Source organism: Haliotis cracherodii, unplaced genomic scaffold, assembly GCF_022045235.1.
Source record: "Haliotis cracherodii isolate W230 unplaced genomic scaffold, xgHalCrac1.p SCAF_17, whole genome shotgun sequence".
In the NCBI taxonomy this organism is placed as follows: Eukaryota; Metazoa; Mollusca; class Gastropoda; order Lepetellida; family Haliotidae; genus Haliotis; species Haliotis cracherodii.
Genome location: NW_027266272.1, coordinates 7,672,467 through 7,733,414, shown reverse-complemented (window position 1 = coordinate 7,733,414; position 60,948 = coordinate 7,672,467). Strand labels below are relative to the sequence as shown.

General features: G+C 41.9%; 3 protein-coding genes and 1 pseudogene across 3 annotated transcripts; 1 reads left to right on the top strand and 3 right to left on the bottom strand.

The window, feature by feature from the left end:
* Window positions 1–1,120: 1,120 nt before the first annotated feature.
* Window positions 1,121–14,877, bottom strand: LOC139464301 (putative leucine-rich repeat-containing protein DDB_G0290503). The gene is made up of 3 exons (XM_071245822.1): window positions 14,606–14,877; window positions 4,417–4,459; window positions 1,121–3,778 (listed from the first exon to the last, which is right to left on the bottom strand). The coding sequence occupies exons 1-3, from the start codon at window positions 14,647–14,649 to the stop codon at window positions 2,192–2,194; spliced, it is 1,674 nt and encodes a 557-aa protein (XP_071101923.1). The 5' UTR covers window positions 14,650–14,877; the 3' UTR covers window positions 1,121–2,191.
* Window positions 14,878–24,154: 9,277 nt separating this feature from the next.
* LOC139464300 (uncharacterized) lies at window positions 24,155–42,440 on the bottom strand (annotated as a pseudogene).
* LOC139465071 (uncharacterized) lies at window positions 24,643–26,097 on the bottom strand. Its single transcript, XM_071246769.1, is given in 3 exon segments — window positions 24,643–25,457; window positions 25,460–25,682; window positions 25,759–26,097. Coding segments are annotated over 3 exon segments (1,377 nt in total).
* Window positions 42,441–47,454: 5,014 nt separating the features above from the next.
* LOC139464299 (thrombomodulin-like) lies at window positions 47,455–49,500 on the top strand. The gene is made up of 4 exons (XM_071245820.1): window positions 47,455–47,521; window positions 48,236–48,358; window positions 48,796–48,960; window positions 49,391–49,500. Exons 1-4 carry the CDS (start codon window positions 47,455–47,457, stop codon window positions 49,498–49,500), a joined length of 465 nt encoding a protein of 154 aa, XP_071101921.1.
* Window positions 49,501–60,948: the final 11,448 nt, after the last annotated feature.

The following is a 60,948-nucleotide window of genomic DNA, read 5'->3' as shown; positions in this document are numbered from 1 at the left end:
TATTAACGCCGCCCTGTGCAGTATTCCAGTTATATCATGGCGTGTCAGCTTTATCAGAGAGGAGAGCCCGAAGACGTTTACCACTTTGGTGAAACCCACGAGCTCGGATATCACGAGAACAAACTTAGAAACACAATCGCATTTAGCGTTAACAGCTAAATCGTTTTATTGTTGGCATCGCCATACCATGTGCGTTTGTTTTTTTAACACAACCTCGGCTCGTGCAGTTTTCCAGTTACGTCATCATATGACGTCATCAATTGGGGTTTACGTCGACCTACGTGTCATAACGGTGTTTTATTATCCAAAACCGGCTCGCACACGAGATATTGCTTGGATAAGTTCCAGCGATATCTACATTGTAGATATCGCTGCAATGAAATTACATCACAATGCTTTGCAGACCATTGTGACGTCACTGGTTACCATGACGTAACAATCAAATGACATCGCTAATGGCTCTGCTACACAAGCTGTTAGCAGTACTTTTTACACTGAAGACACTGCTAAATACTCTCTACAAATTGAAAAAGTTTGAAGAATGATGTTGGATGATAAATAAAATCTCATCCGCGTGTCTTTTGATATCAAATATATCAACACTCGTTGATAAAAGTGGCAAAAATCCTCGGCAGGCCTCGGATTTTTTCCACTTTTATCACTTCTTGTTGATATATTTAATATCAAAAGACACGAGGGTGAGATTCTCTATTTACCTCACCTCACGCATCACCGTCAGACTCGCTTGTGCATGACTGTTCTACCGCTCCCCCTCCCCCCTCCCCCCTCCCCCCTCCCCACGTGCTCTCTTGTTCGCGTTTACTCATTACTTGTACATTGCATGCTAGGATAACATGGGCACAGTGACTTGCCAACTGGCCAGTGCCACCAGTACCCCCACTGATTTGGGAATAAATTTTCGCAGTGTAATGTGATTTTCAGAGTATCATCCACTGATGTGTTTTAACAATGCCTCCTATCAACAATATAACTCACAGCGTGGAGTACTATATTCCAGTATCTTCACAACAAGCTTCCCTCCATGGACGGTCCCTCACGTCCTTCCATTGTGATCAGTATGATAATATAAAGTAATAAACGAATGATGTTAACAGGCAAGAACACTTTTTATTTACAGCTTTTTACAGATTAGCATCGATACCACTATAATGCATAGGTCGTTGTTATAGGAATGTAATGTGACACACGCTGTTGATGGATAGAATCCATGTGCAGGGCTCCATGTAACATGTTGTCAAGTCTGCAGTGATTTCTTTAGTGACCTGTGCAGCTAGAGCGAGCACGCCCCTGTCATGCTGGTCACGTGCACTGCTGAGAACGTCACGTGCACTGCTGACTGTATCCGAAAACGTCATTTCCTGCTTCCCCATATCCCTATCAATTACAGTGTAGTATATACCAAAAAGCTGTATATTCAAATGATTACAAATGGATGTTGTGTTTATCGTCATTTAATCGCTCTAACCATTGACCTCTAAAAAATGAAGATTTGCTCCGTTTGGAGGACGTCAACGAACAGTTAACTTTTGCTTTGTGGTGATAATTTCAAAAGCAACCATTTTTGTCAGGGTTAGCTTTATAACCACGACTTAGTATTTTTGCATTTTAATGTGATTTTGACCAAATGACAGTCATATTTTCTATTGGTATTGGTATACTGTTGGAATAATATTGGTATAGCGGTGCTAAAGGAAACTGTTGGTATGCCAACGGTTTAGGTCATTAGAAGATGGGTGAGGCCATCGATATATTCATGTTCAGCACTGTCATGATCAGTGGGTAACGTCTGAAATATGTTAAACTATTGTTCTCACACTTACGGATTGAAAAATATTTTGAATTCGTACAATAAGTTATGCTGTTGTTGACGCTTTCGTGTGTGGAGTAAAATGCTGATGGATTCTGGAACATTGTGGTGAAAACATCTCCTAAACTAAGAGTGTGGAACAAAATGATGTTCTCTAGTCGTGGTTGTCCCCAAAACAAATACAATATTACACAAGTCATGAGGTGACAAATATCGTTACATCTTTACAGACCCTTTGTCCTTAGGTAGCCGTTGTATGAGCAACACTTATTCAGTGTAGATGTATTATGACATCATCACTCACAATGGTGACGTCATTATAATCTGTCAACACGTCACAGGTCACAGGTTACAGGTCACAGGTCACCACTCCGGCGTGCTGGGTCTGTAGGTACGAACGTGTCTGGCCCCGGGTGGGAGTGGACGATGTGTTTTCACATAGAATGCCTGCCCATTGTGATATTTCCTCCTGGTGCCAATATAATCCGCCATTGTGAAGTCAGGTTGTGGCTCCGACAGTCGCTTCTGAAGCAACCGCTGAGATATAAACCTCTTGTCCTCGCCGATCGGGACCAGGGCAGTCTTTATCGTATGTTTCTCATTCTTCTCGTGGGCGAGGATCTGCTCCAGCCGCTCGCAGTGGTCCTGGAGACTATTGGTGTTGTGGATGATGCTCGGTTTAATGCTGAGTTCCACCCTCATATCCTGTTCTACAATGTCCCGGTGGTACCGGAGGGTCCCCAGCATCCGCTCAGTCATGTAGCGCTGAAGCTTGTTGGACTCGTAGCGTACCTTCAGTTCATCGTAATGCCGTTTGTTCCTGGTCTGAACGGTATCCATGACCCTCCCCGTCATCCGGTCTCTCTCCTTCCGCAGACCTTCCAGTTTGTTGTGGAGCTTCCCTATCCTATCGTCCAGGTCGAAGATTGTCAGACTCAAATCGTTGGACCTGTCTTCCCTCTTGAGAAGATTCTGTAGCTCCATCATCTCCTTCTCCAGTTCCGCCTCGTTCCTTAGAATGTCCTCGTCAAGAAAGGAAACTCGCTGATTCAGCTTCTTTTCCAATTCAAGAATCTTCTCCAGCTTTTTGTTCAAGTCTTTTGTTCTCACGCTATCCAACTGAAGCCACCGTCTGGCTAAACGGGCGGACTTCTGGAGCTTGGCCAGAATGTCCGGGACAAACCGAATCAAGGTCACGGTGGCGCTGTCCAAGGTCAAATGATACACACAGTTTTCACTTTCGTGGCTGTAAAGGTCAGAGTCCAAGGAATCCTCATTGTCTAGAAGAAACTCCATTTGCTCTTTCACTAAAGACAGACTCTTCGCCACCTTGTCGACTTCGGTTGTATCGTACAGAGTTTTGATGTCCGTGAATTCATTGCTCAGCATCATCAGTGCTGTTTTCTCCTGCGCCCTATTTCGAGCTGTGGCGACACTATCGTCCAGGTCGTCGTTGTTGTCGAAATTTTCCCCACTGTCACCACTGTCAGAGGAAAACTGACTAAACTTTGAAAATGACAACGTCGACGATGAGCCCCTTCTTTTGTCACCATCTTTATCGGAACCCTCATAGAAGTATTTGAACAATGGCTGGAATATCCTGTCTGTGAAATTTACTTTCAGGTCACGAAGGTAGTCCACATATTCGAAAAACCAAATGAAATATTTAACACAATTGTCATCAATATTTGGTTTGGTGTTTCGAATTCGAGCCTCGCGATTGCGGGCAACTGTGTTTCTATTGGCTTCCTGGATCATAGCATTGTGCAGCTTATCCAATGAACCGATGACACGTGGCGGATCAGTGCGGCCTCTGAGAGTACGTATCATATTTACCAGGGTGTCGATGTCAAAGTTTTTGAAACTCATATTCACTTTCTCCTCGAACGCGTCCACCTGGTGGGTCATCACTTGACCTCTGTATCTATCCTCAATCATCAGCAGACGCAGCTGAAACAGTCGAACGCGGTATATAACGAACCCTCTTGTAACGAATGCACAAAATAGATTTTACATCATGTCAACGATAACATACAAATGTCGGGAACTTAACTTCTGATACAAGTTATGTTAAACTGAAGATGATTTTTGTTTACATCTGCAGGATGCTTACAAACGCCTAACTTTCCACATCCCTTATTGTAACACTGTGAAAACATGGTATACTAAACCCGTGACAATCCGGGGTAGAACAGGTCTTCAGCAATCCATTCTTGCAAAACATGTGCGTTTTCGTGACAGTACCATGCTTGTTGTGTGTTTGTTGTTTTTTAACGCCGCACTAAATATAAGGAATATTCCAGCTGTATGACGGCGGTTTGTAAATCATCGAGTCAGGACCAGATAATCAAGTGATTGATATCATGAGCATCGATCTACGGAACTGGGATAGGATGACAGGCGTCAACCAAGTCAGCGGGACTGACCCTATCCGTTTACTCGCCTCTTACAAGCCTGTTGGTTGCTAGGGACAAGGTTGCTAAGGAAGTCATTCCCGATAACCCCAAGGATTTACCATGCTGTTTAAGACACACCAGCATAACGGTACATACTTCAAATTCAAACATAAGGACAATGTTAAAAGTTACCTGGAGTTTCTCTGCTTGCAGTGCACGACCCATCTTTATGGACCTGAAACAAATATGAAAGATTATTTGTATTTATTCGACGTAAACATCGGGTGCAATACGTAGCCATAAATAAAGGTTACATAAAACTCACACCTCCACATTTTACCGTGATATGGTTTCACTTTCGCTCTGTGGGGGTTGGTGGTAGGGGGAGGTGTTGACAGAGCGTCTGCCCGGACACCGGAAGGTCGGCGGCTCTATCCCAGCTAGCGTCATATCAAAAGACGTTAGAAGATGGTTCTTGTTTTCCTGCCTGGTGCTCGGCGTTGAGGGGATAAGAGAAGGACTGGTCGCTTCAGCATACTCTGAGTGGAGTTTTCTTGTCAAAATTGGGCATGGTATCTCAGTGGTCAAGCACATGCACACGTTCATGTACGTCGCTATCGAAGTGCAATAATCGTGACCGTAAAGCCCATTTCACCCTACCTTGGGTACAATGATTTGTTGTGGAACTGGGCTACAAAACAACATTTCACCCCCATGAACCAGAAGAGTGGATGTCCCTGTGAATGGAACAATCAACAATATCCTTTTCTATGGAAGGAATACAGGAGAAAGCTGTCAGTCTGATTTCCAGACGTATTGTTACTGTGAGAAAATCCCCCCATTGTCGGACGTTATTATATCCCTGTCGGGGATTTAGTCCTTGTCAGTGTCAGGCCCGTCCGGGACTGGCCGTTTTAATGCGCTGGTAGTGTGTCATACAAACACGTGATGAACGTTATTCCAGTCCTCAAGAAAGCAGGTTTTAAAAAGGGTGTGCATAAAACGGTTGAGACATTCAAACGTACCATGACAACGTCACTCCACCCTGACCTGTCACACCCCCACCCCCACAAGTAATCCACCACCACCCCCAAGCTACCACACCTAACGTGCATAACTACATCGGTGCAACACACAAGAACCTTGGTGTAGAGCAAACATACTGGGTTAGCATATGATTAAATGATCATGAAAAATACTGATCGAATCAAATACGAAAATACGAAACTGATGTGTTCAATTCGCAACCTTTTACTGAGTAGTTTTTGTGCCACCGGGAGGGGGGCGGGGACAGGATACGCTCGCCTGTTGTCGGACACATGGTGTCATCACTATTTCATGGTGACTCATGGACGCATGCTCATGATATGGTCGGAAAGGTACAATCGACTCTGCTTTTAGCAGTGATTTATGGGAATAAACAGGGTTTTGATATTTTTAATTTTTTTTTTAAATCTATAGTATCTCATGTGTATCGAAAATAGTCTCTTCATCAGTTTTCTTTACTTCATTACCATGCTAACTATAGTTGTTTTCATTTACAGAGCAACAAGTATTGAGACTGTCCAGGTAAATACGATGTTGGGGCGTCATAGGTTAGAGGGCGCTGGCTTGACTGGTAAGTTCGAACCCTGTCGAGGATTTAGTGAAACATTAGCGATTTGTGGATTTGTTCTTGTCTTTAATGTGTCTATTATCTGTCTGTGTACACAAAGGACGGATTAAGGACACTGACAGCTACCTTTGTTACATCAGATGGAAAATAGTCCGCAGACGCATTTAGCATGAAGGCAACTCTCCCAAACTATCGGACACCATTTTTGATGGTGGCTAAACATAAAACAAACAAGAAATGGTTATTCGACGGGGATGTATTTGATAAGGGTATCATAGTTGTGTTTTGGACCTTTATAGTTTTTTGTTGACTGTTTTCAGCCCAGTAACGTTTTGATAATATTTGTAATTTATTTAGAAAAATCCAATTTTATATTTTATATTTTCTTTTGCCCGGCTGTTCAGATCGCTTACAAGGAGATAGGTTCTTATATTTTTTTATTCAAACAAATAAAACACACTTCGTTTGTCTCCTTACTCGTCTTTATAGTTTATGTCAATACCAGAACGACCCGTGAAGATCCGGGGTAGAATAGGTCTTCAGCAATCCATGCTGACCATAAAAGGAGACTATGCTTGTCGTAAGAGGCGACTAACGGGATCGGGTGGTCAGGCTCGCTGACTCGGTTGATGCATGTCATCGTATCCTTATTGCGTGGATCCATGGTCATGATATCAATCACTGGATTGTCTGGTCCATACTCGATTATTTACAGACCCCCGTCATATAGCTGGAATATTGCTGAGGGCGGCGTTAAACAAGGAACATATATACAGACAGATACAATGTGTCAGTTGCCCACTATATGTCACTAATTGAAACGTTTTGGCCTTGGCTAGAACAGGACTCCTGACGGTAAAAGCATATAGTCCCTCTTTAAGAATCGACCCAACCCAATACCAATGCCTCGCCTGGTCGTTCCTTTAAATCAGAAGGACACAGCTTGGAGTGAATATTCACATTTTGGAGTCAGTATTCACAGCTTGTAGTCAGTATTCACAGTTTGGGGTCAGTATTCACAGCTTGGAGTCAGTATTCACAGTTTGGAGTCAGTATTCACAGTTTGGAGTCAGTAGTCACAGCTTGTAGTCAGTATTCACAGTTTGGAGTCAGTATTCACAGTTTGGAGTCAGTATTCATAGCTTAGAGTCCCTGTTTCCTTGTCTACAGCCCTGTGGGGCCCCATAAAACTCACTAACCTCCACCGTAAAAGAACATTGCACATTACATGATCACATGGTGTTTACATGACTCAGGCGTGTAATAGTAAACATGTTTTCACTGAAGTCGATGGATAACATTGACGGGTCTCCGACTGACTTCTATACCGTGACACTGCAACAAGCGGACTAGCCGGCTTTAATCGCTCTATTTTGATGTGTCCTCAAGATTTATTGCCTTTGAAATGTATAGCTGCACAGCATTCATTATGACGAAGCTAACTATAGATGATTCTTAAGTCGATCTTGATATTTGCAAGACGCACGTATTCTGTGACTACGAAAATATTTCCTTTTCTGGAGGTCGTCGTTAAAAAGACATTAGTCCATTAATTCGTTGTTCAAGACATGTGTCAATCCTGACGATTTCACTGTCAACCGTATCGTCCGCGTTAGGGAACGGCGTAGACAAACTCTTAGTCTATGAAAATATATAACTTTGTTAGAAACAAGCAACTACATTTAAATTGAAAAGGAGCCCCAGTGAGATGGGAACCTATCAAAAATCTAGACTTGCTTCATTTGTGAAATTAACATTTTAGTATGGGCTGGGAGGAAAGGAAAATATTATGGTTCAGGAACTGGGAGATAGACATACAGTTTGCACCTGTGAACTTTCTTGATATAAGTCTTTAAGAATAAATGTTTAGCAGAGAATCAGTTCGGTAGATCCTGTGATTAAGAAGGACACAATATGCTTTAGTAAAAAATCTTGTTGTAGTTAGTCTCTTTGACACGCTGGCAGGGCAGCACGATAGACAGACTGACAAAAGGCTTCATACAGCCAGCTGTCTTCTGGGTGTTACAGTCAAATATGTTATTCCATGTATAATACATGAAAGGTAGTATATTGCCGGCTGATAACACCATCATATCTATATGCTTCGTGTTGATTGTTTTCAGTCACCGTACGCATACGTTTATTAATACAAGTAAGTAAATCATATTGTGTCCACACCTGCCATGGTTCCTTTCATCTGGCCGTCTTTACAAACATGTGAAGCCACATAATGTTTCCCCGCAGCACTGTGCACACGTGAACTACCCTGAACAAACTGTTGGGCTAATCCTGTCATACTACCACGCGAACCGTGAACACTACACTATGGGTATGAAGCTCTGATTTGCTGTTGGTGTCGTTGACATGTACACATGCAAGGTGCTCTTGGTGCACCAGTATTAGCTCACAAACAACTCTCCCTGCACTGTTATCTACACAATGCCTCTCAGTGCACTGAAGTCACGCCAAGAGACGACAGTCCCAATAACTACCTTCGGTATTCTAACTTTGGCTACCCAGAACCATATGGTTGTCTTCCCTGGGGGTTCAGAGGTCCCCAGAACCCTTTGACTGTCTATCCTGGAGATTCCGAGATCCCGGAATAATATAATTTTCGCTCCTGGGGATTCAGAGTTCCCGAGAACCCTATGATTGTCTCCCTTGAGGCTCCGAGATCCCCAGAACCCTATGATTGTCTCCCTTGAGGCTCCGAGATCCCCTTGAACCCTATGATTGTTCCCCTTGAGTCTCCGAGATCCCCAGAAACCTATGATTGTCTCCCTTGAGGCTCCGATATCCCCTTGAATCCTATGATTGTGTCCCTTGAGGCTCCGAGATTACCAGAACCCTATGATTGTCTCCCTTGAGACTCCGAGATCCCCAGAACCCTATGATTGTCTCCCCTTGGGGTTCAAAGGTTCAGCGAAATACTGTCCTGTCAGGGACGGTGGGGTAGCCTCGTGGTTAATGTGTTCAATCGTCATGCCGAAGGCCCGTGTTCAATTCATGGGTATAATGTGTGTGGCTCATTTCGGGTGTCCCCCGCTGTGATGTTGCTGTACTGCACTCACTCACTCACTCACTCACTCACGCACTCACTCACTCACTCACTTACTCACTCACTCACTCACACACTCACTCACTCACTCACTCACTCACGCACGCACGCACTCACTCACTCACTCACTCACTCACTCAAAATAATTAACCTTCACTATGAATAGCTTAGGTCCATTTCGACAAATGTGATTTAATTGTGAGCTGTAAAGCTTAGAATGGCGCACTCGGCAACATATCTGTCAATACAGTGCTAAACCGAGGGGCTAAAGGAAGTACACCATGTTGATGTTTTATGTAATTAAAAATTGTTAAAATCGGTTATGTCTATTTACCCATCACTCATTCCTGCAACAGTTTGTTGAAAGTAATCTTATGTAATCCTATGTAAATAAGTAATTTTATGTTAAAATAAATTGGTTCAATGAAAACTAGTGTATGAAATGAATTTGCAACCACATGACCCTTTCCATGTTTGAAATGTTGATTTTGAAAGCTAACTTTTCTTAGATACCCATCAGCAGTTGTGCATTACGCGAAATTATTGTTTTTGATTTGAAAACGTTTTAAATCAAATAATATTTTAAAACATATAACCATGTAAACGTATTGTTTAAGTGCTGAGTAAGCGCCAGAAAAGTTTTTTTTAATATTTTCAATTGAAAATCAAACATATGAGACAATCAACTGAGAGGTATAGTTTGTTTTCCGACTCAGGTTATGTCAGAAGCTCTGAACTTATTTGCTGGATGCGGTAGCTTCCTAACGACACAATGGCCGCTGCATCCCGTCTCGTCGATCATGAACTCGTCACCGTCAAAGACTATAAGAAGATTAAAAACAGAAATGCCTTGTCGCTACTTAACTTCCCCAGTGTTGACAGCTGATCAATCAAACAGGTTGTAGATCAATAACTCTGGCCAATTATCGATTATGTCTCCCACGGGCGGTGCCTGCGTATTACCTTCCCCGCTAGGACATGTCACCCATAGTGATAGGGAAGGTCAACGCGTCAGGGAGGTGTGAAATGAGCGAGTGTGTGAGGGTGAAAGTCGGTGGTTGGTAAAGTGAGTGGATGGGTGAGTGAGTGGATGGATGAGTGAGTTGATGGGTGAGATTTGTTTGTTGTTTAACGCCGCACTCAGTAATATTCCAGCTATATGGCGGTGGTCTGTAAATATTCAAGTCTGGACCAGACAATCCAGTGATTGACATCATGAGCATCGATCCACCCAATTGGGATACGGTGACATGCATCAACTAAGTCAGCGAGCCTGACCACCCGATCCCGGCAAGCATAGTCTCCTTTTACGGCAAACATGGGTTGCTGAAGTGAGTGGGTGAGTGGATGTTGGAGTGAGTGGATGTGTTAGTGAATTGATGGATGAGTGAATGGATGGGTGGGTTATGGATTGGGTGAGTGAGTGAGGGGATGCGTGAGTGAGTTGATGGGTGAGTTAGAGTATGGATGAGTAAGTGGATTGTGGAGTCCGTGGATGGTGGAGTGAGTGGATGAGTGAGTGAGTGGATGGGTGGGTTATGGGTTGGGTGAGTGAGTGGATGCGTGAGTGAGTTGATGGGTGAGTTAGAGTATGGATGAGTGAGTGGATGGTGGAGTCCGTTGATGGTTGAGTGAGTGGATGAGTGAGTGAGTGAATGGTTGAGTGAGTTGGTGAGTTGATGGGCGATGCTTCCCCGTTAGCGTTTTGCTTTTCATGTGTATCGCAGTGCTAGCAGACCCGTCATGCCACAATTCTGTACTAATTTGCAGGGCAAAATACATTATACACTTTGATTTGACCAAAAACGAACAAACATTATCAAACACAATCGCCGAAACAATTCAAACTTAAGATCCCAAACACAACCATGACACTCGTATCAGACACATCACCATCCATTTCTTGACTGTTTCATTTTAAGCCACCATCAACATGAATAAACAATGAATATTCTTATCGGCTCAAGTGTATTTTTTTAAAGATTTGATTTCCTGTACAACTATATACCCCTGTAACCGCGAGATTCTTTACAGCCAAGAACTGATTCGTGGTTCGTGAAACCATTCAGGGATCAATCAAGGATGTGGTCTGACGATGGGAGTAGCATTACAATATATTCTCTTCCACGAGACTACCCAATTCAGTACAATGAGGCGAACTGTAATCATATTGTTTCCTCTAGGGATATATAATCACACTGCATACAGTCTCCAACAGCGAGCAGACTGCGTATCGTGCAGTGACTGACTGTTCAATGTACGGGGGCACGGGTGGCCCGGTCGTCTAAGGCGCCGCGATTCGCTGTGCAGAGTTGCGTCCCTTGGGCACGCCAGAAACCTATGATTGTGGGTTTCGAATCCCGGTTCGCCCCGATTATGTTTCTAGGTTTGTCAGCACCATACCCGTGCTCGTGGGTTTCATCGAAGTGGTAAACGTCTGAGACCCTCATCACTTCGGGCTTTCCTCCCACATTAAGCTGACACGCCGTGATATAACTGGAATATTGTTAAAAGCGGCGTTAAACCCAACTCACTCACTCACCCACTCCTGAGGCAAGGGAGTTAACAAACTCTAAAAATCCATATATTCCACTATAACAGGATCTTACCTCGCGAAGTGCATGTAGTCACGTGAGAACCTTGATTTAAAACAACAGATTCGGAACATATCTGTCGACCCCCAGTTGACGGTACATATCTATTGCAAATCCTTCAGCCGACCGAAATCTGCGCGCAGAGACCCAAACTGTTACGCGATTTGATTGGACTATGCATAGACTCGTTAATTCAGCCAAAATATAACTCCATAATTTAAGTGTAGTTCCGCAAGGGTGGAAACTGGACTTTTTCAGTCAGTTAACTCCCTTGCCTCGGAAAGATGACACCAGCAATGAGCTAACATGACATATAACATCATGTACCTGAAGATATATATGTTAAATGTGTCGTGCATGACCTGCCACATACACAAAAGTTGAAATACATCATATTGACATCTACACGATGGCTGAGCTAACAACACCTACTCCTTGTAAGGACACGACGTTCAGCTATTGAGATAAGAAGTTCAGTCACCTGGTGTTGGAATGGTGCTTTGTCATCGTATTATACAACGATGGCTGAGCGACTGGGAGTGGAATAATGATCAGTTCTGTCCACGAGTACGGCGGTGACTATCGTGTTGATAAGTGCTGCATGTAATGGATGTCATGTTGAATACCGCTGTTCTTGAGTATACGACTCAGCATTGTCGTTCTACGTAGAAACCGTAAAATCTATCCAGAATTGCTCAAGGAAATCGAAAATGGAACTCTATTAATGTTGAGTTGTCATTATACATTACTTTTATATTGATCAGGTCGTGAGATAAGTTTGGAGGGGTTTATTAGATTGCATAATGCACAGATTCCCTGCAGCGACTTTGCACTAAGTAAGGCAATTAAATGACTCTCAGCGAAATTGTGTGTTAAAGATGCATTTTCCATCTGGAGAGAAAGCCAATAATAACAGCTAAATCTGTAGTAATAGAAAACTATTAACCGATACTCACACATAAACCGTTGCCAATCAGGGTCTGAAATACGTCAGTGTCAGAAGAATGGGCCTGTGCCTTTGTCTGTTTTGATTGTGATGTCAGTTGTTAATATGCGAAATCTCATTGATATGAATGGTTGATATGTGAACTCACATGGGTATCAAAGATACGTGAAATCCCATGGATATAAATGGTTGATATGTGAAGGTATATTCGTATTAATGGTTGATATGTGAAATCCCGTGGATATAAATGGTTGAGATGTGAAGGTATTAATGGTTGAAATGTGAAATCCCATGGATATAAATGGTTGAGATGTGAAGGTATTAACGGTTGATATGTGAAATCCCATGGATATAAATGGTTGATATGTGAAGGTATTAATGGTTGATATGTGAAATCTCAGGGATTTAAGGTTGATATGGGAAGGTATTAATTGTTGATATGTGAAATCTCATGGATATATGGTTGATATCTGAAGGTATTTATGGTTGATATGTGAAATCCCATGGATATAAATGGTTGAGATGTGGAGGTATTAATTGTTGATATGTGAAATCTCAGGGATTTAAGGTTGATATGGGAAGGTATTAATTGTTGATATGTGTAATCCCATGGATATATGGTTTATATCTGAAGGTATTAATGGTTGATATGTGAAATCCCATGGGAATAAATGGTTGAGATGTGAATGTATGAATGGTTGATGTGTGAAATCCCATGGATATAAATGGTTGAGATGTGAAGGTATTAATTGTTGATATGTGAAATCTCATGGATATTTGGTTGATATCTGAAGGTATTAATGGTTTATATGTGAAATCCCATAGATATAAATAGTTGAGATGTGAACTCGCATTCATTAGTATTTGTGTTTCACAAATGAAATTATCTTAATTTACAAGTCTGATTCTTTGACTTAACATGCTTATCTCTGGCGGTGACTGGAATACCTTGGATATCAATGCATGAAACGACAACTGATGTTTGATAAGTAGACTATCAGAGATGAGTGAGTGAGTGAGTGAGTTAAGATTTAACGTCACACTATCAGAGATGAAGAATTACATTATGTACTAGTAGTATTTTTTAGATAAGAACAAATTCATCTTAGATAGCCACACTTGACAACTAGAAAGGGCAATTTAGATAGCTCTGTTTGGAAACAGCATGGCAAGTTAGATACCCATGTTTAAAAAGTAGAATTTCGCTGTGAGAGAAAAATAAATGACAGCTATTCCGACAAGAAGAATGGCAACATTGAGAGCCATGTTTGACAAGTAGGACAACATACATAGCCCTGTTTGACAAGTAGAATGACAAATTTAGATAACCATGTTTGCCAAGTGTAATGACAATTGAGATAGCCATGTTTGACACGTAGAAGGACAACCTAGATATCCCCGTTTGACAAGTAGGAGAATTTAGATAGCCATGTTTGACAAGTAGAATGACAATTCAGATAGCCCTGATTGACATGTAGGATGACAACTTAGATAGCCCTGTTTGACAAGTAGAATGACAATTTAGATAGCCCTGATTGACATGTAGGATGACAACTTAGATAGCCCTGTTTGACAAGTAGAATGACAACTTAGATAGCCATGTTTGACAAGTAGAATGACAATTTAGATAGCCCTCTTCGACATGTAGGATGGCAACTAAGATATCCGCGTTTGACAAGTAGAAGGAGAATTTAGAAAGCCATCGTTGACAAGCAGAAGGACAAGTTAGATAGCCCTGTTTGACAAGTAGAATGACAATTTAGATAGCCCTCTTCAACATGTAGGATGACAACTTAGATAGCCATGTTTGACAAGTAGAATGACAATTTTGATAGCCCTCTTCGACATGTAGGATGGCAACTAAGATATCCGCGTTTGACAAGTAGAAGGAGAATTTAGATAGCCATTTTTGACAAGCAGAATGACAAGTTAGATAGCCCTGTTTGACAAGTAGAATGACAATATAGATAGCCATCTTTGACATGTAGAATGACAATTTAGATAGCCCTGTTTGACAAGTAGAATGACAATGTAGATAGCCCTATTTGACAAGTGGGCGAGGACAGCCATCCTGCATAATTCATTTATATTACACAACTCACGTTGTTACACATGCACTTAGTGTCGAGGGAATCAGCGAGCTGACAGAGCTAAGTGTCACATCTTACCCTGCGCTGCTGGAGTTTGGAGTGGAGGTTCTGACGTCAGCCATGTCTGTGCGCCCGCGGTCAGCTGAACAACGCACCTGTCTTGCAGCCCATTACAAGTCTCCTCTAACGCCTGTCATGTCTCCAGCACCTTGCTGTTGTTTCAAACATCATTCTCGAAGTTTAAATACCTACAGCAACACACTTCGTCTGAAAAACTTCCGTACAATACATCTGAGTAGAAGAACCACTTTCGTCAAGTACTCAAATCAACACTGACTTTGGCGACCTATTGCCATCGATTCATCAGTTACTGACAGCCATTCACCTTGGAACAGTACGCCGTCTCTGAGTGGCTGTATTTCGTTGTTACCTCGTCTGAAGTCCAATCAATAGCGTCGGTCTATACTTGAAAGGAAGACGATGATCATGGGCTGTCGTCTTCGGTGCTTATCATTGTGGGTCTGTGTTTAGCCTTCCTTTCAGAGCTGACGGGTTAACTGACAAAGAAATATTCTAGCACGCCTTTTTATTGAGTATATTATTGTTGTTAGATAATAGAGATTTTGCGCATTTAATGGATCATAAGCTCTGAATGAAACCTTTTCATACGGACAGTTCAATGGCTGTGAATGACGTGATATGAAAAGTGTCGCATTGGTTCTCATATCCCTTTAGTTCGAAAAGTTGAATTTATTGCTGCGTATTGAAGGTTAATGTCCACCTTGGAGCCTGACTATGTAATGACGTATTTGTATCATAGCGTGAGATCTACAAGCACGCATATAAATATCGGTTAATGTTGTTGCACCTCGGCCCTCCGTGGTTGTTTTGGATACAAAATACATGGTTGTATACGCAGTGACCGTCACGTACGTCGAGAGTGGACGAAGTACATAGAGTGAGTGAGTGAGTTTGGTGTTACGCCAAATTTTCCATCAATAACACGGCGTGGGACACCGGGAGTGGGTTCACACATTGTACCAATGTAGGAATTGAACCCTGGTCTTCGGCGTGACTAGCGAACGCTTTAACCACGATGCTACCCTACCGCTACGCAGTACACAGAGAATATCTAGGTTAAATTGTAGTAAGTCCTTTTGAAATCAGTTTTAACTTGTAACGAAGTATGTATGTATTCTTAACATAAATATTCGGAGAAAATAATATCTTGTGTATTTAGGAGTATAAAACAATTTATGATATTAAATGTTCTTTATAACTAATACAGTGAAATTCCATTAACCCTGACAGCACATTTTTCAATGGAATCGTTACGATAAACACATGTCCGGATTAACATAACCAGATTAATGTATCATGGTGTGGGTAGTACCTACTCGGAGTGGGGGATATGTATGGGAGACGTACACGCCCACATACGTGGCTATAAGAGCAATAATTGCACCTCCCCAACTATATTGCATTATATATGTTCACAATAAAACATAAACATTGAAAAGCGTCAAGTTATTGCAAGGCAGAGGTTCGGTGACTTCATATACGGTACCATGTGTCAAATGTTGGTGGTCTGGAGCCTGTATATGGTCCTTACGTGGACTTGAAATGCATTGACTACTTGCCGGGCGGTTTCTCCAGCTTGCAATCGTCCAAGACCTTGGTGTCGCTGATTTCTTGTCAATCTTGGCATGTGGTAGCAATTCAATATCGAATGTATGTTATCCCCTCTGGATGGATTTGTATAGGGCAAGAAATGGGGGAACGCATGTGCATTTCAATTTGCACGGAACTCACGTGCATCGGGTTACCATGGCCATTGCTGTGATGCGTTTGGGCGATCGGTTTTATTGTCATCTGTTTTGATTTTTAATCATCAAATTTCATTTTTTCGGACAATGTAATTTTAAAATTTTAGAAACTTTGACAAAAAACTACCCAGATGAGTGAGTGAGTGAGTGAGGTTTTAAGCCGCTTTTAGCACTATTCCAGCAATATCACGGCGGGGGACACCAGAAATGGGCTTCACACATTGTACCCATGTCGGGAATCGAACCCGGGTCCTCGGCGTGACGAGCTAACGCTTTAACCATTAGGCTACCCGACCGCCCCACTACCCAGATGACAACTTTTCAAGCACTGTGCCTTGTGGTGACGTTTCTTTTGCGGTTCAGTATAGATTCAATCAGAGAGTGCGACCTTTGACGTAGAGTCGAGTTTGGTTGTTAGATAAGTAACATGCGTTCGTTACCGGATGGCGTGCATGGACTCCATTGAACGCGGCGGTGTACATACTTAACTGTAAAGACAAGATATTTTATGTTTGACAACTTCCTTATTCTATTTTGGTGCGACGTTGTAGATTCGGTATACTCTTGCTTGACAACGGTATTGGGATCTTTACCGAAATGTCGCATCATAATAAATAAAGAAGTTCTCATACATAAAATATCTTGTCTTTGCTAACTTCTACAAATGCTAATCAAACAATTTAATCAGGTTTAACTTGCAAAATTCCGATTGAGTCCATCACGAAAGTGTTCCAAATGTATTATTACAAGAGAGATTTGTTTTCAGGAAAATAGTTCCCGTAGGAGCTTAAGCCCACCACCCGAAACAAACATAGAGTTACTCAAGCTTCTAACAGAGTTACTTCCCTTTACTCGAGGCCATATATGGCCTCTGCTTTAACTAGCCCACATTCGTAACCAACTATACAGACATTACAGTATACGAGAGCGTTATGACCATGCCTGAGATGGCTTCTGTTGTCAGAGGCTAAAATAATCTCTACATTATTGTTCGTCTCGTGATCAATACGTGACGTCACACTGTGACAGTAAAATTGCTGTTCTTTTCAAAAAGATCAGTACGGGTCAATCAGAGCTCCGGTCGACATTTGTCAGTACGATTTTCACATAATATCAGTCAGTAGTTAACTTGGCCATAAAAGTAAAAAGAGGTTATAGTCTTACTCCAGATCGACTTTCTGATTATCATTCTTGCCGTAGCGTATACTTGTGCCCGTATTCTTCCGTTTGTGTAATTATGCCACTGTACAAAGGCAGCGATGACTCACGCTGACCACATAGACAGGGTCAATGAAGCGTGAAATTTGGTAACAATCCGTGACAAGACTCCCCAATACCGTCACAGATCGCGGAAAGTATAGGTGTGGTAGGGAGATCAATGAGGACATAGGCTGTGTGGCGGCCTTCGGTGAAATCTATTATAGGTACTGTACAGTATTCAGGTATTTCGGTCAGGCGAACAAACCTCTCAGCCATTAACACTTGACCCATGGACCCCCCTCGCTGGTCTGCAACTAACACTTGACCCATGGGACCCCCTAGAGGGTCACTGTCGGTAGGAATCTGGTTTAAGGGGTCAACGATTTGTATGGGCCAGCGAGACATTAAACGTTGTTCCTGAGAAATGGTTTGTTTAGGTTTGCATGGAAAAGTGGGTTTGTAGGTAGAATTTCGCCATATATTTAGGTATGTCCACAAAATGAGCAAAGCGTAATGGACCCGTGAGGATCCGGGGTAGGATAGGTCTTCAGCAACCCATGCTTGCCGTAAAAGGCGACTATGCTTGTCGTAAGAAGCGACTAACGGGATCGGGTGGTCAGGCTCGCTGACTTGGTTGATGCATGTCATCGATCCCAATTGCGTGGATTAATGCTCACTGGATGGTCTGGTCCAGACTCGATTATTTACAGACCGCCGTCATATAGCTGGAATATTGCTGAGTGCGGCGTTAAACAACAAACAAAAACTACATCGTCATGGACAAAGGCTCAAACATTTTTAGCAGGATAAGCAAAAAAAAGCAGAATTCTCAATTAATAACTACCAGACACATTTTGGATATATTAGTCATCATATTAGTCATCATATTAGTCACACATATTTTGTGATATGGATCTGGGATATGGGGAACCACTTTTTGTATCATCATTGCGAGTGTGCACACGAGATTATGTAAAATATTTCTAAGAATTATTTCTGGAAAGTGTGGCACAGTTTCCACGCAATATCACTGTACATACAATGCAAATCGATTAAGCTACCACAGCATAGTGAGTGAGTGAGTGAGTGAGTGAGTGAGTGAGTGAGTGAGTGAGTGAGTGAGTGAGTGAGTGAGTGAGTGAGTGAGTGAGTGAGTGAGTGAGTGAGTGAGTGAGTGAGTGAGTGAGTGAGTGAGTGAGTGAGTGAGTGAGTGAGTGAGTGAGTGAGTGAGTGAGTGAGTGAGTGAGTGAGTGAGTGAGTGAGTGAGTGAGTGAGTGAGTGAGTGAGTGAGTGAGTGAGTGAGTGAGTGAGTGAGTGAGTGAGTGAGTGAGTGAGTGAGTGAGTGAGTGAGTGAGTGAGTGAGTGAGTGAGTGAGTGAGTGAGTGAGTGAGTGAGTGAGTGAGTGAGTGAGTGAGTGAGTGAGTGAGTGAGTGAGTGAGTGAGTGAGTGAGTGAGTGAGTGAGTGAGTGAGTGAGTGAGTGAGTGAGTGAGTGAGTGAGTATGGTTTTACGACGCTTTTAGCAATATTCCAGCAATATCACGGCGGGGGACACCCGAAATGGGCTTCACACATTGTACACATGTCGGGAATCGAACCGGATCTTCGGTGTGACGAGCGAACGCTTTTACCACTAGGCTACCCGACCGCCCAACCACAGCATAGCTGTCCCTACCAAGCGCATAAAATGATTAAAACTCTTGATGATAATGGTAAAAATACTTGAGCGTCTTATTAAAAAAATGTTTCAATTTGATATGGTTTTGGCTGCGACTCATTTAAGTTTATCGTCAAACAGAGATTTTATGACTGCTTCTTTCCATTATACATCACTCCTCCACCATTCATCATAATGCAGATATTATTCTCAGTTTAAATATTTACTAAATGTAGACAATTTTTTAACCTCTGACCTTAACCCTTATCAAGGGAAAATAATAACCATGTTTCGGTGTAATAACTTCAGACTTGATATCGAATGTGGCCTTCAAACGACTCAATATGAGGTGAGGTGAAATTGGGTTTAACGTCGCGTCCAAGATTATTGCACTTATATAGCGACGTGCATGCACGTGTGTGTGTGTGTGTGGCTGCTTATACTAGTCCGGACTGATGCCGATTTATAGTGCTAGCCCACTGAGATACCATGCCGCAGTTGAACATGAATACTCCACTCAGACACAGTATACTGACTCCGAGCCGACCAGTCCTTGTTTTAGCCCCTTAATGCCGAGCGCCAGACAGGGTAACAACAAGTACCATCTTTTAACGTCTTTTGGTATGACGCGGCCGGGGATCGAACCCCAGACCTTCCGCTCTCCGGGCGGACGCTCTACCACAAGACCACGGAGGCGGCTGACTCCATTTGAAGAACGCCTCTGTTTCATTCTTCCCAACCAAGAAGGGAATACTTCAAAATCATCTCATCAATCCACCAACAACTGAACCCTTTGTAAGACTTATGTCAACCGACAATATCCATATTATAAAATGTTTAATTAACTTTCTTTGTCAAGTATTAAAGATTAGGAACAAAACATTTATCCCCGTAACAGAAAGTGAACTGTACTCCAGCCTTTTATAACATTTATTTTTTTCCTTCTTGTTTGTATTATGGGCCGAGAGCCTAAAGCTCAGAATATCTTTTTTCTGTCGATTTTTTTACAAGGATAAGACCCAGCCTGGTTCATCTCGTTTAACTGGTGTTGTATGACTGGAGAATTAAGAAGTACTTATTTAAGTCTAGATTTGCTGTTGGCAGAGAAAGAATCAGCGCAGTTTACGAATAATTCTCCAAACAAACAGCAATGAATACCATCGAGCGGACCCTCATGCTAAGGGACATAACTCTAAATTTCAATCCTCTGCTTCGGACGGTATGGTATAGACTATTGGTTAAACAGTATTACCTGGGTTCGATTCCCCTCATGATACAAGGCAGAGCCACATTTATTTCATTAGTTTCACCTAATGTTTTAGCAGGTACTGTGAAATAGGCGGTAAACTTGATGGGCTGACACAGTACGGTGCGGCACATTGTCTACGTCTGGCTTGTGTTCAGCAAGTGTTAAGATATTATATAGACTCTCTGGTATATAGGGGCACTGGTGACCCAGTCGTCTAGGATGCCGCGATTCGCTGTGCAGAGTTGCGTCCCTCTGGCACGCCAGAAACCTATGATTGTGGGTTCGAATCCCGGTTCGCCCCGATTATGTTTCTAGGTTTGTCAGCACCATACCCGTGCTCGTGGGTTTCACCGAAGTGGTAAACGTCTGAGACCTGCATCACTTCGGGCTTTCCTCCCACATTAAGCTGACCCGCCGTGATGTAACTGGAATACTGTTAAAAGCGGCGTTAAATCAAACTCACTCACTCTGGTATATATGCCGATTAACACTTACAAAACAAAATTGTAGATGTAAAAAAACCCGTTCAATCCCATGGTTTTACTTTTTTTCAGATATGTACTGTTACAAAGGTGAGCATCTGGACCATAATACCCTGTTGGCATCCACTTCCGGTTCAATTTGGCCCCACTGTGCAGAGTTGCGTCCCTTGGGCAGGCAAAAAAACGAGTCTCTCTTTATGGAACACATTTATTTTTATACAATGGAACCCATCTGCAGATTACTTTTTACAAACTGTTGGAGGAACGTGTGATGGTTAGATAGACATAATCAAATTAACAACAGTTCTTTCAAACATCCAATTACATAAAACAACTCGGTATACTTTCTTTAGCCCCTCAATTTATGTGTTTTTTGTCCAGTGAAGATCCGGGTTGAGGCTGGTCTTCAGCAACTCATGCTTGTCGTAGGATGCGAATAATGGAACGGGTGGTCAGACTCGCTGACTTGGTTGATATACATGTCATCGTATGCCAATTGCATGGATGGATGCTCATGATATCAATCAATGGCTTTGCTGGTCCAGACTCGATTATTTACAGACGCAGTCATATAGCTGGAACATTGCTGAGTCCGGCGTTAAACAACAAACAAACAATACCAGGTAATGTCTAGAACTACGACTACTGTAACCACCGCAACTGTAACACCAATACTACTACTGCATACAGAGAGAGTAAACTTGTCACGTCAGTACGGTGTTACGCAATACCATACACGACACGAAGTGGTGAAGGACAGTTAGACAAGAGTATTCGTATTATTCAGAAGGTTCCTAGTTCTATTTAAATATAACCGGTTCCCTGAAGGAAAACACCCGTCCCAAATAAAAAGAGTCAATATGTTACGTTGAGCAGCTCCATATAATTCAATGCTAATAGCATGCGGGAAGCGGGAAGTACTTCCCCATGCATGCTCTCCTTTGTCAACACAAACAATGCGGGTGTTCTCGCAAGGCGTTGGACACGAATTGACTGACAAACAAATAGAAGTCTGCTCGAAATACTTTCTGCACTTAAAGAAATACGACAGTGATGTCTAATACTCAATTACACTTGAAATGTACCCGTCTTATGTGAATAGCCCCTAAATCTTATTGCATGCACAAAACAATCTCCACAAGACTGTATGACAAGACGAAAACAACGCCACATATGTTTCTACTGTCAATCTTCCCTTTATATCGAGCAATATTCCAGCAGCGCCAGCCTTTGGTGTCTACATTTCACAAATGTCGAGGTAAAATGGATCATACTCTTTTTAAGAAGATTTCAAAGAGCGTCATACGTCTTTTGCACAAACGTTGTTAGATCAGGGTTACAACATTCAAAATATATACACCTTGCCAGTTTGGATATTGTAATGAAAATTAACCGTGCTGTACATCAATGTACACGCTCATGCTGGTTATGTCATACTATCTAACTGTGGGAACCCTGACTTATTTACTCTTTGCTTTGGAGACGACCCCCAATATAATCCGGAGTAAGCAAGATACCTGCAGGGGGATGGGGTCACTGTCGAACACGAGGATCCATGGCATCCCAGAGGTGTTCCATGGGGACATGTCTGGGTAGTGTGCACGCCACGGCAACAGGTTGGCGTTGTTGGCTGCACGAAAGCTGTACGATTCGGACTTTGGCTGTCTGGCGTTGCCATGCTGATAAAGGACACCACCTGGCAGCTCTGTAGAAATGGTAGGACAATCGGACGAAGAATGTCATCCATGTAACGCTGAATTGCCAAACTTGTGGCGTTATCTCCTGACCACAAACCCCTCCTCACACTATACCACCCTCTCCACCATACAGCACGACCCCCTGACCTCAACATGCCGTCGTCCATTCTTCCCTTCGGCAGCAAAAACGTTGTCTTCAACCAGTTCTGGGCAGATAGAACCGGCTTTCATCAGTGAAGCCGACCTTCTGTGTGTCACGGGCCCATCTCAATCTCTTCATTGGGCGTAGTTACCCTGGGTCTGCCTGTTCTTGGTCTGTCTGACTGGCCTGTCTGTAACGTTGCATCAGCAATGGGGGCATGGGTGGCTGCCATCTGTATCATTCCTAGGCCCCGTTCGCGTTGTTCGGGTGTCAGTCGTGGCAATTCTGTGGTGTCTGACATGCCGTCGGTATATTGATATACCCTTATTGCACGAGTAGCTTCGGCTGCCCGAGCATCCAAGAATTGGATGGGTGTTTTTAGTCCAAGGTTAGGAGCAAATAATACGAAAACTAGGCAGTTGTGCTCCCAGCATGGGAAAAATTATAAAATTGTATAAGTTTAATATTGTTGTTTAACGCCGCACTCAGCAATAATTACAGCTATATGACGGTTGTTTGAAATTAATGGAGTCTGGACCAGACAATCCAGTGATTGAAATCATGAGCATCGATCGACGTAATTGGGATACGATGGATACGTCTGAGGCTGTATACGGGCCTATTCCAAAGGATTTTGTATTTATCATTTTCCATGACGCCATCTACATATTCCGGGTCGTACCATGGATGGACCTCTGTGTCAAAACCACAAGCATGGTGAAGACGGTAATAAAATGATCGAGCTTAAGATACTGTGTTTGTGCCAAAGCTGGGCATCCACTAGACAGTCTCATTAAATTCATTATATAATCTAAATTTCATATTGACATTTTGAGAGAAACTGAGCCTGGGCCGTTGAAGTTTTTTTTTGCGACCATCGATTTCAATTTGAGAGAAAAAATCCGTAGCCATCTGATAAAATATGCCCCACATTTATGCACGGTTAGTAATCCCTCCTGTTGTGATGTAAACGAGTGAGTAAGGTTTTACGCCGCTTTTAGTAATATTCCAGCAATATCACGGCGGGGGGCACCAGAAATGAGCTTCACACATTGTGCCCATGTCGGGAATCGAACCCGGGTCTTCGGCGTGACGAGCGAACGCTTCAACCACTAGGCTACCCGACCTTCCCTGGTGTAAACGCGTCAGTCGGTACTGACCAGGTCCATAAATCGGAGTGGGTTAGGCTGGGATGTTGTTTTGCGATGTGTCACTGCCCAAGTCTCATTCAGGAAGAGACCGTTGCACAAACGATGTTACAATATCGAAAGGGCCACGTAAGGTTTGCCACATACTAGTATCACCGTTACAAGTATACATTCTTGTATGGATCAAATGCATGTTTCCTCAGGCCGTATTTTATTCATCAAACAAACATTTCAGTGATCAGTTTCAGCTGATTTTATTTCGAGTCTTAGAAATAGAAATGCAATTACTACGACAAGAATAAGAGTTTGGAGTTTTTAACCCGCTTCGAATAGTATTTCTGTTTTTGACGGTTTGGTTAAAACAGGGGTGATAATCGGAGGAAATCTGGGATTCGAACCCCACGATCATTGTACTGTGGAAAAGAGAAAGGGCCTCTCTTTCAAAATTGTTTGACGGTTTGTTGTTTAACGCCGCACTCTGCAATATTTCAGCTACCTGACGGCGGTCTGTAAATAATCGAGCCAGGACCAGATAATCCAGTGTTTCACACCATAAAGCATCGATCTAGGCAATTGGGACGACCTCTGCGGGCATAACACAGGTACTGCACTTATGACAACATGGCGTCATGTAGATATTTCTATATGTAGGTCAACACCGGGATGATCACAAGAAGCCACATGAGACTGGACATCCCAAAGCGTTCGGCTGAAAGTCAAATGTTTGAATTAAAGTTCTTTTGAGGTAAAGAGGCTGGAGGATGGTAGGTGGGAGGATGGTGGTTGGTAGGGTGGTAGGTGGGAGGATGGTAGGTAATAGGATGGTTGGTCAGAGGATGGTAGGTGGGAGGATGGTAGATGGGAGGATGGTAGATGGGAGGATGGTAGGTGGTAGGATGGTAGGTGGGAGGATGGTAGGTGGGAGGATGGTAGATGGGAGGATGGTTGGTGGGAGGATGGTAGGTGGGAGGATGGTAGATGGGAGGATGGTTGGTGGGAGGATGGTTGGTGGGAGGATGGTAGGTGGGAGGATGGTAGATGGGAGGATGGTAGATGGGAGGGTGGTAGGTGGGAGGATGGTTGGTGGGAGGATGGTAGGTGGGAGGATGGTAGATGGGAGGATGGTTGGTGGGAGGATGGTAGATGGGAGGATCGTAGATGGGAGGATCGTAGGTGGGAGGATGGTAGATGGGAGGATGGTAGATGGGAGGGATCGTAGATGGGAGGATCGTAGGTGGGAGGATGGTTGGTGGGAGGATGGTAGATGGGAGGGATCGTAGATGGGAGGATCGTAGGTGGGAGGATGGTAGATGGGAGGGTGGTAGATGGGAGGGATCGTAGATGGGAGGATCGTAGGTGGGAGGATGGTTGGTGGGAGGATGGTAGGTGGGAGGATGGTTGGCGGGAGGATGGTAGATGGGAGGGTGGTAGGTGGGAGGATGGTTGGTGGGAGGATGGTAGGTGGGAGGATGGTAGATGGGAGGATGGTTGGTGGGAGGATGGTAGGCGGGAGGATGGTAGGTGGTAGGATGGGAGATGGGATGATGGTTGGCGGGAAGATGGTAGATGGGAGGGTGGTAGATGGGAGGGTGGTAGATTGGAGGGATGGTAGATGGGAGGGTGGTAGATGGGAGGGATGGTAGATGGGAGGATGGTAGGTGGGAGGATGGTTGGCGGGAGGATGGTAGATGGGAGGGTGGTAGGTGGGAGGATGGTAGATGGGAGGGTGGTTGGCGGGAAGATGGTAGATGGGAGGCTGGTAGATAGGAGGATGGTAGGTGGGAGGATGGTAGGATGGTAGATGGGAGGATGGTTGGTGGGGGATTGTTTGCGGGAGGATGGTAGATGGGAGGATGGTAGTTTGGAGGATGGTAGATGGGAGGATGGTAGGTGGGAGGATGGTAGATGGGAGGATGGTAGGTGGGAGGATGGTAGATGGGAGGATGGTTGGCGGGAAGATGGTAGGTGGGAGGATGGTAGATGGGAGGATGGTAGATGGGAAGATGATAGGTGGGAGGCTGGTAGGAGGGAGGATGGTTGGCGTGAGGATGGTAGATGGGAGGATGGTAGATGGGAGGATGGTAGATGGGAGGATGGTTGGTGGAAGGATGGTAGGTGGGAGGATGGTTGGTGGGATGGTAGATGCCTCGGAAAAGCAAAAGATACACCATTAAGAAAAAAGACCTTTCAGCACTTGCGTGATGTGTATGCAAAGTTTGATGAAGGCATATTGAACGGTTAACGAGTGATGCTTTCGGAACGAACCCTACCCAAATTTGACCACAAGCAATGATTTGTTTGTTTTTTGTTTAACGTCGCACTCAGCAATATTCCAGCTATTCCGCGGTCTGTAAAAATGGAATCTGGACCAGACAATCCAGAGATTGACATCATGAGCATCGATCCACACAATTGGGATACGATGACATGCATCAACCAAGTCAGGGAGCCTTACCACCCGATCCCGTTAGTCGCCTCTTATGGCAAGCACAGGTTTCTAAAGACCAATTCACACTCCTTTGCGGAGTTTTATTGGTAAACAAACAAATAATCATCTTTCATTTATGAATTACCTGATCCAACGTCACCAGGAAGGGGAGGCGCCATTTTGTTTCCGGTTGCTACGAGGGCGCGAGCTGTCTTGGCAACTGACATGATCATGTCGTCCGTTATGCGACTCATGTTGTCACATTGTTGATGGTAGCACGTACTCATATACCCTCGGTAGTTCGCTGAAGGAATAGAGTATCATAAACTAATGCTGTTTACCATTGTCCTTTACATGTACATACCAATAGTCGTTACAACGCTTATGGGTATCTTAGATCCCCACTTACATCATGTCTAAGACATCTAATGTTATTCAATTATAAATTTGTGTTCCACCGTGTGTAAAATCTATTGTGTACGAAATGTTATTGCAGTGTATACTGGTGATACCAACCCATAGACATGTTATGGATCTGGTCGCCTTGAATAATGGAACAAATACTTGAATTTCCAAGGCAACTGATTGTGACTGGATGTCTGGTCATCACTTGATTTTCTGGTTCGTTCAGATGCCGCCGTCGCATGACAAGAGTAGAACTGTGTTTTGTCAGTCAATCAATCAATACTGAATTCGGTATGTGGGCCATGGGCCCATGTACAAATAACAATTTACAAGTATGGTAGTGGCAATATACATCATTTTAAACAGTGTTTAATAATACTTTCTTCTTTCATAGGCATGATAAATAAACAGGCATCGTGATTTTATTTTTTCTGTATCGTTTGTGGCAATGATAATTTTGACGTGTTTGTTGTCCGATTTGTAAGATGTTTTTACAAGCTAGTTGCACGCACACACACACACACACACACACACACACACACACACACACACACACACACACACCACGCACGCATACACCACGCACACACACACACAGAGCACACAGACCACTCGCACACACCAAACACACACACACACACACACCAGAAATCGGAAGGAAGCCTCAGGAAGCGCTTGTTAAATCTCCATCATCATCATCAACACACACACACACACAAAATAGCGGTGTAAATTATATGAATGGATCACTGAAAATCAGTGATGACACCAGATGTAAAGGGATTGCATGTCCCTCCCTATCAGTATTACCCGGGACAATTTGCACAAAAAATAAATTCGAAATATTCCAGAAATGGTGACAAGAATCATCGCACAAGGTTCATTTTTCACGAATGAAGTTTCTAACACATCCTAATGTTGTCCTACCTGTGTCCGTCAGGAATATTGCTGTTATTCCCTTTTTCCAGAACCGCGCATGGTCACTTCGGAGCAATACTGAGTAGGTGTGGGCATCATTAGCCGATAGCATCTTCTCCTGCAAGGATTTAATGACGAAAACCTCCAGCTCAAACTTCGCCTCTCCCGATTGCTTGAACGCCTCTTCAAATACTCGGACCAAAGGAGCATCGTAGCCACGTGAGATGCAAGCTAGAAAGTCCCCCTGGTGGTTATCAGAGGCGATACTCCGTGTGGTGTTAGGAAACAGCTGTAACAAAGGAATGCATTGTATGAGTGAGTGAGTGAGATTAATGCCGCTTTGAACAGTATTCCAGTTATATCATGGCGTGTCAGTTTATTCTGTGAGGAAAGCCTGGTGTGTTGCAGGTTTTACCACTTTGATGCACTACGAGGACGGTAATGGTGCTGACAAACATAAACAAACAATCAAACCGGGATTCGAATCAATGATCACTAGCTTCTGACATGCCAAAGGGGTGCAACTCTGCACCGCGGATTCAAACACGAGCAAGTACTTCTTGTAAAACTGATTTAGAGAAGTGAACAATACATATTTAGCTGCTTAGAGTGTTGCCCAACCAGAAAACTGAGCAGGCGTCTGGAACACTAGGCCTGAGTTATGTTCTCACCACGCTTAGACCGACTGGCAGAGCCTGAGTCTCCTGGATCTCGTTGAAGTTCATGATTGTGTCCATGACGATGAAGCCGGCAAATACTGGGGGTGTTGCCCAGTAGGTAGGGATCCAGGAGGTGATGAAGGCCTCACTTCCACACCCAGTTTCAGAACACGCTTTGTCCGCATCTGATGTTAACCACTTCAATGTTAATCACCCCCAAAATACCAGGAAAAGAAATAATATCGCCTTCTGCTGCTGATGGGCTGCTGAATCTTAGTATAACACGACTACAATGTTTCAGCTAGATGGTGTGGGTCCTCTGTATAACGCTACTACAATGTTTCAGCGAAAATTGTGGGTCCTCTGTTTAACGCTACTAAAATGTTTCAGCTAGACAGCGAGGGGCCTCTGTATAACGCTACTACAATGTTTCAGGTAGACAGTGTGGGTCCTCTATATAAAGCTACTACAATGTTTCAGCTAGAATTGTGGGTCCTCTGTTTAACGCTAATACAATGTTTCAGCTAGAATTGTGGGTCCTCTGTTTAACGCTACTACAATGTTTCAGGTAGACAGTGTGGGGCCTCTGTAAAACACTATTACAATGTTTCAGCTAGACAGTGTGGGGCCTCTATATTACACTACTACAATGTTTCAGCTAGACAGTGTGGGGCCTCTATATTACACTACTACAATGTTTCAGCTAGACAGTGTGGGGCCTCTGTATAACGCTACTACAATGTTTCAGGTAGACAGTGTGGGGCCTCTGTATAACACTACTACAATGTTTCAGCTAGACAGTGTGGGGTCTCTGTATAACACTACTACAATGTTTCAGCTAGACACTGTGGGTCCTCTGAATAACGCTACTACAATGTTTCAGGTAGACAGTGTTTGTCCTCAGTATAACACTACTACAATGTTTCAGCTAGATGGTGTGGGGCCTCTGTATAACACTACTACAATGTTTCATCTAGACAGTATGGGGTCTCTGTATAACACTACTACAATGTTTCATCTAGACAGTATGGGGTCTCTGTATAACACTACTACAATGTTTCAGCTAGACAGTGTGGGGCCTCTGTATAACACTACTACAATGTTTCAGGTAGACACTGTGAGGCCTCTGTATAACACTACTACAATGTTTCAGGTAGACAGTATGGGGTCTCTGTATAACACTACTACAATGTTTCAGCTAGACAGTATGGGGTCTCTGTATAACACTACTACAATGTTTCAGCTAGACAGTGTGGGGCCTCTGTATAACACTACTACAATGTTTCAGGTAGACACTGTGAGGCCTCTGTATTACACTACTACAATGTTTCAGGTAGACAGTATGGGGTCTCTGTATAACACTACTACAATGTTTCAGCTAGACAGTGTGGGGCCTCTGTATAACACTACTACAATGTTTCAGGTAGACAGTGTGAGGCCTCTGTATAACACTACTACAATGTTTCAGGTAGACAGTGTGAGGCCTCTGTATAACACTACTACAATGTTTCAGCTAGACAGTGTGGGGCCTATATATAACACTGGTACAACGTTTCAGCTAGACAGAGCAGGGCCTCTGGGTAACACTAAAATGTTTCAGGCAGCCAGACAGTGTGGGCCACATAATAACACCACTTCAATGTTTCAGCCAGACAGTGTGGGGCCTCTATATAACACTACCCCAATGTTTCATCTCGATAGTGTGGGGCCTCTATATAACACTACTACAATGTTTCAACTAGCGAGTGTAGGGCCTTTATAGAACACTACTACAATGTTTCAGCGAGACAGTGTAGGGCCTCTATATAACATTACTACAATGTTTCAACTAGATAGTGTCGGGCCTCTATATAACACCGCTAGAATCTTTCAGACAGCTAGACAGTGTGAGGCCTATGTATAACAATCGTTAAATCTTTCAGACAGCTAGACAGTGTGGGGCCTCTATATAACACCACTGGAATCTTTCAGACAGTTAGACAGTGTGGGGCCTCTATATAACACTACTAGAATCTTTCAGACAGCTAGACAGTGTGGGGCCTCTTTATAACACTACTAGAATCTTTCAGACAGCTAGACTGTGTGGGGCCTCTATATAACACCACTGGAATCTTTTAGACAGCTAGACAGTGTGGGGCCTCTATATAACACTACTAGAATCTTTCAGACAGCTAGACAGTGTGGGGCCTCTTTATAACACTACTAGAATATTTCAGACAGCTAGACAGTGTGGGGCCTCTTTATAACACTCTAAAATCTTTCAGACAGCTAGACAGTGTGGGGCCTCTTTATAACACTACTAGAATCTTTCAGACAGCTAGACAGTGCAGGGCCTCTATATAACACTACTAGAATCTTTCAGACAGCTAGACAGTGTGGGGCCTCTATATAACACTACTAGAATCTTTCAGACAGCTAGACAGTGTGGGGCCTCTATATAACACTACTAGAATCTTTCAGACAGCTAGACAGTGTGGGGCCTATGTATAACACTACTAGAATCTTTCAGACAGCTAGACAGTGTGGGGCCTCTATATAACACCACTGGAATCTTTTAGACAGCTAGACAGTGTGGGGCCTCTTTATAACACTCTAAAATCTTTCAGACAGCTAGACAGTGCAGGGCCTCTATATAACACTACTAGAATCTTTCAGACAGCTAGACAGTGTGGGGCCTCTATATAACACTACTAGAATCTTTCAGACAGCTAGACAGTGTGGGGCCTCTATATAACACTACTAGAATCTTTCAGACAGCTAGACAGTGTGGGGCCTATGTATAACACTACTAGAATCTTTCAGACAGCTAGACAGTGTGGGGCCTCTATATAACACTACTAGAATCTTTCAGACAGCTAGACAGTGTGGGGCCTCTATATAACACTACTAGAATCTTTCAGACAGCTAGACAGTGTGGGGCCTCTTTATAACACTCTAAAATCTTTCAGACAGCTAGACAGTGTGGGGCCTCTTTATAACACTACTAGAATCTTTCAGACAGCTAGACAGTGTGGGGCCTCTATATAACACTACTAGAATCTTTCAGACAGCTAGACAGTGTGGGGCCTCTATATAACACTACTAGAATCTTTCAGACAGCTAGACAGTGTGGGGCCTCTATATAACACTACTAGAATCTTTCAGACAGCTAGACAGTGTGGGGCCTATGTATAACACTACTAGAATCTTTCAGACAGCTAGACAGTGTGGGGCCTCTATATAACACCACTGGAATCTTTTAGACAGCTAGACAGTGTGGGGCCTCTATATAACACTACTAGAATCTTTCAGACAGCTAGACAGTGTGGGGCCTCTTTATAACACTCTAAAATCTTTCAGACAGCTAGACAGTGTGGGGCCGCTTTATAACACTACTAGAATCTTTCAGACAGCTAGACAGTGTGGGGCCTCTATATAACACCACTGGAATCTTTCAGACAGCTAGACAGTGTGGGGCCTCTATATAACACTACTAGAATCTTTCAGACAGCCAGACAGTGTGGGGCCTCTATATAACACTACTAGAATCTTTCAGACAGCTAGACAGTGTGGGGCCTCTATATAACACCACTGGAATCTTTCAGACAGCTAGACAGTGTGAGGCCTATGTATAACACTACTAGAATCTTTCAGACAGCTAGACAGTGTGGGGCCTCTATATAACACTACTAGAATCTTTCAGACAGCTAGACAGTGTGGGGCCTCTTTATAACACTCTAAAATCTTTCAGACAGCTAGACAGTGTGGGGCCTCTTTATAACACTACTAGAATCTTTCAGACAGCTAGACAGTGTGGGGCCTCTATATAACACTACTAGAATCTTTCAGACAGCTAGACAGTGTGGGGCCTCTATATAACACTACTAGAATCTTTCAGACAGCTAGACAGTGTGGGGCCTCTATATAACACTACTAGAATCTTTCAGACAGCTAGACAGTGTGGGGCCTCTATATAACACCACTGGAATCTTTTAGACAGCTAGACAGTGTGGGGCCTCTATATAACACTACTAGAATCTTTCAGACAGCTAGACAGTGTGGGGCCTCTTTATAACACTCTAAAATCTTTCAGACAGCTAGACAGTGTGGGGCCTCTTTATAACACTACTAGAATCTTTCAGACAGCTAGACAGTGTGGGGCCTCTATATAACACTACTAGAATCTTTCAGACAGCTAGACAGTGTGGGGCCTCTATATAACACTACTAGAATCTTTCAGACAGCTAGACAGTGTGGGGCCTCTATATAACACTACTAGAATCTTTCAGACAGCTAGACAGTGTGGGGCCTCTATATAACACCACTGGAATCTTTTAGACAGCTAGACAGTGTGGGGCCTCTATATAACACTACTAGAATCTTTCAGACAGCTAGACAGTGTGGGGCCTCTTTATAACACTCTAAAATCTTTCAGACAGCTAGACAGTGTGGGGCCTCTTTATAACACTACTAGAATCTTTTAGACAGCTAGACAGTGCAGGGTCTCTGTACAACACTACTAGAATCTTTCAGACAGCTAGACAGTGTGGGGCCTCTATATAACACTACTAGAATCTTTCAGACAGCTAGACAGTGTGGGGCCTATGTACAACACTCGTAAAATCTTTCAGACAGCTAGACAGTGTGGGGCCTCTTTATAACACTACTAGAATCTTTCAGACAGCTAGACAGTGTGGGGCCTCTATATAACACTACTAGAATCTTTCAGACAGCTAGACAGTGTGGGGCCTCTTTATAACACTACTAGAATCTTTCAGACAGCTAGACAGTGCAGGGTCTCTGTATAACACTCTAAAATATTTCAGACAGCTAGACAGTCTGAGGCCTCTGAAAACACTACTACAATGTTTCAGCTGGATAGTGTAGGACCTCTGGGTAACACTACTACAATGTTTCAGCCAGAGAAGATGTTGGGAGTCTATATAACACTAATACAATGTTTCAGTCAGACAGGGTGTATACCGAATACTGACCTTCCTCCCACTCCTCAAGGTCAAACGCCACGAACATGATAGTATAGTTCCTCTGACTTGTAGACAAAGCCTTTGCAGCAGTCAGCAGGGCAGCCATTGCACTTCCGTTGTCATCCACACCTTGTAAAGACAACAGAAACCAATGTAACAAACAGCATTTACTCTTCTGATATAAACAGATATGGCATTTCTGTAATATTGATTGATTGTTTTGTAACGCCGAACTCAGCAATATTCCAGCTATGTGACCTCGGTTTGTAAATAATCGAGTCTGGACCAGACAATCCTTTATCGATCCACGCAATTGGGATAAGTCAGCAAGCCGGACCGCCCGATCCCGTTATTCGCCTCTTACAGTGTATAACAATCATGGGCTGCTGAAGACCAGTGCCAACCGGATCTTCACTGGACAAAACACATACAAACTGAGAGGCAAAAGAAACTATACCGAGTTTTGTTTTATGTAACTGGAAATTTGAAAGAACTGTTAAATTTGATTATGTCCATTAAACCATCACACGTTCCTGCAACAGTTTGTAAAAAGTAATCGGTAAATGGGTATAAAATTGTTCCATAAAAAGAGACTCGGTTTCTTGCGTGCCCAAGGGACGCAACTCTGCACAGTGGGGCCAAATTGAACTGGAAGTGGATTGACTCAATGACACAATGAGCATTGATCAACACAACTGGGATACGATGACATGCATCCACTGTGTCAGCGAGCCTGACCACCCGATCCCGTTTGTCGTCTTTTACCTTGATCTTCACGAGTTCCTATAAGAAACCAATTTGGATGATTGACCACCTTTGGAAATAAAAATTATCATAGTCGGTTGTCTGACCGAGGTTGCTCTAGCTCTGTGCTGAGATGTACTGGTAAGTTCAGCTGCAACGAAAAGCTGCAGCAGACATCAAGATCTATGATATTCAAATCAAAGATCTAAGCCCCCTCTTGACAAGATTAGGAGTTGGGAATTTGATTCCATGAATGCGGTTATTGCATCATCAACATCGGCATGTTGCAGCCTAGTGATTAAAGCGTTCGCTCATCACGACGATGGCCAAGGTTCGATTCCTTACATGGTTACAATGAGGGAAGCCCACCTCTGGTGTTCCTGTCGTGATTTTGTTTTATAGTGCTAAATTGGCAATCTTTATTCACCTGTCGTGTTGCGCATGGTGTCGTAGTGAGCGCCGATACCGAAGACCTTGTCATCACTTGTGTTGAACGTCGCACCCCTATGGATACCGATAACATTGACAGCGGCAACCTGCATGAACACGGTAACGTTGGTATCAGATGAGTGAGTGAGTGAGTGAGTGAGTGGGTGATTGGTTTGGGTGATTGAGTGAGTGAGTGAGTGAGTGAGTGAGTGAGTGAGTGAGTGAGTGAGTGGGAACTAACGCCAGTTTCAGGGTATGGGGCTCAAATCATGGCAGATGTGGGATCAAAGGGGAGCAATTTTGCACACCGCCTTAAACAAACAGTTCCCCATCTTAATTATCACAACATAATCTGTCGAAAATTATTCCGATACCCCAATTATTATCCTTGAAGTTTTAGCACTGTACCTGTGCTAGTGAATTAGACTTACACTCCGAATTAATATTAATGGGATCCCCGTTATCGTGACGTTGAATTAACAAGTTACTTTCAGGTTATAACCTTTTGAATCATCATAAGCAGCCATCAGCACTATTACTACATTTCATCACAACTGCTGACTAATAATGTTATTAAACAAACCAGTGGTTGATAGCATGAAGAAAGGTCTAGGCATGATCAGTCAGATCACACATTTTCACCACGCGCTCTTCTTGTAAGTCGCTTCTTACGCAGAAAGTGTATGGGGTTCTAATCTTTGTTTCCAAATCAGAATTCAGACGTGGCTTCAGGTACAATATTGCACGTCTCATTTTGCTGTTATTTTCAGGACGGGGATGGCACCCACGTAGATCGGGGAAGGAAATGTTATTATCGTAACTCAAATACATCTTACCTCATTTTCCCCCTTGAAGTTGTGCTTGTGAGTCTCCAGGCCATACTTCTTGAATTCGTTTGAAATGAATTCTCTGCTTTTGAGTTTATAACCTGGATTGCTCACGTGATGCCTTGCCTGTGAAAAATGCTCCTGAAGAGTTGTCCGGATAAATGACAAGTCCCCCGCAGCTATGACAACTGTGGCAGTAACTGAAAAAGGTGGCGTGAAAGTACTGTTGAAAACTTGAATGATTTATTTGTAACAAATCTTTATATCGGGGCACGAGTCACCGGAGAGACCAGGTAGCAACTCGTATGCGAGCTGAGATCTTATGATTAAAGATTCGCATTTACTTTCATCATTGGTATATCACCCCATCACGTTACTTCGACATAAACACTCACGCCTGAAAAAGGAACTGATAACTGATAAAAGAGCTGACATCTGATACAGTGAGTGAGTGAGTATGGTTTTACGCCGCTTTTAGCAATATTCCAGCAATATCACGGCGGGGGACACCAGAAATTGGCTTCACTTATTTCTGATACAGGAACCGATAACTAATGAAGAAGGTAACAGCTGATAAAGGAATGACAACTGATACAGATGCTGGCAACTGATAAAGGACCCGATATCTGATAATGGAACTGATAACTGATTAAGGGGGTGATATGTGATAAGGAAGGTGACATTATTATAAAGGAGCTGATGAATGATAAAAAAGAGACAAAATTCTTGAATGAGCTGATAACTGATAAAGGGCTGAAAACTGATAAAGGTGCTATGTTGCCTGTTGATTCCCAAATTTAAACAATATCTTAACCCAGAAATATGTACGTAAAAGAACTTAGTGTGAAACCATGAATATACAATCAACCGTTGGATCACACAATTCACTAGGTTTTCAAATCAATACAAATTACTGCACAGCAACTACAGTGGTCCGTACACAATAGAGTGGTAGTGCAATATTCAATGGCAGTATAAAATGTGAGAGCAGTGGAAATGACAATGACGAGAATAATAATTATTCATGACAACTAATCATTGTCAAAATACAATGCAATGAACTTTCACAGAAACGACGTAATACAGTTTCAATCATTGTTTAACAATCAATTACACTACCATATAACAGCTAACAACTGATAATGAGCCAATGACTGATAAAGGAGCTGATGACTGATAAAGAAGCTGATGACTGATAAAGGAGCTGATGATTGATAAAGGGGCTAATGACTGATAACGGAGCCAACAAATGATAAAGGCGCTTATGACTGATAAAGGAGCTGATGATTGATGAAGGAGCTGATGACTGATAAAGAAGTTAATGATTGATAAAGGAGATGATGACTGATAAAGGGGCAAATGACTGATAAAGGAGCCAACAAATGATAAAGGAGCTGATGACTGATAAAGGAGCTGATAACTGATAAAGGAGCTGATGATTGATGAAGGAGATGATGATTGATGAGGCAACCAAATGATAAAGGATCTGATGATTGTTCATGGAGATGATGACTGATAAAGAAGCTAACAACTAATAAAGGAGCTGATAACTGATAAAGACGCTAACAACTGATAAAGGAGCTGATGACTGACAAAGAAGCTAACAACTAATACAGGAGCTGATGACTGATAAAGAAGCAAACAACTGATAAAGGTGCTGATGAGTGATAAAGAAGCTAACAACTGATAAAGGAGCTGATGATTGATCAAAGAGCTGATGACTGATAAAGAAGCTAACAACTGATAAAGGAGCTGATGATTGATCAAGGAGATGGTGATTGATAAAGAAGCTAACAACTGATAAAGGAGTTGATGACTGATAAAGAAGCTAACAACTAATAAAGGAGCTGATGACTGCTACAGTAGCTAACAACTGATAAAGGAGCTGATGAATGATAAAGAAGCAAACGAATGATAAAGGAGCTGACTACTGATAAAGGAGCTGATGACTGATAAAGAAGCTAACAACTGATAAAGGAGCTGATGACTGATAAAGAACCTGACCACTGATAAAGGAGCTGATGACTGATACAGTAGCTAACAACTGATAAAGGAGCTGATGAATGATAAAGAAGCTAAAAACTGATAAAGGAGCTGATGAATGATAAAGAAGCTAAAAACTGATAAAGGAGCTGATGATTGATCAAGAAGCTAACAACTAAATAAAGAGCTGATGACTGATGACCACTGATAAAGGAGCTGATGACTGATACAGTAGCTAACAACTGATAAAGGAGCTGATGAATGATAAAGAAGCTAACAACTGATAAAGGAGCTGATGAATGATAAAGAAGCTAAAAACTGATAAAGGAGCTGATGACTGATAAAGAAGATAACAACTGATAAAGGAGCTGATGACAGATAAAGGAGCTGATGACTGATAAAGGGGCTAATGACTGATAAAGGAGCCAACAACTGATAAAGGCGCTTATGTCTGATAAAGGAGCTGATGACTAATGAAGGAGCTGATGACTGATAAAGAAGCTAACAACTGATAAAGGAGCTGATGATTGATCAAGGAGATGATGACTGATAAAGGAGCTAACAACTGATCAAGAAGCTGATGATTGATAAAGAAGGAAACAAATGATAAGGAAGCTAACAACTGATAAAGGAGCTGGTGACTGATACAGTAGCTAACAACTGATAAAGGAGCTGATGATTGATACAGTAGCTAACAACTGATAAAGGGGCTGATGACTGATAAAGGAGCTAATGACTGATAAAGAAGCTGATGATTGATCAAGGAGCTGATGACTGAAAAAGAAGCTGATGATTGATACAGTAGCTAACAACTGATAAAGGAGCTGACGACTGATAAAGAAGCTAACAACTGATAAAGGAGCTGATGGCTGATACAGTAGCTAAGAACTGATAAAGGAGCTGATGGCTGATACTGTAGCCAACAACTGATAAAGGAGCTGATGACTGATACAGTAGCTAACAACTGATAAAGGGGCTGATGACTGATAAAGGAGCTAATGACTGATAAAGAAGCTGATGATTGATCAAGGAGCTGATGACTGATAAAGGAGCGGATGATTGATCAAGGAACTGACGACTGATACAGTAGCTAACAACTGATAAAGGGGCTGGTAGCTGATAAAGAAGCTAACAACTGATAAAGGAGCTGATGGCTGATATAGTAGCTAACAACTGATAAAGGAGCTGATGACTGATACAGTAACTAACAACTGATAAAGGGGCTGATGACTGATAAAGAAGCTAACAACTAATAAAGAAGCTGATGATTGATAAAGAAGCAAACAAATGATAAAGAAGCTAACAACTGATAAAGGAGCTGATGGTTGATGCAGTAGCTAACAACTGATAAAGGAGCTGGTGACTGATACAGTAGCTAACAACTGATAAAGGAGTTGAATACTGATACAGTAGCTAACAACTGATAAAGGGGCTGATGACTGATAAAGGAGCTAATGACTGATAAAAAAGCTGATGATTGATCAAAGAGCTGATAACTGATAAAGGAGCGGATGATTGGTCAAGGAGCTGACGACTGATAAAGAAGCTAACAACTGATAAAGGAGCTGATGACTGATACAGTAGCTAACAACTGATAAAGGGGCTGATGACTTATAAAGGAGCTAATGACTGATAAAGAAGCTGATGATTGATCAAGGAGCTGATGACTGATAAAGGAGCGGATGATTGATCAAGGAGCTGATGACTGATAAAGAAGCTAACCACTGATAAAGGAGCTGAAGGCTGATACAGTAGCTAACAACTGATAAAGGAGCTGATGACTGATAAAGAAGCTAATAACTGATAAAGGAGCTGATGACTGATAAAGAAGCTAACAACTGATAAAGGAGCTGATGGATGATACAGTAGCTAACAACTGATAAAGGAGCTGATGACTGATAAAGAAGCTAACAACTGATAAAGGAGCCGATGGCTGATACAGTAGCTAACAACTGATAAAGGAGCTGATGGCTGATACAGTAGCTAACAACTGATAAAGGAGCTGATGACTGATAAAGAAGCTAACAACTGATAAAGGAGCTGGTGACTGATACAGTAGCTAACAACTGATAAAGGAACTGATGGCTGATACAGTAGCTAAGAACTGATACATGTGGTGACTTATACAGTAGCTAACAACTGATAAAGGAGTTGATGACTGATAAAGGACCTTACGAATGATGGAGGAACTGATAACCTATAAAGTAGCCGAAAATATTTATTGATACAGTAGCTGCCACTTGACAGAGGAGCTGGCGTATTATAAAGGAACTGACAAGACTAATAAAGATTAATTATGCGAGATGACACATGACAATTACGAACTGAGCTGACACCTGATACAGAAGCTGGCAACACTATTAAAGGCGGCGTAGATGTCTAATAATGGAACAGTTAAGTGGCTGACGCAGGGTCCAGGACTTGTAACTTGTACTCTCGGAAATGCAAGAAATGCGTTGTTCCGGCTTCATTTAATAAATACGAAACAACATAGCATATATCAAGATAAAGCAAATCTACCTAATCTAGCCTTTCCCCATTGACACTGTGATTAGCCTGAAAAAGTACAGGTAAAGTGATGATAAACTCAAAAGATGTGTTGTCACGCATGGATGAAACGGCCTTCAGCCTGGGGCAATAACCATACACCTCTCACCTGTGATGACCTCACACCGACCCGTGAATTCCTACAGACTACATTATTATTACAGTCGCATATTTCTTAAGTTCTTTTCAGAATTATTGTAATATATCTGAACTTGCTGTTTTCGTTCGAATTTTGCTCCTGCAAAATTGTCGATAGAAATCATTGTGACTGAAACACTACACACGATAGGTAGGAGATGGGTAGTTACTCGATATGTCAATGGCAACCGTCTGTTAGACATTCTATCTTGTTTTAAAAATCTTGTTGGGCAAAAAGTATTTTTCTAGCATATCCGACAATACTTTTATAAACGGGTTAACGACTGACAAAGCCTTGCTAGACAAGGGTATAAGGATCTATACCGAAACGTCGTCATTACAGTAATTAAAGAAGTTCTAATATCCATTTATTGTGTCTTTTTGTACCAATAAAGGACCCGTCACCCGTGAGCGGATCTGTCAACTGAATAAGGAACTGAAAAATGACCTGATAAACAATATACGAGTTGTCAACCGATAAAGCACTTATCGGATGGCACAATAACATCATGTTACCTTGAAGAAGTTAATAAATGCTTATGGGAAAGTTTTTTTTGTAAATAATTAAATTTTATCAGCAGGAATATTAATGAAGAACTCAACGTTGTTTATCCGACTGGTCAGCGCATGTTAGGCATACAGTCACACGAGGTCTTCCGCTCAAATCTGCTTGTTTAAGACAGATCTGATTTCAGGTTTATTTGCAAAGCCAGGAATTGTAACCCGTTGTGGGTGATATAGAACTTTTTTTTTCAGACCCCAGGGTGTGATTCCGCCACGAAAGTTCGTAAACACTCTGACACGAATCGTTTTGATTGGACCTTGTTAGACATGCTGAGCGTGATATATATAATATTCATTCTGTTCAAAAGCGTATGGGGGCACGGGTGGCCCAGTCGTCTAAGGCGCCGCGATTCGCTGTGCAGAGTTGCGTCCCTTGGGCACGCCAGAATCCTATGATTGTGGGTTCGAATCCCGGATCGCCCCAATTATGTTTCTAGGTTTGTCAGCACCATACCCGTGCTCGTGGGTTTCACCGAAGTGGTAAACGTCTGAGACCTGCATCACTTCGGGCTTTCCTCCCACATTAAGCTGACACGCCGCGATATAACTGGAATACTGTTAAAAGCGGCGTAAGACCCAACTCACTCACTCACTCAAAAGCGTATACTGCAGTTTGTGTACGTGGACGGATATCCAACAAATCTGTGCAAGCCTTTTTCGTTAACGATTACTCCAATTATCTATTGCTCAACGATTATTCAGTGGAGCAGCTGTGAACCACACGTGTATGGGACAGAGCGGGCGACGACATACGTGTCTTTCAACACGTTACACAACAATACGATGACATTCTCGGTATGACCTGATATAATACTCAGTTATAACGTCCTCGTTAGTTTGTTGGTTTGTTTGCTCTTAACGCCGCATTCAGCAATATTCCAGCTATAAGAGGACGGTCTCTAAATAATCGAGTCTGGACCAGACAATTCAGTGATTGACATCATGAGCATCGATCTACGCAACTAGGATACGATGACATGCATCAACAACATCAGCGAGAATAACTGACCGATCCCGTTAGTCGCCTTTTCCGAAATGCATCGTCGCCATTTACGGCAAGCATGGATTGCTGAAGACCTATTCTACCCCGGATCTTCACGGGTATCGTCCTCGTTAGATAAGAAAACAGAACTCTGTGGATAACAGCTGGTTTCTGGCATTTAGCGACGTTTGATCTGGATTCGTATACTGTAATCGAGCTGGATGACGACGTAACAATCTACTTCGAAACGTCGCTAAATGCAATAAACCAGAAGTTGTATCCATTAAGTTGGATGTTTTCTTGTTTACTCACCAACTCCTAGAATGTAAATCCAACAGTTCTCGTTAAACCTCCCAAAAGGCGACCATTCTTGTCGCCAGAGGCGACTTACGGGGTCGGGTGGTCAAGCTCGCTGACTTCGATAGTTATGATGTCAATCACTGAATTGTCTGGTCCAGACTAGATTATTTACAGACCGCCGCATGCGATCGATGACATGCATCATCCAAGTCAGCGAGCCTGACTACCCGATCCCGCTTGTCGCCTTTTACGACAAGCATAGTCGCCTTTTACGGCATGCGTGGGAATTACATCCCGGGTCTTCTCGGATTCGCTTCAGAAGGAGATGGTAAAAGCATAGTCGCCTTTTACGGCATGCGTGGGAATTACATCCCGGGTCTTCTCGGATTCGCTTCAGAAGGAGATGGTGACTGTTAGTTACACAAGCACAATGATAATAACTTGTATACAGGTCGACATGAACGTTAACATGCTAAATGATAATATATTACATAGTGTATATATAAAGTACATGTTACAGTAAACGTACCTGCGAAAACGACCAAGTGTGAGAGTGTGTTCATCGTGTTGACGAGGCGGGCTGGCGATATGGCCTTGGCCTTTGAAACGGATGAATGTACTTACATAACTCCATCTCAGTTCTCAAATACTTGGTCGAGATAATGTTCAGTTTGGTATTGTGTTAAATTGTGTCATACAAGACACAGGCTTGTTATTGGAGGTAGTCACATGAGAAACCGGTTCGCTTACAATTTCAAGCATGGTGAGTCATATACGTAATTAGATTTGGGATAACACTTTCTTAGTAAAGTACAGATTCTAGTGCTTTTTGGGGTTGAGTCCCGTGCGGGATTCGAACCCACACCTGCCAGGGTGAGGCACCTAATCGCCAGCACAAAAAGTCAGCGATCTAACCCACTCAGCCACCGAGCCTTCCACAAAATGGAAGTCCGACAACTGGTGGTCTAGATCACGTACTTTGAGTACCCCCGGCCCCTGACAAGTGTAAATTGGCACGGCTCCCATGGCCGAAAGCTATGAATAACACAATGCCATTTAGAAAGTGGTCAAATGTAACTAATGTTATATTTGGGATAACACTTTCTTAGTAAAGTACAAATTCTAGTACTTTTTGGGGTTGAGTCCCGTGCGGGATTCGAACCCACACCTGCCAGGGTGAGGCACCTAATCGGTGGCTGAGTGGGTTAGATCGCTGACTTTGTGTGCTGGCGATTAGGTGCCTCACCCTAGCAGGTGTGGGTTCGAATCCCGCACGGGACTCAACCCAAAAAAGTACTAGAATCTGTACTTTACTAAGAAAGTGTTATCCCAAATATAACATTAGTTACATTTGACCACTTTCTAAATGGCATTGTGTATTCATACGTAATTAGAGCTTGCAACGGCGTTTACACAAGATCTTAAAGGGGCACTGATCGAAAGCAATTCCCCGGGACTGGTTGTTGCCTTTGTTTTTTTTCCCGTGAGTACCCGGATCTAGACTAGTTCGCAATCTGTGCTGCGCCATTCGTAAGCGCATTATCACTTTCTTATAGTATAAGGGCGTATGGTCACATTGATTTACAAAATGAAATACAGTTTTGGAAATAATAAGGAATGTGGGTATCTTTGTGGGTAGCATCGGTAATGGTGACGAAGGTTTGATAAGTAACTTGCTTGGTATACTATTTTGACTTTTGATACAAAGTAAATATTTTACCTGAGCATTGCTTATTTTATCGTGTTTATATTTTTACAGCCAAAATGTGCAAAAGTTTCACTTAGGAAATTTATTAAACGCCTAAATAATCAGTTATTATCAAATTGACTGAACAAATATGTCAATCGGTATTATTATGATAACGAATTCCAAACATTTTTATTTTTTACATCATCACCAAGAGACTGAAAATGTTAGGATTAAAAGACTTAGTACATTTCTATATTGTTTGGCTTCTAATCCTAGCATAATTAAGCCCTTTTGACCATCTCAATCATTTTTAGTTAATCTGTCAAATAGATTGACAAGATGTTTAGGTCAAAACAAGTGAAATATTTAGATATTTTATAAACTGCCTGAGAGACTCACTTTTCATAAATTGACTTAATATATACACGCTTACTAAGGAAAAGACTTGTGAAAACAACGTCTATCACGCATCGAATAATTTCCCAACCAAGACGTAGAGGAACCAGAATGAATCTGTTCAATGTTACAGCAAATGAAGGAAAGCAAAAGACAAATATCATAATTACAACCTACCAAATTTATATGTATAATTTTAGGTAGCTCTCTTGATCGAGGAATGTATCCGTGAATATCCACATATCCCACACGTCTGCAGCTGTACAAAGAAACGTATTCCATCTCACGTGTCTCTGTAACAATCAAATATTTTAAAATATGTATATATCGTTCCGGTTTTTGATAACCCGTGGTCGTTTCTCAACTGATCATATTTTTGTTTCAGGTGTTTCACATAGGTGCCAAGTCTCAAAGGTCAGCTGAGAAAGCCCACGTGACAACTATTTTCATAATATCCATGGTTCTTAAAAAATCCTTTGAGTTTGATAACAATGAAAACTCAATCAACGTATTATCGGTTATCCCTTTAAACAAAGTACATGTATGTTGGTTTTACATCGGTACTTCACGCCATGATATGAATGTATTCCCTTTGCTTCAGTAAATCTAGACATGTAAACACTTACTTTTGATATATCCACTGTGCAAGATTCTGTTAATCCTTTGATGGCTCGGAATGATCCGTTGATTTACAAAAAAGTAAATCATCTGATCAGTTATCTCTTGCTGGGCTGCCACGTGCATATTACATAACACATATTTCAACTCACTTCAAACCCGGATTTAGATTAATTAATTAACCAGACACAAGAATACCAAATGGGAACCTTTATCAGGTAATCTGAGTGGTGCTACCACTAATTATACCTGTAATAAATTCATTAACTGAGCATCAAGTGAATGACGACAAATACACAAGTGTAGGGTTATACCAGAAAACGTGGATGACAATGAGGGACTAGTAATGGTATTACCCACGCAATCCGAAATCCGAAAATGCTTTCACTGCAGGGATACCATTTTTATCATTAAACTATAACCATCAGGGGTATTTCCAAATGACGACATCCGATGAGCTTCCTTCGTTCTTTTTGTCCGTATGTTTAGGCTGAAGAAATTAATTAACATGCGCCCTTTGTTGAAATCTTTATATATCACTGGTTACCAATCAGTGTTCAAAAATGCGTAAAACAAATATTGCCTGCAAGTTTATTTACAGACGGTAGCCCAGTCTCTTGTCACGCTCAGATGCGTTAGCGAGCAAATCGAACCCCAGAAGAAGCTAGAGATCAGTGCCCCTTTAACTTGCTGGGTTCAAAGCGTTCACACTCCACTATCCAACACAATATGAAATTCATTTCTTAGACATTCGTATTTTGTTAAGTGTAATGGATGCACATTTTACTATGACGCACATTTTAGGCGGTTAACCTTGCCGGATACACTGGAATGCTGTGACCCAATTGCAGGTATATTCTTCACACTTACATAAAACAAAGTAGCTCCAATTCCATGAATTAAAGAAACTCAAATCATTATTACTCTTAATAAAAAAATTACTTACTTTTTTCACCCGAACTTCACCTCAAAGAAATTACCAAATACGTACAACATTTGTTGACGTATGACATCACAACTGGTGATCGAGCGGAAAGTCAGGGGTTCGATCACCGGCCGCGACATACCAAAATACGTTAAAAGATGGTACTTGTTGTTACCCTGTCTGGCGCTCGGCATTAAGGGGTTAATTAAAAGAAGGACTGGTCGGCTCGGAGTCAGTACACTGTGTCTGAGTTGGGTATTCATGTTAAACTGCGGCAAGGCATCTCAGTGGGCTAGCACTATAAATCGATATAAGTCGTGGCTGGTACAAGCAGGCACACACACACTAACGTGCATGCACGTCACTGTATCAGTGCAATAATCGTGGACGCGACGTTAAACCCCTTTCACCTCACCTCATTGTAACCAAGAGAAATAGTCAAATGCCGATAAATACTGTTGTCGTTTTGCCTGATATTGCGTCAGGACGGAAACTTTGACAAGTTCTGTTAAATTTACCAAATCATTGTTTTTTATCATTCAATGTTTAATTCCCTTATTCTATATACGATATTCTTCCCAATAATATTGTAAAAATATTGAGCCATTGTATGGAACGGCCGGATTATTGGATATCTCAAAATAGGAGAAAATGATACATGATAGTGATAGTGATAGTGTGGACTCAAAATCAGCTCTATCAGACCATATCCGTGACAACCCAAGCCACAGCATCCAGTGGGACAAAGTCAAAGGCCTCACCACCAACCTCAAAGACTTCAAAATCAGAAAACTACAAGAAGCAATCAACATCAAAAGACTCCAACCACCAATCAACCGTGACCAAGGCTACCACATACCACCGGCGTACCACCAGCTCATCAAAGACCCAAATTAGTCATAATCCTTTTGTTGATTTTATTACTGGCTTCACAGGCCAATATGTTTTAACCTTCTGTTTACATAACAGGCTTCCCCTCTCCAGCAGTGTAACTGCATCTTAAACCTACATAACTGTATAAACACTGCCTCCTATCCTGTATATATACTTGTCAACCATACTCTGTACATCACTTGTTTGATAACGGTAACGTCACTCCTAATTGTAATAAAGAAGTTGTTCATCTATTTATCGTATTCTTACATAGTACTCCAACTTCTAAATACCTCTCAAAGAAGTTAAAACACACTCAGCTGATAATCTCTACAGCCAGTCTTTTGTGATGACGTTTTTAGTCACAAGTCGACTTTGGGAGACAATAAAACAACTCTTGACTAGCATATTCGTTAGACTATATCGACCGCCTCCGTGGTCTACTGGTAGAGCGTCCGCCCGGAGAGCGGAAGGTCCGGGGTTCGATCCCCGGCCGCGTCATACCAAAAGTACTTGTTGTTACCCTGTCTGGCGCTCGGCATTAAGGGGCTAAAACAAGGACTGGTCGGCTCGGAGTCAGTATACTGTGTCTGAGTGGGGTATTCATGTTCAACTGCGGCATGGTATCTCAGTGAGCTAGCACTATAAATAGGCATCAGTCCGGACTAGTACAAGAGGCCACACAAACACACACACGTGCATGCACGTCGCTATATAAGTGCAGTTAAACCCCATTTCACCTTACCTCGTTGGACTATCAATAACGTGGTTTGTATCCTCAGGCCCTCATAACATCACCTCCTACATGAAGTGTGAACGGGAGGTCAGTCACTGAGTCACGTGGCGGTCATCTACCTCACTGGACAGTTTTTTATTACTCCGCAAGTAAAGAAAGCCTAACCTTGGTGTAATGACAGCCGTATTTCTTTCAAGGAATGATGGATGTCTACACATTGCTGTGGATATATTACTATTGTTCTTTATTATTATTTGAAAGTTATGGACATATCTGATGTTCAATAATGTGAAGAATGTACACAAAACATATTCTGTTGTTCGGACTGTGACAGGGCAGCTATATAACTCCCTGATTGTCTACCATAGATGCACTGATCACTGATACTCGCTGCTCTTCACCATGCACTCGTTATACTCAATCCTTGCCATTGTCTTCACGGTGTACATGCAGCCGACATCTGCTCAGGGTAAGTAAACGTCGGGCTTCTCACACCATACACTGTAGTGGGCATTTACACGCCAATGTGTTGTCTCAGGACTTCCCTACTATAGGCTAGGATACATATGGATATGGATATGTACACACACACGGACATAGATGGATGGATGGATGGATGGATGGATAGATAGATAGATAGATAGATATTCAGGAACTCATAGTTTTGACAGAGATAATGAACTCTTCATACTACATGGCACATATTCATGAATGTCATATTATTGATATCATAACACTATCAATAAATTGTCATCGAAAGATAATATTTATCAAAATGTGATATATTGTGTGTCTATTCGTTTCACCTCAAAGTATTCGTATGAACTTCAATGATATGAACAAATTTAAGTTATCTATATATTGTCTTCTTCTTTCCTTAAACTTGCGATTTATATATATATATATATATACATATATATATATATATATATATATATATATATATATATATATATATATATATATATATATTAGAATATATTTGTGTGTTATATATAAGTAAATGTGGGAGTGAAAGAAATTAATATGTACACCTTTATTATAATTGAATGCTCATTTGTGAATCGTAAAACATATCATAACGTTTTATGAAATGATCGCATAAGAACGTATTGAAAGTACAAGTGTTGTCGACAAGAACCATGGTTGCAAAGTGAGCTAAGATTGTATCACCTGTTGACAGTCCTGTGCGACACTGTTGGCTGCCTCAACGGTGCCTGTGTCCTTCCACCAGCCGTAGTTGTCCCCACGTGCAACTGCACTGCCGGTTTCCAGTCGACTCTCGATGACCCGAATGTTTGCATCAGTAAGTTATATTTAACAAATAACAAAGAAATAATACAAACACATTAAAATTGCATTCCAATTATGTATGTTGCGCTTTAGGTTCTACTTACCCTAATAGCAAGGTACGTATGTCGTAATAGCCGACTAGAATGAGGACCAGTGGTTACAAATTGGGACCTGACTGATTGTGTTTCTTCTACAATGTAAATGTACAAAGCTTTATGACAAAAGGCGTTATTGCTAACTACAGTGTCAAAGAATATTAATTAATAATTTGTCTAATTAGAATGAATATTTTAACACGAAGCAGAGGGATGATACTTTTTATTCCACGCATTGTATGTATTACACATTCTTTAATGTTCCTGACCACAATACAGGGAAACGTTACGTTTAGCTTTTGTGTTTGTAAAATCAAAATACAACTCAAGTTAAATTTAAATTCCTTTGTTTCAGATATTGACGAGTGTTCTTACTACAATTACCTCTGTGGAGTGAGTTATGAGCCATATCTCCGCAGGTATGTCTCGAGTGGGAGATGTGTCGACAACCCAGGCTCATTCTCCTGTCTCTGCAACCCCAACGTGGCCCTTCCATCATTCGACAACAAGACCTGTTTCCGTAAGTGGTGTCATGTGCTTCTCACATCGGACTTGAGTCCATGTCATTGAATTAAAATATTAACCAATATATATTGGTTAATATTTATATTATAATATTATATTATTTATATATATTTCGATTCCCGACATGGGTACAATGTGTGAAGCCTATTTCTGGTGTCCCCCGCCGTGATATTGCTGGAATATTACTGAAAGCGGCGTAAAACCATACTCACTCACTCACTCAATTATATATATTTGGCAGGGTGTGTGTGGCTGTCCCTCCAATAAACACTTTAACCTCAGTGTCTGTTGGCATTGGGTGATGCGAAATAGCATTGCCCGGCATAGAAGTGTTCTATGTATGAAAAGTCCATTCACTGCAAATAGCTTCCTAGATTCAACATGAGCCACAAATATGTTTTGATTTGACATTTGATGTTTTACAGCACTGCCTGTTCAACAACCTCAACAACAACAGCAACAGCAACAACAACAACAACAACAGTTCTATCAACGTCTGATATCCACGCTCCTGCTCACCCAGTCTGAATTATAAAATGTAACATCATAAAATGATTACTGCATGTACCTTGAAGCTTCTATAATTATATATTCTCATGTAAACTGATTTTTTAATAAAATATGTTTGTTGTGATCCGTTTGCATATTTTTTTTGTGCTGTATTAGAGTATCCCAGTGGTTGGTTGGTTGGTTAACGCCGCAGCAATATTGCAGCTATATGACGACGGTCTGTAAATAATCAAGTCTGGACCAGACAATCCAGTGATTAATGTCATGAGCATCGATAAACACAATTAAGATCAATGATATGCATCAACCAAGTCAGCGAGCCTTACCACCCGACCCCGTTAGTCGCCTCTTACGACAAGCATAATCATGTCTCACGGCAAGCATGGGTTGCTGAAGACCTATCCTACCCCGGATCTTCATGGGTCTCGACTGGAAGGAACACTGGTATTCCTGGCCCCGGTGGCAGAATGAATTAAGATGACTTAATGTTAAACACACTATAAATATTAAATAGTGCTGATACCAGGTGTTCGAGAAAAGGGGAGCCCAGCCTGTGTCACCCGCCACAAACACACGCAAAGGCTAGTCATTTGCTAGCCTGAAAAAACACACAGAAAGGTGCATGTGGTACAAGTAAACATAGGGAATAGCATCGGACATAATTATTCCCGAAGTGTCAAATTTATTTTGAATGTCCTCCAAATGCCTACCATAAACGTTTGAAAAGCTTTACTGAGGCCTTGAATGTTGTAACGAAATGATTTGTTTCTTTATGTAAAAAGCAACACCTAGCCTGTTGCCATGGACTAATTTCAGTAAAACAGAGGACCTTTAGAGGAGTATAACCATTACTGCACACTATTTAATAAACCACACTACACGTTCGTACCAACGATGCCAATAGGTGACATGGTGAATACTAAGTATGTCGCATTGTCACGTTGTCATACAGTGACAGTTTAAATCCTTTTTACATATTTTAAATGGGATGACATTGCGACAACGTGAATTTCTTTTACCCTGACCTCTCATTGCCACCCTTGTTAAAAAGAAACAAAAAATATCATGTAATGAGACAAAAACAATGGCCAAAATGAATAATTGTCGTACTGACTCTTTGGCTTCCGTTCGTAGAAATCCTTTATGCAATTCCGGCACAAGGGTAGCCTAGTGGTTATAGCGTTCGCTCGTCACGCCGAAGACCCGGGTTCAATTCCCGTCATGGTAACAATGCGTGAAGCCCATTTCTGGTGTCCCCCTACCGTGATATTGCTGGCTTAAAACCATACTCACTCACTCACTAACTATGTCGACTCTGGAGTAGCAAGATCTTTGTGTACCGACCTGGTATCGCCTTGGACAACACATTTATTTTAATCAACAGACAATTGACAATGCTAAAGCCCAAGATGGACAAACTATCGTTTATTTCTTGGAGTACTGGAGATCTTTTACAGACGGTCCAAGTATCAGTCATCCTACATTCTACTATGATATTTGTGGAATGCTTGATTTTCATTGGTTCAAAACTTTTCCTTTTAGCTACAGAAAGCTCTTTTAAATATATTAAGCCTTTTCACACGTACATCTATAGCTTACATATCGATCCTTAATAAGATGACCGGCGATCACCCATAAGAACTGAATACCGTATCGATATTTCCTCCATCAGGCGCTGGGTCTCTTATAATATAAGCTAGGTCTGTTATACACACCAGGTCAACGGATCTCACGAAATTAATAGATGGCTGAGCGTCTAATAGAGGAAATACAGTACGTCAGATATCGGACGATGATATCCTAGGCCGCAACCGCGAGATTACAACATTTAACGAAGGCATATCTCGTGTATTCAAAAATAATAAGGTAATGTTTCAGTAGGTCGTGAAACCAAACATCGTCTCTCCTTTTTTATGTTTAGATCTATGCTACTCAGATTCAGAGTGACAACGCCGAATGGAATCTGTTTTGACGGATAACCGAGATAATAGTAAAATATTCTCAGGCCTTGACGTTTTATATTCTGGTTTCCAATAGTTATTAGTTTTCCCTATATAGCATTGTTCCTGTTTGTCCAGCCTTTGGTGTCCACATTTTAGGGACTATCGAGCATGTTCTTCCTTTGAAGATTTCAAAGAGCGTCATACGACTCTTGCATAAGAGGTTTTTGAGGGTCCAAATTTGACGCATCAGTGACAATAATGATGTCCGATGCAATTCCTTATTTTCACTTGTGCCATGATTATATATGTTCCCGTGTTTTTGGCTTGCCTTTGCATGTGTGTTTGACGGGTGCCACCGGTGGGGCAGGATACGCTCACCTTTTAGCGAACACCTTGTATCATCACTATGCTCACGATGTAGTCGGAATCGTACAATCGACTCTGCCCAAAGCAGATATTTCTGTGGGATATGGAAACTGAGTGAGTGAGTGAGTTGGGTTTAACGCCGAGTTTAACAGTATTACAGTTATATCACGGAGTGTCAGCTTAATGTGGGAGGAAAGCCCGAAGTGATGCAGGTCTCAGACGTTTACCACTTCGATGAAACCCACGAGCACGGGTATGGTGCTAACAAACCTAGAAACATAATCGGGTCAAACCGGGATTCGAACTCACAATCATAGGTTTCTGGCGTGCCCAATGGACGCAACTCTGCACAGCGAATCGCTGCGCCTTAGACGACTGGGCCACCCATGCCCCCGGATATTGAAAGAGTTTTGTCGCTTTATTTACAGCATTTCAAGGCCTTTTGAAGGCATTCGAAGAGTTTGTTGGTGGACATGTGGGGGAAGTTTCTAAATTCTACACATCAGTGACGAAAATGATTTCCGATGCAAATCCCAATTTGTGACGGGGCCACCGGTGAGGCAGGACACACCGCCCCACCCCCTACCCTACCCTACCCCTTCCCTTTCGCTAACAATACATATCATTACTAGTTAATACTGAGCCACTCCGTAGTGACTAACGTTGAAGCAGAAGGTCGGTGGTTCGATCGTCGGCCGCGTCCAACCATACTGACGTTAAAAGATGGTTCTTGTTGTTACCCTGTTTCTCGGTTTTAAGGGGGTAACACTAAGACACGCCGGACGAGAGGAGTGAGTGAGTGAGTGAGTGAGTGAGTACGGGTTTACGCCGCTTTTAGCAATATTCCTGCAATATCAGGGCGGGGGACACCAAAAATGGGCTTCACACATTGTACCCATGTCGGGAATCGAACCCGGGTCTTCGGCGTGACGAGCATACGCTTTAACCACTAGGCTACCCGACCGCCCCCCGGACGAGAGGAATAGTCCGAACTTGTACAAACCGACACATGCAATAATACATACATTTATACTGCATAGAAACCTTTCGTCGATGGACCGACCAATACCTAAACTATCACATATTTTATTTAAAACCAGTTTGAGAACTTTTAAAAGAATAAACGATAATTAAACGAAACATAAAAACGGGCTAGAGATCGCCAAAGGGATTATACCATTCAAAGATGTATAAAAAGTCACATGTATATGTGAAATTGTGAATACCGATAAAATAATGAGAATTTTTTTTCCATGACCTGACCTTTGTGTCGGTCACTGAGTCACGTGACTGTCATTTACCTTTCTGACACGTATTTTTTCAATAAGTAGTTAAAAAAACCTAACCTTGGGACAGTCTTAGCCATATTAACGAATGACTTATGTACACACATAACTGTGGATATATTACTATTGTTCTGTATGATAATTTGTCAGCCATTGACTATCACTATTGTTCTGTATAATATTTTGACAGCCATTGATATACGCGATGTCTCATAACGAGAAGAATGTAAACAAAACATTTCCGGTGATAGGAGTGCGACGGGGCAGCTATATAACCCCCTGACTGTCTACCTTAGATGCGATCGGCAGGTGGCTATACAAAATTCAACCCAAGGTCCAACAAAAGCCAAACTCATACTCAAATGAAAGGAAATTGAAACTGCTATCTCACGCCTCAGACTTGGTCACAAAAAGCACTATGACAAGGTTTGTTCATCTTGCAATCAGGCTGAAACCATTGACCACCTGTTACTAGAATGTCAAGACCATGCCCCAGCCCGGGCTAGGTTAAAACAAGAATTGCAGTTAGATCCGCTATCTGTCATAGATCTCCTAAAGCCAAGAGATGCAATAGCGAAGGCCAAACTAACTCTATTTCTGAGAGATGGACAGCTGCTCGAACGTATATAAACAGAGCAGCCCAGGATAAAAATGAAATAATATCAATATAAGAAAATAGCAATCATATCAATGCAAAAACAGAAATTATGTGAACACCGAAATAGATATGTGATCCCTTCTCACACACAGGAGTCCCAAAGAGGGACAGGTCCAGCCGAAAATTGCCTAGGCAGAAGGCGACCTCTTAAACACCTAATGCAACAACAACAACAGTTCAACAATTGTAATTGTCTAACAATGCTTTTGCTATGTGGTGTCTTTGTGATATATTTTGATGGAGAATATCAGCTTCTGAACAACTTTTACTTGCGTGCATGGCTGTTGGCATGTATACATTTAGTGAGTCAGTTTCGGGTTCAGTGGATTTCTTGTTTTCGTAAGCAAAAGCAGTATTTAGGCATTTCACTGGATCCTAAACTTAAAACGGTACTAACTAGAGGTATTAAAATTAAAGCCAATTAAGGGAATGTAAGTGGTACACAAGTGTTCTCCTATTTGTAGATTTTCTAGGGTTAGCTACCAATCAAACCCTTGAATATTTGCTCCCCAAGATTATTTATACAGACTTGTCATGCAGTTCAATAATTTGAGGTGTATTAAATGCTTATGCTATGCAGTGTCTGTGTGGTACTTTGTGATAGACTAGATACTAGATACTAGATAAGGAAATGTATGTGGTAAGAATGTGTTCAGCTGTTTGTAGATTACCGTGGTCTAGCTACAAATCCTGTGATGTATTAATGGTTGAAGAATTTTGAACTGAACTGTCCGAAAGTTTATATCTAAAATTTTCGAATTGAATACAGAGATAAAGTCTTATATCAATATGTGGACTCATAAATTTTGGTTTTATGTTTTAACGGAGATATGATATTTTCTTATGAACAGAGTTTATCTTTCTCCAAAATCGGAAAACTTCTATTTTCTGTTTAGTGAGCTGAGCAAGCCAACCCCTCTCGCCCCCGGACAGCTAAATTTGGATTTACCCACCCCGAGAAAGAAACGGCAAGCTTTATTTTGAACCTGCGTTTATACAACTGAATTCTCGATTGCCAAAAATAACTGAGCCACATGATAAAATTGGTTGAACAAGATTATTAAATAGCGTATTATATACGTCATAAGCCAGTAAAGCTTGTTTGTTAATCCCCATTTATATATTTATGTAAAAAAAATCTGTTGAAACAAAATACATTGTAAAGCCTGGTTTGTTTGCATCAAAATCAAAACGAAGGAATCTGTAATTAAAATGTGTAAGGTGTAAAAAGTTTTTTACATAAAAGAGCAAAATACATGGGGGAGAGTAAATACATAATTCTATATAATTTTCTTGAATGGAGCACATTTGAAAAAAAGATAATCCAAGCATATTCGATATTAACGTGTTTAAAGAATTTATATCAGTCATATATTTCTAACTTAGATCACCCGTATGTAACCCAGGTAAAGCATGCATATCGGGGTACATTGTAATGCTGGTACAGTTTATCGTGTGTTCGTGCTTCAGCATTACACATTGGATTTTCATATTCCTCAAGGTTTTAATGTTTATTTGTTTATGTATTTTTTTTTCTCTCCTGTAGCCTGTATTAAGGAATATAATTTAGATCTTAAATCAGAGTATAACGGACAGCCTGAGCTGGAGGCGCGCGTGGATATGTTGACAGATTTTACGTAGTTAGTGTTAAAACCGAATGTTGCGAGGATAAATAAGATTTCTGAATTCAGTTACAACAGTAACCGTACATGTATTGTTACATTAAGTCCTTTCATTCAAATTTGTTTGGTTGATATATGTCTTATAATTATTTCAGGATGGAAGGTACAGTTACCAAATAAAATATGCTGAAATATCAATTCATTATGACGATATTTCATAATCTATTTTTTAAACTAGCCCTCCTTACATTAAAGATAACTATTTAAAGACTATAGTACTTAAGACATTGCAACAAACCGAATAATCAGGGGGGAGACTTTATACTGAGGGGGTTGCGAAATATATCCGGGGAGAATCTGTACCGGTATAAAATCTCATGGGGGAGAATTTGTACGGGGAGAGTTTATACTGGGACACCGGCATAAAAGTGTTCTAGGTATAAAAATTCCATACACATAACATGCAAATAACTAGTATTCCACATAAGCCACCAATATGTTTTTATTGACATTGGATGTTTACAGCCCTGCCTGTTCAACAACCTCAACAACACAACAGCAACAGTTCTATCAAAGTCTGATAACCCAGCTCCTGCTCGCCCAATTATTCTAAATGTAACGGGGCGGTCGGGTAGCCTGGTGGTTATAGCGTTCGCTTTTCACGCCGAAGACCCGGGTTCGATTCCCGACATGGGTTCAATGTGTGAAGCCCATTCTGGTGATATTGCTGGAATATTGCTAAGAGCGGCGTAAAACCATACTCACTCACTCTAAATGTAACATTATCAAATGATTAAAAATCAATATTTCTTCATTCTCAGGTCAACTGGATTATTAATAAAATATTTTTAATTGTGATGTATTTGCATATTTCCTTGTACTGTGTTGGGGTGTGACAGTGGAAGGAACACTGACATCCCTGGCCCTGGTGGCAAAATGTATTCACAATATTATAATCTTAAACACAGGTTAGATGACTATCAGTCAGTATTTGCAACTTAACTTGGAGGTCGATCAGATAGCCTAGTGGTTAACCGCGTTCGCCCCTCACGCGGGTTCAATTCACCACATTGGTACAATTTGTGAAGCCCGTTCCTGGTGTCCTCCGCCGTGATATTGCTGGAATATTGCTAAGAACGGCGTAAAACCTCACCACCTCATTCACTCTCTCACCCCAACCACTCACTCACTCACCCACTCACTCACTCACTGAACTTGGAATTTACAGCTTTAAGGTGCGCAAAAAAGTTCATAGAAAATGTCATTTTCATCAACTAGCACATAACATCAGTTAAACCGGTATCAACTGAATTCCAAAGGAGATGGTGTCAGATATGCTTGCGTCAGATAAGCTTGCAAATGCAAGTATAATTCTGTGATAAGTTAGTTATTTTACTGTCCTTCGTTGGCAGATTGTATGTAATTTAGTTATCATGTTTAACCCTTGACAGTCACAATATGGCTGAAATATTGCCGATGTGACATAAAATTTTAACTCACTCACTCACTCATCTCAGTAAGAGTCTGGAAGCAGTCTCGAGTTCAATAGAGTCACAGAATGTTCATTACTAAGGAAATGAGGGGCGGTCGGGTAGCCTAGTGATTAAAGCATTCGCTCGTCACGCCCGAAGACCCGGGTTCGGTTCCCGACATGGGTACAATGTGTGATGCCCATTGCTGGTGCTCCCCGCCGTGATATTGCTGGAATATTGCTAAAAGCGGCTTAAACCCATACTCAGTCAGTCAGTAGTAAGGAAATGAGAAAAATAACAGATGTTAAGAGATGTCTCCAGAAAACGTCTAGTAGATATTTGAAAGTGAGTGAGTGAGTGAGTGAGTAGGGTGTGGCTTTACGCAGCTTACATATTAGACCTATATCACTTCGGGGGACACCGGGCATGGGCTTCACACATTGTAACCATGTCACTGATACTTTGTGACAGAATACGTTTAGCTTAAAGCGTTCGTACGTCACGCCGAAGACCCGGGTTCGATTCCCGATATGGGTACAGTGTGTGAAGCTCATTTCTAGTGTCCCCCTGTCGTGATATTGCTAAAACGGGCGTAAAACATAATCACTCACTCGGTATCACTGGAGTATAGAAGAGTACCTTTCTATTTGAAAAAAGGAGTGTAACCATTTCTGCACATGTTTAGCTAAGGTCAGGGACTACACACTGGCAATTTCAATTTCATAAAAACAAACTCGGTATTCTCTCTATTGTCCCTCAGTTTATTATTTTTAAAACTCATATCGTTCAACTCAGATTAAACATAAGATTATTTTGTACTAATTATTTTGTATATAATTTCCTTCAGTACTGAGGCGGTACGGCAGCCTCCTGTTCATGTGTTCACTCGTCACACTGGATCAATGGGTCCTTTCAAAAATGAGTACAGTGTGGACTGTGATTCACGGTGTCATATGTAGCAATATTGTGGAATATTCCTAAGAGCAAAGACCTGAGAAAAAACTACCTCATTCAATCCTCATCGATCGAGCAATTAACTTCAATATTCATGAGACAATAGCGTATTTTCAAATTTGAATCTTCATGTTCAAGATGAAATCAAACATTCAAACATTCAATTATTTACGATAAAAACATGAAATATACAAAATGCTTTGACAGAAGATACTTTTAGGCCACAGGACATGTCCCATTTTAAAGTTTCTTTCTCATAGTGTAAAGAATATCACAGGATATGTTCTTATGGACTGACAACAACCTTCTTTTCTTCTTACACTTGCAAGTTATGTACTTATTGATCAAGTACATAGGCGATGGTAAATTGAGTCTTTGCTGTAAGTTCAAGAGGAAAACCAACCAAATAAAAAAAAAAATGTACCAAATGTTGTATTAGCTTCATCTTGACCTCACAATTAATTCAGCTATTGGTCTAATTATTGTTGATGTTTGAATATCAGCAAAACGCTTCTTGAAGACCCCTTAACATCTGTTATTTTACTCATCTCCTAAATAAGGGACATCTGTGGGTCAGGAAAGAGGACGTAATCTTGCACGTTCCGAATGGACATTTGGCGTAGGAACTACTAACATTTGGAAGGCAACCCAGTGATTGACATCATGAGCATCGATCAACGCAAATGAGTATATGAAGACGATCCCCTTTGTCGCCTCTTACGACAACCATGGATTGCCGAAGACCAATTCTCATCGGATCTGACGGGTTTTGGTGAGTTTTAACACTTGGTTAGGGTCTAAATTAGGTTCTGGAAATAAAAGGATGTATTGTTTAGATTTGCGAGTGTGTCTGTCATCTCCTTCTGAATTCAACTGATACCCGCTGTAACTGATGATTGTTATGTTGTCAGTTGATAAACGATATCTAGTACACATCTTAAAGCTTTGAGTACAGGGCTAAGTAAAGATACAAATACTGATAGTCGTTTAACCTGTGAGATGAAAAGCAAATCTTAAATTCATTTGCCACGCGTGCTCCTTCATACAGTACAAGAACATATGTAAACAATAGTAGATATTTATTAATAACTAGAGCACCACCTAGGCTCGAGGTGCTCTGACGTCATCAAGGTCACATGACTGTCAGTGTCTCATTAATATGCAGAATAACTCATTAATATGCAAATGTATGCATGACGTCATAGGTCAATTAGGTTAATAAAGGGTCAACTGACCAAATGCAATCATGCAATTAATGACTTGACCATTCGTTAACCGTAGAACACGGGATAGTAATGAATGTCCCTATATGGACATGATACTACGACCGGGGTTGGTGGATCTTGACTCACGCAGAATGGAATGTCATTGTGAGACCATTTTGGCGCGAGAACATGTGGTGAACATTTGAACCTTTTGCTTTGAAGACATTTCTCTGTGCACATTCGGTGGCCGGCTATGTGTGGTAGGATTAAAAAAAAATGCCCAGGAACAGGTGCATGTAGAAAGATCTCCCGATATTCAATTACATTCATTAAGGGTCAACTGACCGGATGCAATTAATTACTTGACCATTCGTTAAACGTAGAACAACACGTGTCTAAAAACAAGATGGCGGACGTTGCCATGAACGCTCACGGGCTGTCACGTGTCCTCGGTTTGAATCTCGCGCCTGACCTACAAGTCAGTTCTATGAGGCACCATTCCACATCTCAGGCTACGTGATCCATAAGTGCAATAACTCATTCATTGTGAAATATATCATGACGTCACAGGTCAGAAAGAGTAATGAGAGGTCTGTTGTTCCAGTGCAAGAAGGAAAGTGTTAATGAGTCCCTTCATTAAGTGAGAACAAAGCAGAGGAGGAGGGTGTTTATCCAGAGGAGGAGGAGGAGGAGGGTGTTTATCCAGGAGAGGAGGAGGAGGAGGAGGTGTTTATCCAGGAGGAGGAGGAGGAGGAGGAGGAGGAGGGTGTTTATCCAGAGGAGGAGGAGGAAGAGGAGGGTGGTTTATCCAGAGGAGGAGGAGGAGGAGGGTGTTTATCCAGAGGAGGAGGAGGAGGAGGAGGAGGGTGTTTATCCAGAGGAGGAGGAGGAGAGGAGGAGGAGGGTGTTTATCCAGAGGAGGAGGAGAGAGGGTGTTTATCCAGAGGAGGAGGAGGAGGAGGAGGGTGTTTATCCAGAGGAGGAGGAGGAGGAGGAGGGTGTTTATCCAGAGGAGGAGGAGGAGGAGGAGAGGGTGTTTATCCAGAGGGAGGAGGAGGAGGAGGAGGAGGTGTTTATCCAGAGGAGGAGGGAGGAGGAGGGTGTTTATCCAGAGGAGGAGGAGGAGGAGGAGGAGGAGGGTGTTTATCCAGAGGAGGAGGAGGAGGAGGAGGAGGAGGAGGGTGTTTATCCAGAGGAGGAGGAGGAGGAGGGTGTTTATCCAGAGGAGGAGGAGGAGGAGGAGGGTGTTTATCCAGAGGAGGAGGAGGAGGAGGAGGGTGTTTATCCAGAGGAGGAGAAGGGTGTTTATCCAGAGGAGGAGGAGGAGGAGGGTGTTTATCTAGAGGAGGAAGAGGAGGAGGAGGAGGGTGTTTATGCAGCCTTTACTTTCGACAGGGGTTGCATTTTCAGTATAGTCATTTACGCTTTCTTGGTTGTCATCTTTTTCTTCTTAGATGCAACCAGTCTCTTCGGCGACCCCTTTGATGTCATTGATTTTCTCCGACATGTTTTTCTCGACTTGGTCTTGCTATGCTTTGTGAAAATGACTGTAGGTCCAAATATATCCTCTGAAACTCTCTTCATTTTGAAAACGGACGTCTTATCTGTCAGCAAGGTTAGAGTGAAAATGTCAGTCACTCAACACGACCCTTGAGTTTTATAACACATATTGACATAGATCACACTCTTATTCCTGGGCTGATAATCTCAGCAGACGCAGACTCCCCCCCCCCCCCCCCCCCCCCCGAATGAGCATGGAGAAAAGGTGCAAAAAGGCGGCAAAATTCAGTCGCAATAACATTCCATTTCGCGTGGGATGTCAAGTTTCCATATGAGGATATTCATTACTATCCATTGTTCTTTGTTAATGTAAGTAAATTGCATCTGGTCAGTTGACCCTGTATTCATCTAATTCACCTGATACATCACTTATACATTTACACATTAATGAGTTATCTTGCATATTA

Coding starts and splice junctions, on each gene's coding strand:
- LOC139464301 (XM_071245822.1), bottom strand. CDS start 14,649: ATGGCTGACGTCAGAACCTCCACTCCAAACTCCAGCAGCGCAGG. Junction 4,460..14,605: donor CCAAACTCCAGCAGCGCAGG/GTAAGATGTGAC, acceptor TATTTGTTTCAG/GTCCATAAAGATGGGTCGTG. Junction 3,779..4,416: donor TGCAAGCAGAGAAACTCCAG/GTAACTTTTAAC, acceptor CGACTGTTTCAG/CTGCGTCTGCTGATGATTGA.
- LOC139464299 (XM_071245820.1), top strand. CDS start 47,455: ATGCACTCGTTATACTCAATCCTTGCCATTGTCTTCACGGTGTACATG. Junction 48,359..48,795: donor TGACCCGAATGTTTGCATCA/GTAAGTTATATT, acceptor CCTTTGTTTCAG/ATATTGACGAGTGTTCTTAC. Junction 48,961..49,390: donor CGACAACAAGACCTGTTTCC/GTAAGTGGTGTC, acceptor GATGTTTTACAG/CACTGCCTGTTCAACAACCT.